At 39.9% G+C, this 72,089-nt stretch overlaps 3 protein-coding genes across 3 annotated transcripts; 1 reads left to right on the plus strand and 2 right to left on the minus strand.

Annotated features, from left to right (window-relative positions):
* Window positions 1-20,474: 20,474 nt before the first annotated feature.
* On the minus strand, window positions 20,475-34,313 carry LOC109243309 (putative disease resistance protein RGA1). The gene is made up of 2 exons (XM_019410216.1): window positions 34,011-34,313; window positions 20,475-20,600 (listed from the first exon to the last, which is right to left on the minus strand). The coding sequence occupies exons 1-2, from the start codon at window positions 34,311-34,313 to the stop codon at window positions 20,475-20,477; spliced, it is 429 nt and encodes a 142-aa protein (XP_019265761.1).
* A 4,370-nt stretch (window positions 34,314-38,683) lies between these two features.
* LOC109243310 (WAT1-related protein At4g08290-like) lies at window positions 38,684-39,780 on the plus strand. Its single transcript, XM_019410217.1, has 4 exons — window positions 38,684-38,863; window positions 39,091-39,153; window positions 39,452-39,603; window positions 39,711-39,780. Exons 1-4 carry the CDS (start codon window positions 38,684-38,686, stop codon window positions 39,778-39,780), a joined length of 465 nt encoding a protein of 154 aa, XP_019265762.1.
* A 189-nt stretch (window positions 39,781-39,969) lies between these two features.
* On the minus strand, window positions 39,970-43,634 carry LOC109243315 (transcription factor bHLH104-like). The gene is made up of 5 exons (XM_019410223.1): window positions 43,340-43,634; window positions 41,665-41,745; window positions 41,289-41,366; window positions 40,732-40,894; window positions 39,970-40,517 (listed from the first exon to the last, which is right to left on the minus strand). Exons 1-5 carry the CDS (start codon window positions 43,456-43,458, stop codon window positions 40,272-40,274), a joined length of 687 nt encoding a protein of 228 aa, XP_019265768.1. The 5' UTR covers window positions 43,459-43,634; the 3' UTR covers window positions 39,970-40,271.
* Between the last annotated feature and the right edge of the window lie 28,455 nt (window positions 43,635-72,089).

Below are 72,089 nucleotides of genomic sequence, written 5' to 3' on the forward strand. Positions count from 1 at the left end.
CCTCATATCAATATCAATATAATACTGCTGCGGCGCGTAGCCCGATTCCATACTCAGTCCAGAATCACATAAGCTCCTCGAGCACAATAATATAGAAATATCCAACTCAAACTTCATTAGAAATATTAATTAAGTTTCAGGTTTGATAAAGGGTGGCTGAGTTTGCAAAATAGTATTAAATACTAGGACTGAGTTCAATAATATGTAAAAATGGTAAGAAACAGTAAATGCGATCCCTGGAGGATTCAATCAGTTGGCACGAAGCCAAAATATGGCAACCATCTCAAATTATAATGATAACAAATGAGTTTCAGTCAAATACGCAGTAATTCATTAACCGGGACGGACCAAGTCACAATCCTCAACGCTGCTATACCACACGCTCGCTACCCGGCGTGCAAGTCACCTCAATATAGAACTACGATGTGCAAATCCGGGGTTTCAAACTCTCTGGACATCATTTACATCTATTACTCAGCTCGAGCCGGCCAAAATCCTAGCTTGCTATGCCCTTGCCTCTTAAATCGGCCTCCTCGCGCATGGAATCTGACCAAAACACAACGAATACGTCACAATATGCCAATGGGACAATACCCAATCAAAAACAATCGAAAAATATTAAAAATCTCGAAATTAGCAAAGCCCGAGCCTCGGGACCACTTCTCGAAAATTAGAAAATTTTACATCAACGGATTCCTCATCTCGCCACGAGTCTATACATATAAAGAATACCAAAATCGAAGTCCAAATGACCCCACAAATCCCAATTTTTGCTCTCTTAAGTTTCAAGCCCTAAACCACCATTTTGCCCATTAATTTCTTGAGTTTTCAGCCCTAATCCATGTATTTACACCATAAAATCGTGTTTTAAGTCCAAGAATCCATACCTTATCGAAACCCCTTGAAATCCCTCTTCAAAATCGCCCATAATTCTCCAAGTCCGGGTTAAAAATGAGAAACCCTTCAAAAATTCGCGAAGATGAATTTACATACCTCTGCCCAGTCGAAATCGTTTCTGCGGTCAAATATCGCTTCTGTGACTTCCGCTCTTGCGATCAACCCTCCGCTTCTGCGGAAATTCACTTAAGTCCAGGATCCGCATCTGCGACTTCCGTTTCTGCGGTATTTCCTCCGCACTTCTGGATTCCACTAAAATCTCAAGTACCGCATCTGCGGTCCGCCAGTCGCATCTGCGACTCCGCAGATGCGGTCCCCACTCCGCATCTCGGTCCCTGACAAGCCTTCACAAAACTGCACGTGCGGCCCTCTATCTCACATCTGCGAGACCGCTTCTGCGGTCCCATTTCTGCAGAAGCGAAAATACCATAAGCAGCAGTGGATTTAGAATCTTTCAAGTCCAAAACTTCCTGTTAGCCATCCGAAATCACCCCGAGGCCCCCGGGACCTCAACCAAAAGCACCGACACCTTCAATAACATCATTCAAACTTGTCCCAATCATTAAACACCTCAAACAACACTAAAACCATCATTTCTCATCGAATTCAAGCCTAAGTTCTTCAAAAACTTCCGAAATACGCATTCGATCAAAAACCTAACCAAATCACCTTCAAATGGTCTGAAATTTTATACACATCCCAATTCACTTAACGGATCTACTTCAACTCTCGGAATTTCATTCCGACCCTCGGATCAAAATCTCAACCACCAACCGGAAATCACCAAAATACTAACTTCACCAATTCAAGCCTAATTCTACACCGGACCTCCAAAATTACTTCTAAACACACTCCTAAATCACAAATCACCCCCCGAAGCTAACCAAATCATCGAAATTCATATCCGAGCCCACTAACACTTAAGTCAACATCCGGTTGACTTTTCCAAACTAAGCCTTCCTTAAAGAGACTAAGTGTCTCATTTCCTTCTAAAACCAATCCAAACCAACTCGTTCACACAAGACACTGATAACGAAGCGTAAAGAAGCAGAAAATGGGGAAAGCGAAGCGATAACTTACGTGACGACGGGTCGGGTCAGCATAATTGGCTTTCCCAAGACCAATTGGGTAGGCAAATTTGCTCAAGCAACCAGGGTTCAAGTCGGGTAATTACTCTCTCGAGGTTTAACCCTTTAATTGGGACTATCAATTCTCTTGTGTCCATCCTATTTCCTTGTTGGGTCAATTTTGGAGAATTAGGCTCTCTTTCTCAAGAAGAGCAAAGTCAACTTAGCACAAACCAGTGTTTGCAACCACCAATTCATAAATTAAACCATAAAATTGACCCAAATAACAAACACCCATAATCAATCTCGCCCTAAATTACAACACCCATCAATTAACCACACTAGGGTTGAGCGACAACCCTAGCTAATGGGTCTAGCTACTCATGCTTGAAGAGAAAAATAGAGAAATAGATGGAGATAAAGACATATTAATTAAACTCTAAAGTAAATACAGAGATTTTATCGTTAAAACTAAGTTAAAATGCCCAAAATGGCTACTAATGGTCTTCTCACGAGCGCAGCTCAGTTCAGAAAATAGTTGAACAGATGCTTGTTTGATTAATCCTAAAATTTGCCCAGCGTCATGAGTATGCATACTCCTATAGGCATAATATCTACATACAGAGAGTTAAAATATTGACTCCTATTGGCAGGATTTCTATATGCATGATTGCAGAAAGTAGGCGTTAGGTCCTATAGGCATGATTTCTATGTGATTGAATTAACATTAAACGAACCTATAGGCAGGATTTCTACATGATTAACAGTAAAATCCTAGGATCATGAATTCTACCCTTTAGTGCAGGAAAGTAAAGACCCCCCACCCTTTCACTATATTCCCCGAGTTTATACAAATTATTACAAACAAAAAAAAATAGAGAAAATACATCAGAAGCTGGCAATTGCATCCAAGGTACCGAAATCAGGCCTAATGTCTAATAATATGCGATTGAACCATTTTCGGGATCCAGATTTCCAAAGCCTTCTCTTTATCAAGGGTATTTCAAAGTTCCAAGGAATCTCAGTGATTTCCAGCATTGCTTACACCCAAGATACCATTAGAATACAAACAGTGCAGTGTGGAAAAGACAACTCTCAGGCATCCAAGTTCAGAGGGAGCTCAAGGGTCCCAAAGCAAGGCTTGCAAGAGAGGGGCAGAACTTAATAGCTAAGAGTAAGTGTAAGTGCAGAGGGATTGGGGAAGCCATGACAGGTGGTCGTCATGCCTAGCCACAAAATAGGCTGGCACACCCCTGACCACCCTGTTTGGTCAAACAAATTAAGAGCAGACCCTTGAAGGTCAGACCAGGGTCTGGACAGTGATTAGGACACTGACAGACCTAAGTCTAAAGCTCAAACACACATAAAAGGGAAATGGAGTGGGAATTGATTGAGTTCGGGATTCGAAGAATCCAATCCAGACACATGAACAACAATATTTAAGTGTTGTCATGCTTTTGAACCATAACTCACATATAAAGGGGTAGGGATAAGGGGATTCACATAAGGACAAGAATGATGAACTTGCAGAAAAGCAGTAAGAAAGCAGTATAACAGAACTGAAATATGAAACACATAAGAGAGGGACAATATTTAAAATAGGATAGACATACCAGTTGCAAAGTAAACAGAAATAGAAGAGTAGAGCACTCTCAGCCACAACAACAAAAGAAAAACTAACTCAGGATTTCAGAGAAAACTCGAAAGCTTTGAGAAAAACTTAAAGGTATTTGAGAAAGAGAAGAGAAGTGATATCCAGAACTGGTCTGAGTGTTCTATAATAATAAGAGAACGCTTATTCTCGACTGATCATAGAAAGGGGTAGGGCTCAGCCCTTATATAGTTTTTGAAAATAAGTAACGTAGGCAAAGAGTGCACAAACATAGAAAACCAATCAATTAGTATCAATTAAGACAACTAGACTCATTTAATTAAGGGGTCTAGGTCAAACGGCTAATCAAGGCGGAACAAGGAGGAAAAATCAGTTTTCTAAGGCTAGATTAAGGTAAGGAAACCACATAGTGCACAAATAAGGTCAAGTACAGAGTTGGTAATTAAGGAAATATGAAATAATAGTGTGAAAAATAAGGTATCAGTTTGAAAATCAGCCAAAGAATTTCAGACTCAATTGCAAATCACAAAGAACCTAAAGTAATTAAGGAAATAAATAATTCAAACGTTGGTACAAAATCACAGAGGATACACAAGACCAATTATTTAAGGAAAACATCACAAGTCTGGAATTTTTACACAAAAGATCAAAATAAACAGCAAGTAGGGCAAAGGAGATTCAATCGAAAGAAATCAGTGATGGATCACTAGCATGATTAAAGGGATTTCAAAATCAAACCTTAGAAAGGGAAGTTTTTCTCATATATACAGTTCAAACCAAAGAAGAGTCTCAAAAATGAAAATTTCCAAGTCGAAGGCAAATAAGACTTTGAGTTCGATTACAGGCTCATCGTGAGAATGTAAACCTAGGGTTTCAGAGGGAAACCCTAGTGCCATCTACCCAAAGGAAAACCCCCAAATTTTAGGGTTTCACCTAGAATCAGAGATGAGAAGTCGTTCACAATCATGGAGATAGGCAAACATGGACAAATAGAAGCAAGGGAAACTACGAGTTTTAAGACAAGGTAGGCAAGAAAAACGATCAACGAAACTTAGAAACAAAATCAAAGCATGAACTTAAACACATACAGCAGAGAGTAAGGATCAACAACCCAGGCTAGCATGTGAACAAAGAATAGAAAAGAATCTCTGTAAAAATCAGGTAAGAAATAAGAGAACAAACTTGAACATAACAAGAAATAAAACAAACGAGCATAAACACATAAGAGAGAATCAAAGAGTCAGAAAACATTTAGGAGCCATTTTCAGAAACCCTAAAAATCGGATTAGAACAGTTTTGAAAAAGGGAATTTGGGGAAAGGCTCTAAAATGTCACACACAGCATAGATCTAGCGCAGATCTAAACAAATAAAACGAAAAAGAACCTCGAATAAGCTAGGTTTCTGAGAACCCTAAAGGACGAGAAAGGCTTGGAAGTAACGAGATCAGATCTGAGTCGATAAGGTCGGAACCAGGCTCAGTAGGCTACGACACGCTGAAGCAAGGCCGGAAACGGCTGAAAACCTTGAATCGACAAAGGTCTGGACCAAGCTTCTTCAAGGTTTGACCTTGAAACCATAGTAATCAGGCATGTAGAATTCATAGGAGGCAGGTACATGCCTTCAATGGCTTCTGAAGCAATGGATTTGGTCGATTTGGGTGGTGGTTGAAGATGGCGGATAGGGTTTGAGATGGAGTTTGAGAGAGAGTTGGGAGAGAAGGGGGATTCGAAGGCGGCTGCAGGTGAGGAATGACTAGGGTTTAGGGGGTATTGGGGAATTAAAAAGGAAAGGTTAAATNAGTTTAGTAGCACACAGTTTGGACAAAAATAAGGAAAGACAATCAATCACAGCCAGTAAAAATCAAGGTTTGAGTCTTGGTACGAATGAATCTAACCAAGAAAGGTGAAGAGGAACTTAACTTAAAGAAAAATCATCAACACTCAATCAGACCCTTTTAAAAAGGGACTCGGAATCAATCACAGGCTGGCCAAAGGCCTTTTAAAAGAAGAGAATGTCATATAAAAAGCATACAGAGACAGGAGAGAGTTGTTGCAAAACTAGCAAGAAATCAGAGTAACCAAGAAGGTTAGGTTTACAGACTCAGAATGAGTCTGCAAGAGGGTCAGGGTTCTGAATGGAACCCTAGTCCAAACACAAGGTCGAGCTTGACAAAAACCCCAAATAATAGGGTTTCTGACTCGAATCAGATGCATAGACTAGAAAACAACAAATAGAATAGTCTCAATAGTCTCTTTCAGAGACTTATGAGAGAACAAACAAAGAGAACAGTAGGTTTGAAACACAGGGAATACATTTAGGCTAAGCTTGTCGCTCAAACAAGTTCAGAAGAGAAAAAGCAATAAAGGTTTAGGAAAACAGTAGGTGAAGCATGCTTAGGAAGAACTCGGTAAAATCTGGTAAAGCAAGCAAACATAGAGAACCCAGTAGGAGACACATACAATAGAAATCATGTAGGAAAACATAGCAGAAATAATCATGCGAGCTTAGTCTAAAGGCATAGGAAAAATACAAAGCATAGAAAGATCATGCTTAATAGAAAAAGAAGCAGAAGATCAAGTACATGCGTAGTAGAGAAGAAACACACGATATAAACACAGATGAAACACACATAAAGAAAAGAGAAAAAGAATCAGAAAGTTTTCCAGAAACCCTAGTTTGAAAATCAAAATGATTTTAAAAAGAAAATTGGGGAAAACCCTTGAAATATCGAATATAGCACAGATATAGCATAGATCTAAGAGAAAACAAACAGAAAAACCTCGAATAGCTTTAGGATTTCTCAGAAACCCTAGAAATGAGAAGGCTTGGAAAGGGTCTGGTCTGGAGTCGATCTGAGCCATAACTAGGCTCTTAAAGCTCGAACACGTCGGAACAGGGCCGGAGAGGCCATAGAACCACAGATCTGCGGAGGATCTGCTCGAACACCATCGAGGTCGGACCTCGAAATCTCGAAAAACCATGGTTTGGGGGTGAAGGAAGGTGAGCACAGGCCGTCCATGGCCTGAGAAGCCATGGACTCCGGTAAGATTGGTCGGAGAAGACGAGGGAGGCGATTAGGGTTTCGAGTGCTAGGGAGCGTTTGAGAGAATGAGAGAGTTTGAAGGCAGCGGTCGAAGAGGAAATGAGGGTTAGGGTTAGATCATGTAGAATTAAAACTGAAAGAATGATTTGTGGCCGTTGATCAAAAGGATCAACGGCCTGGATTTAAAAGGATCCCGGGCGGGTTCAGTGATTGGGTCGGGGGTCGGGTTAAATTGGATTGGGCTGGTCCAATCGGGCATCAGGATTGGGGTCAATTGGGGGTTAAGATTGAAATGAAATTGAGGTTATAATTGAAATGAAATGTGGCCAGAATTGAAATAGCCAGTTTTCCCCTATTATTTTATAAAAAATGTAAAAAAATGTTTTAAAAAGCAAATTAAAGGTATTGAATCAGTTAATAATATATAAATATTAACTTAAAAATACTGGGATCAATTTGTAATTATAAAGTGCTATTAAATCTTAAAGAGGCTAGTATTGCAATTTTATGCAATTTAGCTTTAAAAATAGTAAATGAATTTGTAAAAATATGCAAAAATCATGTTAACTATACTTTGATGTAAATATGAGGATAAAATAAATTATTCACCAAAAGATAATTTGGGAATAATTTATTGGATTTTATGGTATAAGAATAGGCCATAAATTGGTTTTTAAAAATATTAAAAATGCCAAAATCCTTTGGTGTGCTTATATACACACATATATGTTATTTTGGAAATATTTTGGGTATAAAAACACATAGGGAAAAATTAGGTATCAACAGCTGCCCCTCTTTACCCGAGGAGGATGAAAGAGTTGTCGGTTAAAGATATGATGGCCAATTTTGACCGGATCGGTGACTGAAAGGAATTTTGACCGAGCCCTGGCTTCTGAGCTGCCTACATATCCCTGGTCTTACAGGAATCAGGCCATATGTAGTTCAGGAACCTTTGACGGAGTATGCCGATGGAGATTTGAAAAGAACGGATGCGATGATTAAATCTGAAAAAGATATTTGGAGTTGAATAGGCTGCGGAGAACCGGAGTGGGATCGCTCCTGCTGAGGCGGCCGTTAGCTATCCGGTGTACCTGCAAGTAAGCAATGTAGCATATATTGTGCATAATTTAAACATGATGCAAGTTCCCGTTGGACCATGAATGATGTCTTCAGACGGTTAGGATGACGTCCTCAGACTATGATGTCCTGGGCCATGAAGAGCATAAAAATAAAGATTCACAAACCATGAAATGGTGTTCTTGGGCTATGCAGATGGTGCCTCCGAACTATGACGCCTTTGAATAAGTTGGCGATCTTTCAGCCCATGAAGAGGTGGCAATCTTTCAGCCGACGAAATGCAAAGGGTGGTGATCTTTCAGCAAAGTGAAAATTTAAATGCAGGTGGTGATATTGCAGTCGTTCAAAAGAAAATAAAGATGGAGGTAGAGCTTAACCTCGGAAGGCAGATAGGTAGCCTTATGCAAAATGTAGATGGAGACAAAGCTTAGTCTCGAAAGGTAGATAAGTAGCCTTATGCAGGATGGAGGTAGAGCTTAACCTCGGAAGGCAGATAAATAGCCTTATGCAAAAATGCAGATGGAGACAGAGCTTAGTCTCGAAAGGCGGATAAGTAGCCTTATGCAGGATGGAGGTAGAGCTTAACCTCGGAAAGCAGATAGATAGCCTTATGCAAAAATGCAGATGGAGACAGAGCTTAGTCTCGAAAGGCAGATAAGTAGCCTTATGCAGGATGGAGGTAGAGCTTGACCTCGGAAGGCAGATAGATAGCCTTATGCAAAAATGCAGATGGAGACAGGGCTTAGTCTCGAAAGGCAGATAAGTAGCCGTATGCAAAAAAATGCAGATGGAGACAGAGCTTAGTCTCGAAAGGCAGATAAGTAGCCTTATGCAGAAATGCAGATGGAGACAGAGCTTAGTCTTGAAAGGCAGATAAGTAGCCTTATGCAGATGGAGGTAGAGCTTAACCTCGGAAGGCAGATAAGTAGCCTTATGCAGAAATGCAGATGGAGACAGGGCTTAGTCTCGAAAGGCAGATAAGTAGCCTAATGCAGAAATGTAGGTGGAGACAGAGCTTAGTCTCGAAAGGCAGATAAGTAGCCTTATGCAGAAATGCAGATGGAGACAGAGCTTAGTCTCTAAAGGCAGATAAGTAGCCTTATGCAGATAGAGGTAGAGCTTAACCTCGGAAGGCAGATAAGTAGTCTTATGCAGAAATACAGATGGAGACGGGGCTTAGTCTCGAAAGGCAAATAAGTAGCCTTATGCAGAAATGCAGGCGGAGACAGAGCTTAGTTTCGAAAGGCAGATAAGTAGCCTTATGCAGTGCGAGAATGTAAAGAGGATGAATATTAGTAAGATTTCTTAGCTGGCATCTGATTACGGTATCGTGACTGCTGGGGATGTTGGGCGCAGATAACAATTTGTGAATAAGCGATCGTTCTGAAAGTTTCATTCCTGAAAAGTACGATTGCACGATTTGCGACTTGGGTGCCTGCATCCAAAGAAAAATCGTGAGTTCTGTAGAGGGGGAAGGTTAGTTCGTATCCCCTGGCTCCTAGCGTCGCGTATTACTGGGGTAGCGTTGCTAAACAACAGCGATTCGGATGATAGTTATGCATGATTTAGTAAATATATCATAAGTATATAATCGAAAAATAATAATTTCTTTTGATTGAACCAACGATTGCAACGTGGTTCAAGACATTGCAACCTCGCTTGCTCCGGAATTTTGAGGGTCTTCCTCAAAATTCTGCCCCAGTTTACTGGGCTGGCGCTTCTGACGGTTGTGCTGAATGACTGAAAATGATCAACCTCAGAATTTTGAGGGTCCTCCTCAAAATTCTGCCCCAGTTTACTGGGCTGGCGCTTCCGGCGATGAAAAGGTGAACACTGACTTTGGAGTTTTGAGGGTCCTCCTCAAAATTCTGCCCCAGTTCTGATAGCGGGGAAAATGGAATTTTATTAAATTGTGACCGAACCCATAGGGCTGCCTACGTATCCCCTCTTAAACGGGAATTAGGTCAGGCATAGTTCAAATTACAACATAAAGGGATCTTAGTTGATTACACATAGTATCATTTCACTGCATCTGAATTGATTGGCTTCGGCCAGACTTCTCCGTCCATCTCTGCAAGAATAAGGGCTCCTCCAGTTAGAACCCGGTGAACCATGTACGGACCCTGCCAATTGGGAGAGAATTTCCCCTTGGCTTCATCTTGATGTGGGAATATTTTCTTCAATACCAGCTGCCTTGGTGTAAACTTCCTTGGCTTAACTCTCTTGTTTAAGGCTCTGGACATTCTGTTCTGATACAATTGACCGTGGCAGACTGCATTCATTCTCTTCCTGTCTATAAGGGCTAACTGCTCGTAGTGACCTTTCACCCATTCTGCATCATCCAACTTTGCTTCTTGTATGATTCTTAAAGAGGGAATTTCTACCTCGGCGGGAACGACCCCCTCTGTACCATAAACCAGTATGTAGGGAGTTACCCCGGTTGATGTGAGGACTTTGGTACGGTATCCCAATAAGGCGAACGATAACTTCTTGTGCCATTGTTTGTGCCTTTCGATCATCTTTCTCAGTATCTTCTTGATGTTTTTGTTGGCTGCCTCTACAGCACCATTCATTTGAGGCCGGTAGGCTGTAGAATTCCTGTGTTGATCTTAAATGTCTCACACATTGCTTTCATCAAATCGTTGTTGAGGTTGGAACCATTGTCAGTGATGATTGTTTCCAGAATTCTGAACCGACAAACAATACGGTAGTGGACGAAATCTGCCACAACTTTCTTGGTCACTGCTTTGTATGACGCTGCTTCGACCCATTTGGTAAAGTAATCAATTGCTACTAGAATGAACCGGTGCCCGTTTGATGCGGCAGGCTCGATCGGTCCGATAACATCCATTCCCCAAGCGGCGAATGTCCATGGTGAGCTTGTTGCAGTAAGCTCGTTTGGAGGCACTTTTATCATATCTGCATGTATATGACAGCGATGGAATTTGCGAACATACCGGATACAGTCTATTTCATGGTCATCCAAAAGTGTCCTGCTCGGAGTATCTTCTTCGCTAAAACGAAACCATTCATGTGTGGGCCGCAGGTCCCTTCATGCACTTCGTCCAATAGTCTAGACGGTTCTCTTGCTTCGACACATCGCAATAATCCCAAATCAGGAGTCCTCCTGTACAGGATTCCTCCACTGTGAAAGAAGTTGTTGGACAACCTCCGAAGTGTGCGCTTCTGAGTAGTGTTGGCAAGCTTCGGGTATTCTCCTGTTGTCAAATACTCTTTGATGTCATGGAACCATGGTTTCCTATCGGCTTCTTCCTCAACGTGAGCATAATAAGCTGGCTGATCATAAATCTTTACTGGGATAGGATCAATGAAATTTGTATCTGGATGCTCGATCATGGATGACAAAGTAGCTAGTGCATCAGCGAACTCATTCTGTATTCTGGTGACATGCTAAAATTCAGTCTTTGTGAATCTCTTCCTCAATTCCTGTATGTGATGCAGATAAGGGAGTATCTTGGAGTTCTTGGTTGCCCACTCTTCTCGAACCTGATGTATGAGTAAGTCTGAGTCTCCGATCACTAGTAACTCCTGAATGTTCATATCGATGGCCATTTTGAGTCCTAAGATGCAGGCTTCGTACTCGGCCATGTTGTTAGTGCATGGGAATCTGAGATTGGCAGATACCGGGTAATGCTGACCAGTTTCTGTTACCAGGACTGCTCCTATGCCAACTCCTTTGAAATTTGCGGCTCCGTCGAAAAACATCCTCCAACCATCATAGGATTCTGCAATGTCCTCTCCTATGAAAGATACCTCTTCATCAGGAAAATATGTCTTTAGAGGCTCGTATTCTCCTCCCATGGGATTCTCGGCGAGGTGATCTGCCAAAGCTTCCTTTGACTGCCTTCTAAGTGACGTAAACAATGTCAAATTCACTTAGCAGGATTTGCCACTTAGCGAGCTTGCCGGTAGGCATGGGCTTCTGGAAGATATACTTTAGCGGGTCCATTCTAGATATGAGATAAGTGGTGTAGATAATGCCTCAATTTCTGAGCTACCCAGGTCAAAGCACAGCAGGTGCGCTCTAATAGGGAATACCGGGCCTCGTACGGGGTAAACTTCTTGCTGAGGTAGTAAATGGCTTGCTCCTTTCTCCCCGTTTCATCATGTTGTCCCAAAACGCAACCGAACTCTCCATCCAACACTGCGAGGTAAAGCAATAGGGGTCTCCCTGGTTCAGGCGAAACCAAGACAGGCGGCGTTGACAAGTATTCCTTAATTCTATCAAAAGTTTTTTCATAATTGTCAGTCCATTTGGTGGCAACATCCTTCTTCAGCATCTTGAAGACAGGTTCACAAATAGTTGAGCCTTCCCAGAAAACTCATCACGTCCTTCTTGTTCTTTGGCGGTGGCAACTCTTGAATGGCCTTGACCTTTGACGGATCCAATTCTATCCCTCGACGGCTCACAATGAAACCCAGTAACTTTCCAGCAGGAACCCCGAATGCACACTTGGCGGGATTCAGTTTCAGGTTGTATCTTCTCAACCTGTTGAAGAATTTCCTCAAGTCTTCCATGTGATCTGTGGCTTTCTTGGATTTGATGATGACGTCGTCCACATACACCTCGATTTCTTTATGTATCATGTCATGAAAGATGGTAGTCATGGCCCTCATGTAGGTGGCACCAGCATTCTTCAAACCAAACGGCATCATTTTGTAACAGTACATCCCCCATGGCGTGATAAAAGTTGTTTTCTCTGCATCTTCTTCATCCATCCATATCTGATGGTATCCGGCAAAACAATCGACGAATGACTGCAACTCATGCTTGGCGCAGTTGTCGATTAAAATGTGTATGTTTGGCAAGGGGAAGTCGTCCTTGGGACTGGCCCGGTTGAGATCCTGGTAGTTGACACAGACTCTAACCTTCCCATCTTTCTCCAGTACTGGCACAATGTTGGCTAACCATGTTGGATACTCTACTACACTGAGAACACTGACTTTGACTTGCTTGGTAACCTCTTCTTCGATTTTCAAAATCATGTCGGGTTTGAACTTTCTGAGCTTCTGTTTCACTGGTGGACATGGTGGATCTGTTGGTAACTTGTGAGCTACAATGGATGTACTGAGACCAGTCATATCATCATACGACCAGGCGAAGAAGTCCTCATATTCTTTTAAGAACTCTGTGTACTCTTTCTTTTCTGATGACGACAAATGCACACTGATACGTGTTTCCTTGACATTCTCGGCATCTCCCAAATTAACAACCTCAGTTTCGTCCAAGTTGGATTTAGGCCTATTCTCAAAGTTCTCGACCTCTCTGACAACCTCTTCGGGTATATCATCCTCTTCTGAATCTATATCCGTTTGTTGCGTTGTCTTGTTGCAAGTCACAGTCGTTGGTTCGTCATCAAGATAGGTAATAGTAATGCTGTGTAAATAAAGTAAATGATAGAGAAAATAATAAAAGCAAGATATATAATAAACTAAAAATGCTTTGATTAAATTCATAATTGTTTGGAACATCGGAGCTCTTTTCGAAAGTAAAGACAATGCGAAAAGAAAAAATCAACTAGTAAAAATGTAAAATGCGATGCATGGTGCTTTGTTTAACCTTGCTACCCCGAAGCCTTCCGGGCTCTGGTGGTCCTGATCGACCAATTACTGAGGCGTTCCCCTCGATTCACAGCTTGTATGGAAGGGCCTTCCTCCCCTTCCTCCTCAAAGATAACATAGCAGTCCATATCATCTTCCAGAAACAAGTTCTTCATTGCTGCCAACGCCTCATCTTCCTTTGATCCATATATGAAGTCCGCCGGCTAGAAAGTCTGCTCCAACCGCGGTATAGGGTGCTCCAGTGGATAGTATGGGTCGCACCATGGTGGCGACCAATAATCAAACTCCTTCCATGTATGCTCATACCCCAGGCCAAAAGTAGTACCATGTTTCTTCAGCTTGATGGGCTTGGTGATACCCTGGAGGTTTTTACCAATTCCTTTTTCGAGCTCATACCCGCACCAGTTCAGAATACTCTCGATCTTGTTATCCCACCATTTGTCTTTGTCCACAGCGTTGACCCGCTCGATGTGGTGGTATGTTTCTCCGCCTATTTTCCTTCTGCCCCCAATCATTGGGATGGTTTGGCGACTGTATATGGGGTTGCTACCGTCGCCATGAATGATCACCTCTTGGTGATTCCATTCGAACTTTACTGCCTGATGCAGGGTTGATGCCACAGTGCCAGCGGCGTGGATCCAGGGTCGTCCTAACAACAAGTTGTATGATGTTGGGACGTCTATCACTTGAAAATCAATATCGAACCAGGTTGGTCCCATTTGCAGGCACAGGCTGATTTCCCCAATAGTGGATCTTTGGGACCCATCGAAGGCTTTAACGTTGATAGCCCCATCTTTGATCTCGTGCAAACCTTTCCCCAATGTCCTGAGAGTTACTAGTGGACAAATGTTGAGGCTGGATCCCCCGCCGACCAAGATTCTAGTGATAAAGTAATCTTCGCATTGCACGGTGATGTGCAACGCCTTATTGTGACTTAATCCTTCCGGTGGTAGCTCATCCTCGTGGAAAGTAATCTCATGACTTTCCAGCACTTGTCCCACCATATTCGCCATCTCTCCCCCAGTTATGTCGCTGGGAACATAGGCTTCGCTCAATATTTTCATCAGAGCATTTTTGTGTGCATCTGAGCTTTGCAAAAGAGCCAGGATAGAGATCTGCGCCGGTGTTTTGTTCAACTGCTCAACGACCGAGTATTCTTTAGCCTGTATCTTTCTCTAAAGATCATCGGGTCTAGTTTCAACATGCCGTCCTGAGGCTTGCCTGTTGGATTCAGCTAAGTGTTCTAGAATGTATACCCTGCCTATTCTGGTCATACCCTGTGCAGCAATTGCTTCTCCGGTTTTGGTTTTCCCTTTTCTCCTAGCTTCAGCTGTGTAATCCCATGGTATGGCATTTGAGTTGAACGGGGTCACATCTGTCATTGTAACCGTAATAGGCATCCTCGGAGGTAACACATCAACTTCAAATGGTGCAGGTGCCTTTGGAATCCCAAACTCGACCTCAATTGGTCCTGGTGCCTTTGCAGGAGGTGCTTCGAACTCGAGCGGCACAGACATATTCACCTCATCGCCCTCAGAGGGCTGGATCTGGACAATAATAGGGTTGAGTGTGACTGTCGGCTTCTTTGGTTCATCTCCTTCGAGAATTGTGAACACCTAATTTTTGATCACACCTCTATACTACGTTAGTATAAATATTTCTTTCAGGTCTAATCTTAATATTTTAAACTTTTATCTTTATATATATGGTTTCTTTTAATTAAAATTTCAAATAAGTAAGCTATGGTATTTTTCTTACAATAATTTAAATTATAGTGTAAATATTGGGTTCTCTTATTTATATAGTTTCTTTAAGTCTAAAAGTAAGATGGTTAATATATATATATATATATATATATATATATATGTGTGTGTGTGTGTGTGTGTGTGTGTGTGTGTGTGTGTGTGTGTTTCACCTTCTTTTTGTTTAATAAAAATGGATTTAAAAAANGCATAGGAAGATCCAACCATAGGTGAGGGTATCTCAGGTGTTCGATCCTTCATCAACTGCTGCAGGATCAACTCAAGCTTCCTTTGTGTTTCTGCATTTTGAGCTTGAGTCTCATCCATCTTATCCACCCTTGTCGACACAGATCTAATACCTGTAGTGAGCTGTTGGACCTGCACGTCCAATTTTTTAATACTTTCCTCTATCCCTTTAAGTTTTTGATCAGCCATGGTGGTCGGAGGACTGATGCTCTGATACCAAATGTTACTACTGCAATACACAAGATTGATTAAGAAGAAACAAGGTGGGGAAATAGGAAGAAAACAGAAGAAGTTAGGGAAAAGGAAGGAAGAAGATAAGAGAGGAAATTGAGATATTTTTCATTCATATCCAATGATTGGATTACAAAGGGAATTTAATAACGTTCAGCTGACAATTTAGTTATCTAGGGATTAGCAAATCTGCCAACTGGCAGTACAAGACAGCATCATTTGTACTATTCTATACTAGTACCAAAAAGGACTGGAATTTAAATTACCTAGGACTAAACTGCTATAATTGAAACTATGGGACTAAAGTGACTAACAAAAATAACTGAAATAACTACCATTCTGTAACATTTTGTCGCCATCGTTGGAGTCTCGGTCGCGGTTCTATGTTCGATTCGTTGGTCATCGGCTCTACGTCGGTGCTTTTCTCTGTTGCTGTACCGTTTTCTTGGAGATAATTTTTATCAAAAGGTCAATTTATTTTTATTGTTGTTATATTAGTTAATTTCATGCTCTATTCTCGTCTAGTTGAATGTTTTATGACTGTGATATCATTCCATTCTTAGTTCCCCCAACTGTCTTGTTTTGTTTCACTGTTGTTGAAATTATGGAGATTTCGTATATGTTTTTCTTTTGTAATAAAAAAACTCATAGTTATAAAATTATGTGGATGGCTAGATAAAGTTAGAAAAGTTTGTTAAATGTTTAAACATATCCCTGTTAGTTACTTGACGTGATTTATTCACAAGTCTAGCATAGTTATCGAAATTAGTTCATTTACTTGTTAGATAAGAAGTGAAACTTTAGTTTTAATGTGCAAACGGCAATCACATTATATAAATGGTTGTTTTATGATTTCAAATAACTGCATCATACACTTCTTCCGCAAATATTTCCCAAAGCTCTTGGCCTCACAATAATCTCAAAATTTGGGAAGAATAATGAACACTGTTAGAGTGCTTTAGGCGTGTTTTAAATTTATTATCGTAATTATGTACACGTTCGCGTGACATAATTATGATTCCCAAAATAAATCAAGGTACGCGTTCCCGCGGCCTTGACCAAACAATCTTAATAATAATAAAGTATTATTAATTGTGTACACGTACGCATGACATGATTCTTAACGCACCAAACAAAAAGAGTACACGTTCGCGTGACTCGCTTTCAAGATAATTTTATAATCACGAATAATCAAGTAATTAGAAGAGTTTAAAAGGTAAAATACACATAGGTTCTAAAATATGTAATTAAACAATAATTTAAGCCAAGTATAAATTATTAAGCGACCGTGCTAAAACCATGGAACTCGGGAGTGCCTAACACCTTCCCCCGGGTTAACTGAATTCCTTACCCAATCTTCTGGTTTCGCAAACTTAAAACGGAGTCAAATTTCCTCGATTTGGGATTTAAAATAAATTGGTGACTTGGGACACCATAAATTATCCCAAGTGGCGACTCTAAAATAAATAAATAATCCCATTTCGATTAATGTCACTTAAATTGAAAAAACTCATTTCTTTCCTATCCCCCTCGGGAAAAATAGGAGGTGTGACAGCAATCAATCCTATTGACCCTTTGGGGTCCCAATCATCCTCAATCTCGATCATGTGAATGCCTCCACCCTTGTGGTCAGGCAGAGGATTGTTGCGGACATTGGGAGCGGGCTCCTTTGCTATGATGACTTTATTATCAATCAAGGTCTGAATCTTGTCTTTCAACGAGTAACACTCGTCGATGGTATGGCCTTTCATTCCGGAATGGTATGCGCAGGTTTTGTTCGGATTGATCCATTGGGAGGGATTTTCTAAAGTTATGGCTGGGATAGGGGTGATGTAACCGGCTGCTTTGAGTCTTTGATACAGCTGGTTAATTGGTTCGGCGATGGCTGTATATTATCTGGGAGGTCTACAGTCGAAGTTTGGTTTGGGTCTAGGAAAGTTTTGGCGAGTGGGTGGTGATTAATAGTGAGAAGGTTGGGCATTATAGGCTTGGTACACAGGTGCGGGTTGAGAATATCTCGGTGAAGTGGGTTGATATGTGGGAGGTGGAGATGACTGATAGGTGGGTGGTGGAATTTGGTATGTGGGTGAAGGTGCTTGGTAATTTAGGGAAGGCTGATATGTAAGTGGAGTTAAGGGGTATGTTTGGTATTTCATCGGAGATTTGGTTCTCTGCGCAGCCATTACGGAGTTCACATCCTTCTTCTTTGAAGTGCCCCCAGACTATAAAGCCTTGTTGGTGGCATGTAGTGCTTCAAGATTAGTGACCATACCATTTCTAATGCCCTCTTCAATTCTTTCTCCCAGCTTGATGATGTCGGAGAACTTTTGGCCTTCTATCAGCATTAATCTTTCATAGTATTTGGATCCTGAGCCCGAACAAAGAACCTGTTCATCTGCTCTTCTTCTAAGGCCGACCTGACCTTAGCGGCTTCTGCCCTCCAACGAGTAGCGTACTCGCGGTATGTTTCTGTGGGTTTCTTCTTCAGATTCTGGATATAAACCTGAATCGGTCCATAAAGTCGGACGCCATACTTACCCAGCTTGTCTATTTCTTTGAATCCTGGCTGATGTACCAAGACAAGGCATCCCCTTTCAGACTCCTCATGAACAGCTTCATGCGGATTTTATCATCCCTTCCAACTCCTACCAGCTTATCACAGTATGTCCTTAGATGAACCCTGGGATCACCTGTACCATCAAACATCTCGAACTTGGAAGGTTTGTACCCCTCTAGGAGTTCGATGTCCGACTGAATGCAAAGATCTTTATAGTTCAGCCCCTCAATGCCTTTGCTACCTTCGACACCCTGGACCCGTCTAGTTAACTTCTTGAGTTCCGCGGCAGACTTCCTGATAAGGGAGTATTTGTCGTCTGATTCATATGCACTTGAGATCGGTTGGGTATAGTGGGGTATAGTGTCCACAAAGATAAGAGTGTTATTGAGTTGGTCGTTTGTAGTGTTTGGTGGTTCGGGAATGAGCAATGGAGCGTTGTTGCATGTGTAGCAAGTTTGAGCATGAGTGGGTTGTATTTGTGGTTGCGGGGTGTTTTGTGGAGGTACGGGGTTTTGGGTGTTGACATCAGGAGCAGCAAGAGAGAATGATAGGCTTGCCAAGTTCCGAACTTGGTCCAATTCTTCCTGGAATTTCAGCAATTTTTGCTCAAGATGAGCAACAGTTCCGTTAGTAATTGGGCTACCCTGAGAAGTTTCCTCCCTTTCAATCTCCTTTCTAGCACTTGCGTTTCCCATTCTTCCTTTGTTCTTGTTTCTAATAGGACTCGGAGGAGGAGGAGGAGGTGGAGGGCCCTTAGATCTTGTAGAGTATGTTGATGGTGCCAGAATGCACGAACTAACCTTTGGGGAGGGGAATAAAAAAAACAAAAGGTAAAAAGTTAGTGCGGATTCTGGAAAAAAAATTATTGCAATATGTAAACACATTGTGCAAGAATATTAGTCGTGTCCTAATTTGGGTGCCTCATTGTGCCCGAGGTAGGCCTAGCGACAAATTAACTTTGGAGAACTTATAATGCTAAATGCCTCATTTTATTGATAAAAATAAGAGGAGTCTTAAACAACTAAATAACGGGAAATGAAAATATCACTAATGGCGAGTGGCCTTATTACATTATGAAAGCAGGAAATAAAAGATCCTAACTACTTGGTCCCAGAAGGACCTTCCCCAGATTCGGTATTCTTGCCTCCCTCGTACAGCTGTACCAACTCGCGCAGTCCTAGCAGTAAATAGGCTCGGGCCAGATGTCCGCCTGCATTTCCCTCATCATTTTAACAGTCTTCAATCCTTTTCAAGAATTTCCCTTCCAGCTCTACTAGACCCCGTTCCAGATACCCTAGCCGCTTGTTGGCGTTGACAGTCATATCCTTCCACTTGTCGATCAACTTCTGGTGAGCTTCTTGTATTTCTCGATGCTCATTCTCACATTCTCGAATTATTTTGCGCAATTGATTGTACTTAACTTGTGCTTCAGCCTTTTCGTCGATAAGCCTGTGACCTCGGATGAACCCAGGATGACCCAAACTAGTGATATTATCTTCCAACCAACCTGAGTAGTGCGGCACACACCCGGCGTGATACCTGTCCGGCTCGATAGATTCTCTCCCCAAGACAAGTTTGCAATGCCACATGTGCTGAGCTTGACACCTGTGAGGGCTATCATCGTCCTGAAAGTCAGCCCTGAAGTGACTTATTTTGTCCACCCTTGGTATGATTTGCTTTCTTCCTGCCTGTCATGGCTCGGAGGGGGACATAGGGATAAGTTCCCCTCAGACCAATGAGTATGAGGAATGGTGCATCCTGAGAACGAACAATGAATTCCCCTGTTGGGAACCACTCGAACATCCACTGCACTTGATCTTCCTTTAGATTCTCAAATAGCTCTACCCATCCTCTAGCGTCCTCTGGTTGGGCGAACATGTTAGGCATGAGGTTCATTCGCTTTGGGTGGTGAAAAGCGATATGATCATCTCAATCTCTGCGTATCATTTCCTGCCGGTAATCACCTTTCTGAATATGTTCTACAAGCCAGAGTTGAAGCGACAGATCACAACCTTCGAAGTGTTTGGCCCCTTGTTGGCACTTTTCTAGGGCTCGATATAGCTCAGCGACAATCATGGGCACTATGCTGAAAGACTGCCCGTCAATCCCTTCCATTAAGGTCTTGGTTACCATGGCTAGTCTGGTGTGGATCCTAGCCTTCTTCATAGGAAAGATTATCATCCCCAGAAAACAGAACATGAAGACAAAAACCCTTCTGTGGACATGCCCTAAAGAGGTAAGGGCAAATTCGTCGGTGTAGGTGCGGTATGACTTGCTATGGTCATACCTCTCGTACAAGTAGTCGAATGGGATGTAGGAATCTTTCAAGCAAGTCAAGTCCGGGTTTTTCTTGAGTCCCATCATTTTGAGGAAGCCCCTACCTTTGCGATTTTCCGGCATAAGCAGACCCGGAGTCTCTCAAGGAATACCAGCTAGACCCCCTATTTCTTCAAGTACAGGGGTCATGTCAAGGTCCCCGAAGCGAAACACTGACCGGTCGCTATCCCAGAACAAAGTTGCAGCCTCTATGATTTTGTTGTCAGGCTGGATTTCCAGAAGCGAAGGCAAAAAGTATTTTTGGAAAAGAGTCCGATCACTGGCATGAAGGTCCTCCCACCAGCTTAGCAGCCTTGGGTAGATGTTGGTTACCATACCGAATCTGGGAGACTTCGTGCATCATTTTCTGCAAAACAAAATGTTAGACCCTTACCCCACCAGACTCGACTATTTAAATCAACAATTAGCATGATAGGCATTTAGTTCTCCAAATAAATGCACAGAATCATGGAGGTGTCTGTTTGGGTTTCAAGGGAAACCGATGGACTTTGGACTAGGCTATCTTAATGAGTCATTATGCGGACAACATAACTGACTCGGCTAGATTTGACCATGATGCATGTACAGTTTAACAGAGTAAGGTTTCTATTTGAAGTGCTAGACTGGTACCCTTGAGCGAACAACTCAAGAGGGAAAGGCGCGGAACCGTCGACTGCACCGTTGATCGACTGGTTTTACCGTAAATATGCCTTTGCCAAATTTAGGAGATGATAATATCGGGAGAGCGCAACCACTCATTATAAGCGTTGCTATAGGATTTGTTTTGGCACGAGTGGAGTATGATGTTGAAGATGCAATTTACAAGAATGAAACAAATTGACATGTATTTTCACGTACATAAGATAAATGATTACAATAAATGCTCGAAATTACAACGGTATTGAAATAATAAAGCAGTAAAGGAAAGCAGTTAAAGGAAAGGAAAGACATGAAGATCCAAGTTAGTTTTTACGATGAAATAATTAAAAGGCAATAAATAAAGGCAATTAATGAAATAATAAAGTCACAAATAGCATGTAACGGTAAAATCCTAAAGAAATCCCCAACAAAGTTGCCATGCTGTCGACGCCCCCTTTTTTCACGTGGACGGAAGTCCAAAATCGGGTATACGATATTATGGGAGGACAACTCTTATTCCCTTGCGAGAATTTGGGTTTTGGAATTTGGAGAGTCGCCACCTAATTATTATAGTGCATTAGGACACTTTTAAAGAAAAGAATTGAGAAGAAGAACCAGAGTTTGGGTAAGGGATTGAGATTATCTCAAGGGGAAGGTGTTATGATCCCCTCAAGATCCACTAGTGTGGTTCCCGGCCATACTACAATTGTGACTTTAGAAGATAGAAGAAACAAATAAGGTTTTCACATAATTATTGCAAACAATTTTAAAGTTTTTAAAAGAGAAAAGGAAACGAGATATTTTAGAAAGGTTAATTAAAAGAAGCATTATAAGTAAAGGGGAAGGGGGTCCTAGGTTTATACATAATATGGATCACATCAATGCAATACCCGATGTACAATCCTCTAAAGAGGGGTCGCACGTGATATTAGCGCACCGGTCATCATATCCATATTCTACCCTTCCCACCCCGTTAAGGTATTAAAGCGCGTTTAGTCTTGTTTACTTATTGCATGCTAGTACCCGTCTCAATCCTATCAGTCCCGGGGTATTAGGACTTCTAGTCCTAAAAAGGAGAAAGGGATGGGGGCCTTTATGGAGTTTAAAGGATAAAATTCTAGTTCGACATTCAAAACATGTATCAAATAAAGGGAAGAGCGAGCAAGTAAATACGGCTTAAATAAACCCCTGAAATCATATAGTCATATAGTTTAGCATGCCTTGGCAAATACTGATTTGGTCTTAGATTAAAATTAAGCGGTGAGCGGACTGGTTCAACACATATATTTAGACAGAAAGTCTACATTAGGCACACTCGGATACAGTTGTCAGAGATTAAGGCATTGAATTAGCGCGAATTGATTAAGAAGCATTGATCTTTAGAAAATAACTATACAGAATAATTTTTGAAGAAATGGGTATGCTGCAGACTTATGAAAACATTTAGAAACGAGTTTTAAAAAAAGGAAGCGGACTGCCCAGTTGTAATTAAGCACAGAAAAGGTAAATTTAAGAGTTTCAGAGGAGGCAGATTTATTTAAAGAAAATGAGTGAATTGCAGAACTAGCTTAAACGACAAATTCAAAAGAAAGGAGTTGAATTTGAAAACACGTTTAGTCAGAGTATTAGAAAAGCAGTTTCAGAGAAGATATGCAAGTTAAAGAAATGGATTTTAGGGAAAAGTATACACTGATTAGAGACAGGTTTTATCAAAAGATTACGTTTTGGAAAACATATACTGACTTAGGCGGGTAAGAACCAGTTAATTTAATTGATTATTACTGCTTTTAGACAGGCCAGGCGAATTTGATTTAAAAGTTCCTATAGGCATGATTTCTACGAGTTATTGATTTAAACCTTGTTAATAGACTTATGAACGGATGCTTGTTTGATTAATCCTAAAATTTGCCCAGCGTCATGAGTATGCATACTCCTATAGGCATAATATCTACATACAGAGAGTTAAAATATTGACTCCTATTGGCAGGATTTCTATATGCATGATTGCAGAAAGTAGGCGTTAGGTCCTATAGGCATGATTTCTATGTGATTGAATTAACATTAAACGACCCTATAGGCAGGATTTCTACATGATTAACAGTAAAATCCTAGGATCATGAATTCTACCCTTTAGTGCAGGAAAGTAAAGACCCCCCACCCTTTCACTATATTCCCCGAGTTTATACAAATTATTACAAACAAAAAAAATAGAGAAAATACATCAGAAGCTGGCAATTGCATCCAAGGTACCGAAATCAGGCCTAATGTCTAATAATATGCGATTGAACCATTTTCGGGATCCAGATTTCCAAAGCCTTCTCTTTATCTAGGGTATTTCAAAGTTCCAAGGAATCTCAGAGATTTCCAGCATTGCTTACACCCAAGATACCATTAGAATACAAACAGTGCAGTGTGGAAAAGCCAGCTCTCAGGCATCCAAGTTCAGAGGGAGCTCAAGGGTCCCAAAGCAAGGCTTGCAAGAGAGGGGCAGAACTTAATAGCTAAGAGTAAGTGTAAGTGCAGAGGGATTGGGGAAGCCATGACAGGTGGTCGTCGTGCCTAGCCACAAAATAGGCCGGCACACCTCTGACCACCCTGTTTGGTCAAACAAATTAAGAGCAGACCCTTGAAGGTCAGACCAGGGTCTGGACAGTGATTAGGACACTGCCAGACCCAAGTCTAAAGCTCAAACACACATAAAGGGGAAATGGAGTGGGAATTGATTGAGTTTGGGATTCAAAGAATCCAATCCAGACACATGAACAATAATATTTAAGTGTTGTCATGCTTTTGAACCATAACTCACATATAAAGGGGGTAGGGATAAGGGGATTCACATAAGGACAAGAATGATGAACTTGCAGAAAAGCAGTAAGAAAGCAGTATAACAGAACTGAAATATGAAACACATAGGAGAGGGACAATATTTAAAATAGGATAGACAAACCAGTTGCAAAGTAAACAGAAATAGAAGAGTAGAGCACTCGCAGCCACAACAACAAAAGAAAAACTAACTCAGGATTTCAGAGAAAACTCGAAAGCTTTGAGAAAAACTTAAAGGTATTTGAGAAAGAGAAGAGAAGTGATATCCAGAACTGGTCTGTATGTTCTGTGATTATAAGAGAATTCTTATTCTCGACTGATCATAGAAAAGGGGAGGGCTCATCCCTTATATAGTTTTTGAAAACAAGTAAGGTAGGCAAAGAGTGCACAAACATAGAAAACCAATCAATTAGTATCAATTAAGACAAATAGACTCCTTTAATTAAGGGGTCTAGGTGAAACGGCTAATCAAGGTAGAACAAGGAGGAAAAATCAGTTTTCTAAGGCTAGATTAAGGTAAGGAAACGACATAGTGCACAAATAAGGTTAAGTACAGAGTTGGTAATTAAGGAAATATGGAATAATAGTGTGAAAAATAAGGTATCAGTTTGAAAATCAGTCAAAAGATTTCAGACCTAATGCAAATCACAAAGAATCTAAAGTAATTAAGGAAATAAATAATTCAAACGTTGGTACAAAATCACAGAGGATTTAAGGAAAACATCACAAGTCTGGAATTTTTACACAAAAGATCAAAATAAACAGCAAGTAGGGCAAAGGAGATTCAATCGAAAGAAATCAGTGATGGATCACTAGCATAATTAAAGGGATATCAAAATCAATCCTTAGAAAGGGAAGTTTTTCTCATATATAAAGCATACAGTTCAAACCAAAGAAGAGTCTCAAAAATGAAAATTTCAGAGTCGAAGGCAAATAAGACTTTGAGTTCGATTACAGGCTCATCGTGAGTCTGTAAACCTAGGGTTTCAGAGTGAAACCCTAGTGCCATCTTACCAAAGGAAAACCCCCAAATTTTAGGGTTTCACCTAGAATCAGAGATGAGAAGTCGTTACAGTCATGGAGATAGGCGGACATGCATAAATAGAAGCAAGGGAAACTACGAGTTTTAAGACAAAAGGTAGGCAAGAAAAATGATCAACGAAACTTAGAAACAAAAGTAAAGCATGAACTTAAACACATATAGCAGAGAGTAAGGATCAACAACCCAGGCTAGCATGTGAACAAAAAATAGAAAAGAATCTCTGTAAAAATCAGGTACGAAATAAGAGAACAGACTTGAACATAACAAGAAATAAAACAAACGAGCATAAACACATAAGAGACAATGAAAGAGTCAGAAAACATTTAGGAGCCATTTTCAGAAACCTTAAAAATCGGATTTGAACAGTTTTGAAAAAGGAAATTTGTGGAAAGGCTCTAAAATGTCACACACAGCATAGATCTAGCACAGATCTAAACGAATAGAACGAAAAAGAACCTCGAATAGGCTAGGGTTTCTGAGAACCCTAAAGGACGAGAAAGTCTTGGAAGTCTCGAGATCAGATCAGAGTCGATAAGGTCAGAACCAGGCTCAGTAGGCTACGACACGCCGGAGCAAGGCCGAAAACAGCTGAAAACCTCGAATCAACAAAGGTCTGGACCAAGCTTCTTCAAGGTTTGACCTTGAAACCATAGTAATCAGGTAGGTAGAATTCATAGGAGGCAGGTACAGGCCTTCAATGGCTTCTGAAGCCATGGATTTGGTCGATTTGGGTGGTGGTTGAAGATGGCGGCTAGGGTTTGAGAGGGAGTTTGAGAGAGAGTTGGGAGAGAAGGGGGATTCGAAGGCGGCTGCAGGTGAGGAATGACTAGGGTTTGGGGGGTATTGGGGAATTAAAAAGGAAAGGTTAAATGGTGGTCGTTGATCATTTTGATCAACGGCCTGGATTGAATGGGGATCCAGGTGGGTTATTTGAAAAGGGCCGTGGGTCGGGTAGATTTAAGATTTGGGCTGGTTAATTGGGTTTAATTTGGGTGCCAAATCCGGCTAAACTTGAAATGCAAATGGGCTAACATTTAAATAGCCACTTCTCCTTTGCTTAATTTTATAAAAATAGTAAAATAATTTTTGGAAATAAATCAAATGCACAAAAATGATTAATAATACATAATTATCAGATTAAAAATACTGGAGTCAATTTTATAAATATAATTGCAATTAAATCTTAAAAGAGGCTAATATTGCAATTATATGCAATTTAGTTTTAAAAATACTAAATAAATTTATAAAAATATGCAAAAATCATTTTAGCTATATTTTGGTGTAAATATGAGAATAAAATAAGTTATTCACTAAAAAATGATAACTTTGGGAATAATTATTGGATTTTATGGTATAAAATAGGCAATAAACTGGTTTAAAAATCATTAAAAAAATACCAAAACTCATGGGTTTGCTTATATTTGCACATATGTGCTATTTTGAAAGTATTTTGGGTACAGAAAATACATAGGAAAAAATTAGGTATCAACAATATGTTAGCGACAAATATTGTTGAGTCAATGAATAATGTTTTGAGACGTGCAAGAGAACTGCCACTTATAACAATGATGGATTTCATACAAGAAAAATTGCAAAGCTGGTTTTACGAAAGAAGGTCAACTGCAGAAGGAATATTCCGCTAGTTATCAAATTGGGCAGAAGCAACATTGGAAGATAAAATTAAACCAGCTTTTACATTTAGAGTATTGCCCATTGATCGACTCAAATTCAATGTTAAAGAAGGGGGTATGGAATTTATTGTTAATCTAGAATAAAGAACATGTGATTGTTCTGAATTTCAGCTAGATGAGATACCCTGTGAACATGCAATTGCTGCAATTGATAGTATATATCAGAACAAATCATCCTTTTGCTCAACTTATTATTCAAGGGCCTTTTGGTTGAAAACATATGAAGGGCAAGTAAATTCTGTAGGTGATTCAACAACATGGATTATACCAGAAGCTATTAAATCGCAAATCACTAAGCCTCCAGATGCAAAAGTAATGCTAGGAAGAAGATAGAAGAATCGACATATTTCCGGTACAGAATTCAAGAAGGAAACAAGATGTGGTCGTTGCAAAAAAATATGGGCATAACAGAACAAATTGCACAAATTCTGCTGTAGCTCATCCTTATGCAAGAAAATACAGGAAAAAACTGATTGATTATATACAATATGATTGTATTGGCTCATCTTATTATATACAAAATGGTTGCATTCTAAATAATTTGTTTGGTATTCTTGTTTTTAAAAATATTATTACTGTATATTTTCTTTGTTTCTTGATTTGCTACTAGGAGAATAGTATGCAGGAAACAAACTTTTATTTTATTTATTTCGAGCAAATTATACTAGATACAAATTTTTCACTGTTTTATGAATCTCCATTATAATATACTGGCCTATATAGCTTAATAACTAGGTTTTCCAGTATAATTTACAAGAACCAACTAAAATAAGAACTCCAACAAGAGTTGCAACAGCAAACTTAGGGTAAAAAAATCTGGATTTTGCACATCCAATATTAAATACTGGACATTATAATTTCCCAATATGTATCTCCAGCAAAATACATAAGAAACAAAATTTAATTTTTGTAATTCCTGTCAGTTGTTCTAGATACCAATTTTACACTATTATACACTTCTATCCATTGTAATATATTAGGTTATATAGCTTCAAGTATGTCACGGCCCAAATCCCAAACCCGGCCGTGATGGCGCCTCTCGTGACGACAAGGCCAGCCAGAACAATGCAAACACTTATTTAAACAATTACTTAACATTTATAAATACAAAGCACGTATAAAACAGTTATAAAAGCGGAAACAACGACAATAGCAAAGGAAACCATCCCGACACAACCCAAACCGGGGTGTCTCAAGTCATGAGCTACTACAAAGTTGCTATAAGTCTACGAAATAGAATATCTGTTACAATAATCTGAAGGAACTAAAATAGCGTAAAAATAGGGGAGTCAAGGGGCTGCGGACGTCAACAACTACCTCGAAGCTCCAACTCGCTGCCTGGTCTGGGGAGAATATCAGTGCTCAGGTGCGGACTCTGCTATGCCTGAATCTGCACGCATGGTGCAGGGAGTAATATGAGTACTCCGACCTAGTAAGCAATAATAATAAATAATAACCGAAGGTAAGAAAACACATAACAACACAAGGCAATGCTATATCAGGCAATAAATCACTTAAAGAAGAAAAATTCATAAATAGTCAAATGAAATCTCATTTTTAAAGACACGTAAATCAGGTAAAACAGCAAATAAATAGTGAGTAGTAAAACTGCCCCTCGGGCCCAGTATCAATCGCTCGGTACAGTAACAGCCCCTCGGGCTCAATCTTAGTCACTCAGTATAGTATCAGCCCCTCAGACTCACTCTCAAATCACATGGGTACCCGCGCTCACTGTGGGTGTGTAGACTCCGGAGCGGCGCCTTACTCCCCAAGCGCTATATCAACATAAGGCCTGAAAGCCTTCTCACATCACACATAAGGCCTGAAAGCCTCCTCACATCACACTCGAGGCCTGAAAGCCTCCTCACATCACACTCAAGGCTTGAAAGCCTTCTTAGTCCAGGAAACATCATAAGCCCCTCGGGTATCAATAAAATAATAGTGCTCAGCCCAAACAACAGTGAAAATATCATTAAAGTCTCAAAATTCAATTAAAGCGGCTGAGTTTGTAAAATAGTATAATAATTAGGATTGAGTTCAAGTAATAGATCAAAATAGATCAAAATAGTGATAACAATCCCCGAAGGATTTAAATAGTTCGCATTAAGCCCAAAATATGGCAATAAGCCCAAATCATGTAAACTAACAGCTCAGTCAAATACGCGGTAAAATATCAAACGGTACGGACAAAGTCACAATCCCCAATAGCAAACAAGCCTGTGCTCGCCAGTAAGCGCATGTTTCACCTCAATACAGCACTTCGTTGTGCAAATCCGGGGTCTCAAACCCTCAGGATATCATTTACCATCATTACTTACCTCAAGTCAGCCAAAATCCTAGCTCTCTATGCCCTTGCGTTGCAAATCGACCTCCTCGTGCGTCGAATCTGATCAAAACCACAACGAATACGTTAAAATAGGCTAAGGGAACATAACCCAATCGAAAGGACTCGAAAAATATTGAAATTCACGAAATTTGCCAAACCCGAGCCCCGGGACCACTTCTCGAAAATCAGAAAATTTTACATTATCGGATTCCTTATCTCGCCACGAGTCTATACATACCAAAAACTCCCAAATCCGAGCCCAAATGAACCATCAAATCCCACTCTGAAATATCAAATTCCAAGCCCTAGCTTTTCCCCCTTTTTGATGAATTTTCATAAATTTCTAGGTTAATTCTACCATTAAATCATGTATTTAGGTCATAGAACTCACCTCCAATCACACCCAGTCGAAATCACCTTCATTTCTCATCCAAAAGCTCTTAAGTTTGCTCAAAAATGGTGGAAAGATTCCTTAGCTCGCGGAACAAAATGAATCATTTAAAACCCTTTCTGTCCAGCCCTTTTCGCATCTGCGATTACTTTACCGCATATGCGGTTACCGCTTCTGCGGTTTTGCCTCCGCTTCTGCGGATCTTCACTATGCCCAGAACCGCTTCTGCGGTCCATCTCCGCTTCTGCGAACACCGCTTCTGCAGTCAAGCGTCCGCTTCTGCGGAACCTCCCCTACATACACGGATCACTTCTGCGGTCAATAACCGCATCTGCGGGGAACGCACATGCGGAAATCATCCGCCTCTGCGGAATTTCTCCAAATGGCCAACACCCGCACCTGCGATCCTATCTTCGCATCTGCGAAACCGCATCTGCGGCCCTTTTCCGCAAATTTGGAAATACCAGTACCAGCAATTTCAGAAATGCAACAAGTCCAAAATTCATCCCGATGGCCATCCGAAATCACCCCGAGGCCCCCGGGACCTTCACCAAAAGTGCCAACCCGTCCTAAAACCTCATTAAAACTTGCTCCAATCATCAAAACACCACAAACAACACCAAAACCATCAAATTACATCGGATTCAAGACTAAGTTCTTCTAAAACTTCCGAAATACGCATTTGATCAAAAACCAGACCAACACACCTCCGAATGACCTGAAATTTTGAACACACATCCCAAATCACCTAACAAAGCTACAGCAACTCTCGGAATTCCATTCCGACCGTCGGATCAAAATCTCACCTATCAACCGGAATTCGCCAAAATACTAACTTCGCCAATTCAAGCCTAATTCTACACCGGACCTCCAAAATCAATTTCAATCACACTTCTAAGTCACAAATTATCCCCCGAAGCTAACCAAATCACCGGAAATCACATCCGAGCACTCTAACTCATAAGTCAACATCTGGCTGACTTTTCCAAAATAAGCCTTCCTTAAAGAGACTAAGTGTCTCATTTCCTTCTAAAACCAACCCAATTCGACTCATTCACCCAAGACTCTTATAATGAAACATAAGGAAGCAGAAAATGGGGAAAACGGGGAGGTAACTCACATGACGACGGGCCGGGTCGTCACATTCTCCCCAACTAAAACAAACGCTCGTCCTCGAGCGGGTCAAGAAACATACCTGAAGCCTCAAACAAGTGAGGATATTTGCTCTGCATCTCCCTCTCGATCTCCCAAGTAGCCTCCTCCACGGGCCGACCTCTCCACTTCACTTTCACCGAAGCTATATCCTTTGATCTCAACTTTCGAACCTGACGACCCAAAATAGCCACTGGCTCCACATCATAGGTCAAACCATCATCCAACTGAACAGTGCTGAAATCCAATACATGAGACGGGTCCCCAACATACTTCCGGAGCATAGATACATGAAATACCAGATGCACGCCCGACGAGCTGGGTGGCAAGGCAAGCTCATAAGCCACCTCCCCAATCCTCCTAAATACCTCAAAAGGTCCAATAAACCCGCAGACTCAGCTTCCCTTTCTTTCCAAACCGCATAACACCCTTCATAGGAGAAACCTTCAGCAAGACCTTCTCACCAACCATATAAGACACATCCCGAACCTTCCGGTCCGCATAACTCTTCTGACGCGACTGTGCTGTACGAAGCCTCTTCTGAATCAGCTTCACCTTCTCTAAGGCATCGTGAACCAACTCTGTCCCCAATAGCCTAGCCTCGCCGGACTCGAACCATCCAACCGGAGATCTACACCGCCTCCCATACAACGCCTCATATGGAGCCATCTAAATGCTCGACTGATAACTATTGTTGTAGGAAAACTCTGCAAGCGACAAAAACTCATCCCAAGAACCTCCAAAATCAATCACACAGGCACGCAACATGTCCTCCAATATCGTACGCTCGGACTGCCCGTCTGTCTGAGGATGAAATGTTGTGCTCAACTCCACTTACGTACCCAACTCTCGCTGAAAAGTCTTCCAGAACTGAGAAGTGAACGGAGTACCCCTATCTGATATAATAAACACTAGAACACCAAGCAATTGGACAATCTCCCGGATAAAGATCCCTGCCAGCCGCTCTGAACAATAGTTAGTACATACCGAAATGAAGTGCGCAGACTTGGTCAGCCGGTCCACAATCACCCAAATCGAATCGAACTTCTTCAAAGTCCGAGGGAGACCACTCACAAAATCCATAGTAATCATCTCCCACTTCCACTCGGGAATAATCATCCGCTGAAGTACGCCACCCGGCCTCTGATGCTCATTTTTACCTGCTGACAGTTGAGACACCGAGCCACAAACTCTACAATATCCTTCTTCATCCTTCTCCACCAATAGTGTTGCCTCAAATCCTGATACATCTTCGCAGCACCCGGATGAATGGAATACCGCGAGCTGTGGGCCTCCTCCAATATCAACTCCCGAAGCCCATCCACATTGGGCACACAAATCCGGCCCTGCATCCTCAACACACCATCATCACCAATGGTCACGTCTCTGGCATCATCATGCTAAACCCTATCATTAAGGACAAGCAAATGCGGATCATCATACTGGCGCTCTCTGATGCGATCATACAAGGAAGACCGAGAAACCACACAAGCCAACACCCGACTAGGCTCCGAAATATCTAGTCTCACCAAACGATTAGCCAAGGCCTGAACATCAACTGCAAGGGGCCTCTCCCCAACTGGAATATACGCCAAGCTCCCCATACTAACTGCCTTTTGGCTCAAAGCATCGGCCACCACATTGGCCTTCCCAGGTGATACAGAATGGTAATATCATAATCCATATGTAAATCTAGCCACCTCCGCAGCCTCAAATTAAGATCTTTCTGCTTGAACAGATGCTGAAGACTGCAATGATCAGTGAATACCTCGCAAGATACGCCATACAAGTAGTGCCTCCAAATCTTCAAAGAATGAACTATAGCAGCCAACTCCAATTCATGAACAGGGTAGTTCTTCTCGTAGGACTTCAACTGACGAGAAGTATAAGCAATAACTCTACCCTCTTGCATCAATACACATCCGATCCCAATTCTCGAAGCATCACAATATTCAGTGTAAGAACCTGAAGCTGATGGCAAGACCAACACTGGAGCTGTGGTCAAAGCTGTCTTGAGCTTCTGAAATCTCTCCTCGCACTCATCCGACCATACAAATGGACCACCCTTCTGAGTCAACTTGGTCAAGGGCGATGCAATAGAGGAAAATCCCTGAACAAACCGGCGATAATAACCTGCCAACCCAAGGAAACTACGAATCTCTGTGGCTAAAGTCAGTCTAGGCCAACTCTGCACCGCCTATATCTTCTACGGGTCGACTTGAATACCCTCGCTGGACAACACGTGCCCCAAGAAAGCCACTGAACTGAGCCAAAACTCACACTTGGAGAACTTTGCATAAAGCCTCTCCTCCCTCAACCTCTGCAAAACGACTCGCAAATGCTGCGCGTGCTCCTCCTGACTACACGAGTACACCAGAATATCATCAATGAAAACAATAACGAATGAATCCAGATACGGCCAAAATACACTGTTCATCAAATGCATGAACGCTACTGGGCCATTGGTTAGCCCGAAAGACATGACAAGAAACTCATAGTGCCCATATCTAGTCCTGAAAGCCGTCTTCATAATATCTGAATCCCTGATCCTCAACTGGTAATAGCCCGAACGGAGATCAATCTTGGAGAACACCCTCGCTCCTTGAAGCTGGTCAAATAAATCATCAATGCAAGGTAGGGGATACTTGTTCTTCACCGTTACTTTGTTCAATTGAATGTAGTCAATGCACATTCTCATGGTGCCATCCTTCTTTTTTACAAACAGAACCGGTGCACCCCACGGTGACACACTAGGACGAATGAACCCCTTATCTAGGAGTTCCTGAAGCTGATCCTTCAATTCCTTCAACTCTGCTGGTGCCATGCGATATGGTGGAATGGAAATGGGCTGAGTACCCGGCACCAGGTCAATACCAAAATCAATATCCCTGTCTGGTAGCATGCCCGACAGGTCTGCAGGAAATACATCGGGAAACTCCCTCACCACTGGGACAGAATCAATGCTAGGAGTCTCGGCTCCAACATCCCTCACAAATGACAAATATGAAAGACAACCCTTCCCAACCATACGCTGGACCTTTAGGAATGAAATCACCCTACTGGGAACATAGTCAGTCACGCCACGCCACTCGGTATAGCCAAGGTGACTGTCTTAGCATGACAGTCTAGAATAGCATGACACGGAGATAGCCAGTCCATGCCCAAAATAACATCAAAATCCACCGTGCTCAATAGCAGTAGATCAACTCGGGTCTCCAGACCCCCAATAGTCACCAAGCACGACCGATATACATGGTCTACAACAATAGTATCGCCCACTGGGGTAGATACATGAACAGGTAAAGCAAGACACCATCGGGACGTACCTAAATGATGAGCAAAATATGAGGACACATAAGAATAGGTGGAACCGAGGTCAAATAAGATTGAGACATCTATGTGGCAGACTGAAATAGTACTTGTAATGACAGCATCCGAAGCAATGGCATTTGTCCTGCCCTAAAGTGCATAAAAGTGAGCCTGACCACCGCCCGATCGACCTCCACCCCTTGATATTGTTGATTTTCTGAGACATTTTGCTCTTAAAAACTGTATGAGAAAAGAAGCCACTGACCTTTCTCATTTGGTTGTTACGGATCTTCACTTGTCTTCGACGAGATTCATATCTGAATTCGTCAAACACATATTCAGCATCTTCAGCAACTTTCTCAAGACGCTTGAGCCATTCTTCCACAGTCTGATCCTCAAGTTGCCGTCTTTCAGCATCGTCAATGAAAGCTTGGATTATCGATATATTTTGTGTTAGCATTTTGAGATCATTCTTGCAGTCCCTTGAGCTACTGACCTCTTCAATAGCTAGAGAAAGTAGCTTCTCAAGCAAAACTTGAACTGTAGCACCAATTACAGGGTCGGCCATTGTTTGCTCCTTCACAAGCCAAGTCTTCTTTTGCTACTTGTTTGTAAACTACAACAAAGAAAGACAATAATTCAAACAATAAAGCAGTAGCTTTTGTGTATTACAACTAATCATCGTTTAATAAATTACTCCCTCCGTTTCAATTTATGTGAACCTGTTTGACTGGTACGAAATTTAAAAAAAAATTAAGACTTTTGAAATTTGTGGTCCTAAACAAGTCCAAATGGGGCCAGAGTATTTATGTGGTTATAAAAGCTTCTCATTAAGGGTAGAGTTGTAACTTTAAGCTAAATTGTTACCAAATTTAGAAAGGGTTCATTCTTTTCTAAACGGACCAAAAAAGAAATAGGTTCACATAAACTGAAACAGAAGGGGTATTTTTTTTTTTGGAGAAAAAACCCTAAATTTGTAGTACTTAATTAAACCTTAAATTGATATTATATCTTTCCCTTGAAGCACTAATGGAGTAATGGTCCACATCCTTTGACAAAAACAAATTAACAATGACCCATTAAATATAAAATTACGGGATAAAAAGAAGACATGAAACTTCCTCTTCACCAGCACAAAAGGAAATTTTTAAGATTATAGATATTGAACTTTAACTCTCTAATTAAAAAAGTGAGAAACATTTATTTATTTAATTTTTTCTATAATTGTGATAATTGCGTCAATAATGTTCGGGGTCTTGCTCATCTCAACTAGTTCCACAAGTACTTATTAACTCTCATAATATAGGTACTATGAACCTGAATTAGTATTCTCATTCCACTTTACCATCCCCATCACACCCTTGGGAAAGTGAGAAACATTTCCTTGTGAGGATCAATTCTCTTTGGAAACAAATAGAGGGGATTGTTAGGATCAATTCTCTATGAAATTTAACTTACTGTAATTTTATGTTTCCTAATTAAGTTATACCTACTGAACGACCTCCTAAATGTATATTTATATAAACATATGTTTTTTATGATTGTGTTAAATCCTCCTAGATAACGTATCTAGGAAATTGTGCGACATAACCTTTTATAAGTTGAAGAAAAAGAAAATATCTTGTCAAGATCTCCTGTGTTTTATTTACGGATTCTTTTTCTTACGTGTAAATATAAAGAACTCTCAAATTGTTTGACATAAAACTAACAAATTTTGTAATGGGCCACAAGACCAATTGACTTGGAACTCGATCAGCCAAAAGCTATTTTCATGATAACATATCAGCTACTGGGGAGAGTTATTATTCAAAAATTGATTCCATTAAAAAACTCGCTATTTTCATGATACACATATCAGTTGCTGAGCAGAGTGAATAAGCAGAAGTTGATTCGGTTAAAAACTCACTCATGAGTCACCACTTAAAGAAAGAAGAGATGAAAGGAACCTCAAGTAGCCCTGACTAAGGTTTGAAAAGATTCTCGGGGTACTACAGCTTGCGTCAAAGGCTAGAGTGGTTTTCAGAAAACGTGAAGACAGAAAACGTCGTAGGGAACCAATTTTTATCGCTTTCCCAGAAGCGGATCCAGGATTTGAGGCTTATGGGTTCCTACCGTACTTTTAAATTAATATGCAATAGTAACTGGGTTCACAGTTAGATATTTATAAATATTTAGTGAATTTTTTAATATAAATACAGGGTCTATGCAAAAGTTACTGGGTTCCCGGAAACCCGTATTGTAACCTCTAGATCCGCCCTGCTTCCCCCCTCTATTGTTCGTTCATTCTTTTTGATATCTCGCAGTCAAAAGAGTTGGTTGGCAGCTCAAATCTTAGAGGGATAAAAATATGTGGACTTCTAGTACCAGAGGCGGATGTAGTTTCCAATCTACGGGTTCAACTGAATCCATAACTTTCGACGCGGAGTAAAAATTTGTATGTAAAAATTCTTTAAATTTGTAAAAATAATAGATATGAACCCACAATTTTAAAAATATAATAAGTTCAATGTTAAAAATATTAAAACTAATTAACCCATAAAATTTAAATCTTAGATCCGCCTCTGTCTCGTACTCCATGAAAACAATCATTTTTAGTCCAAGTTCAAATATAGTGGACAATTTTGGACATATTTTTTAGGTGGTGTTTTTGTGCTTTTTTTTATTTTCTGGTGAATGGTAGTCACTTTTCAATTACTTGACATATGTTGAGTTGTTTTTCAAAGGAGTCTTGTCTTTACTCTCAGTTTTTATCTTGATTTATGCAGTTTAGAACCAAAAAAGGAAAACACTACCAAGCAGAGGCGGATCCAGGATTTAAATTCTATGGGTTCAATTTTTAAGATTTTTAAATTCTATGCGTTCAAATCTAGAATTTTTACATATAAATTTTTACTCCGCGTCAAAAGCTATGGGTTCAATTGAACCCGTAACTCTCACGCTAGATCCGCCTCTGCTACCAAGTACCAAGTTAAAAAGTTTACCAAACTTTTGATTATGATATTATTAAATAATGCTTAAGAAAAAGGGAAAAGTTCAACTCTGCAGGTGATTTTAGCATTAAGAACGCTTACTTCTCCTTCTATCCGCAGTACCAAAAAGTTCCCCTTGGAAGCACCTTGTCGTGGGGCCAACCCTGATATCACAACATCAATTCATTCTATGACGTCAAAATAGTACGGTATAGCCGGTTTTCGTACTGGTCAATCAAAAATAGCCAGCGTTTACCAAGTCAATGAAAAATAGCCACTATTTTGCTGCAACAGAGACCGGTCCCGTATAATATACGGGAGTTCGGTGCATTTGTGTACGAACTCCAGCATATTATGCTGGACCGGTATACTTTGCAGACTCCTGTATAATATACGGGAGATTGGAGCACCGATGCTCCAAACTCCAGTATATTATACTGGACATTTATACTTACTGGAACTCCACTATATTATGCGGGAGTTCCAGCATAATTATACTTGAACTCCCGCATATTATACAGGAGTTCCAACACAGTTATCCTGGAACTCCCGTATAATATGCGGGCGTATTTTCCGGATTTTGAACAGTGTTTTCGCTCAAATTTATCTTTACATAAAAAGTGGCTAAATTTCGATTACTTTTGAAACTGAGCTATTTTTGAATGACCGACTATTTTTAAATTTCTCCCTTCTATGACTAACTGATGAAGTTGCTGCCATCGACCTCACTCGTAACGGGAGCTTATTGCACAGGACTTTTAAAAAAAAAAACATTCTATGGCTAGCCATTCGACAAAATAAGAAGGTTCCAAAACGAGAGACACGAGAGTCATCACAAACTCAGAGAGATTGTTCTTCATTTCAGGAAGAGGGCAGTATCACAAGAGCTGGAGAAAGATACTTGATAGTTGAAATATTTTTACTAAGTCATAGCCGCTTTGTAAGTTTGATTTTATATTTTAGGATGCTGATTAGATAGGTAAACGATAGAGAGGAGGTCTAGTTCTAGAGTTTATATTGTACATATACACAATTGTTTGGTTATCTTTTCTCTTCAAAATACATAATTAGTATTCCTCTGATTCATATATTACAAGAGAGTAAGCTTAAGAGGATACATACGGCATCAATGCCTTATTCTATAGGCAACATCTTGTAGACTTGAAGTCCAGTACAAGGCTGCACATTTTACAGTTAAATGCAATACTAGTGTCCTAACAAGATTGACATTTATGCGAATAAAGGACTTCTTCGACAGAGAAGTCAAGTGTTTTTTTGAATTCCATTTCTCAGAATGCTTTGAATTGAAGAACATATTTCATGGAGATTGATAGTCCAGGCTGTAATTTGGCATTTGTAGGTGAATCCATCACATAGCTCATTACAAGCAGGTGCCGAGACTATTTAATTGAAGAGATTAGGAGATCTAATGAATGGTTAGGATAAATGGTATTTTGAGATTTCTCGAAACAACCACAAGCAATGCCTAAAATTTAGCCCCAAACTCATAGTAACATGGCCTACCCGTTTCATGCCACTAGGTCAAGAGTTCGAGCCTGGTACCTGACAAACAAAAAAGGAAAATATTTGCCTATCCTTTTCATTATCTTTGCTTAATGTCAAGCAATGTCCATGGTTGGAATGATTGAGATCCAAATCATAGTACTAGAGCTAGAAAACATTGCTTGACCTCATTGATAGCAATAGAGAACAAAATATGCGATAATAGCAAACTTAGGATAAAAGGGTACCATACTAACACTAATACTACCTAACTAACGGAGACAGAGAAACGCACGACTACCTACTAACCTTCTTCCCTAATCCTCAATCTCCATACTCTCCTATCCAGGGTCATGTACTCTACATGGAACATATGAACAAGAGATAGCTGAAATCACAGATTTGTGTAGGTTGGAAGATGCTAACATCCGAGATCCTCGGGTGAATAGCAAAAATCCTAGGAACAATGGTTTCCTTGGCTGGGGTTATGACCATGACAATATACAAAGGACCTGTTGTGAAAAACTTAGGGCATCCTCTCATCTATATCGACAGAGGGAATAGTGTTGTCCACGAGAACTGGTTGAAAGGCTTGACTCTCACTGTTGTTAGCTGCATTAGATGGTCAATGTGGTACATCATGCAGGTAGCTATCATGAACTTCTATTCTCAACACACAAAAAAAATTGGACGTAAAACTTGCATGAATAATGGAGATTCCTCAAATAAGATATGTAGGAACTAACTACAGTTTCTGAGGAAAGATCTCCTCCTAACACTCACAAGCCTACACTTGGAATTTACAGGCTTACACTTTGAGAAGATATCCAGTACAACTGTCACTGACTACATGGATGAGTTTTGTCGGTGCAGCACAATCAGCTTTCTACACAACAACAACAACCCAGTAAATCCCACAAGTCGAGTCAAGGGAGGGTACTGTGTACGTAGACCTTACCCCTACTCCAGAGGAGTAAAGAGGCTATTTCCGATAGACCCTCGGCTCAAGAAGGCGAAAAGAGACAGTTGATCACTAACAGTATCAGAAGCCAGAAAGATAATACCTCAGCTTTATACACAGTAATCCTATAACACAAAAGAACAGCTTGGACCATGGGTTTCAACATTGATTTCTAGTCTACCATGTATGGGGTAAGAAGGGTCCAATAGTTTCTCTTCAAAAAAACAATTCAGCACTTGCACATTTTGATTAGAATCTGTGCAACTGAAATAGGGAATAGTGGTCTCTGGTTTAGTAGTCTACATACAACTGTGGTGCACTGAGCAAAAGGGACCTGTTTTCGCAACGGTGTTCAACCCACTCTCAACCATACTAGTTGCAGTTCTAGCATATTTCGTCCTTGGTGAAAAGCTCTACACAGGCAGGTAAGCAACCTTTTCATCTTATCCTTCAAACTTATGAATAGATACTATATATTGACTCCCTTTGGCTTCTTCGTAGGTTTACTTCTATATATTTTGACACCCCGTAGTGAAAATTCTGGCTCCGCCACTGGTCTCTGCCCTTTATCTGGTGAGAAACAACATGACTTCCATACCTAATCTCACGTATGCTCACCTCCAAATTACGGAAGACATGATTTTCTTTTTCTTTCCTTAGTTTGGGATGTTCAATTAGTTATGTAAGATGTGGCATATTAAAATAGCAGCCGTTCATTCATACTTCAGTCAAGACTTTTTTTTTTGATAAGGTAAAAGTTTGTCAAGACTTATAAGAATCCAAAAATTAAAAAGCTCATAATCAATTGTATCACATAGTTCGGATAAACCAAAATTAGAATGTCAAATTATTGCAAGAGACAAACAAAAATGCAGAAGCCAAAAGGGCAAAAGTCATGTAGCAGATGTAAATCAAATCCAATTCCACCTAGATAAATTATCTGCCATGCATGCACCTCCCTCAAATTAAATATCGAGAAAATGTAGAGGCAAACAAAAGGAGGCAGAGATGAGTAAAAGTAAAAATAGATTAACATGTTACCACTATTTACACGAATTAAGGGGTATATGCCATACATCATCTTGCAAGATTCTCAAGCAGCAGGAGGCCTGAGCGCATGATCTTGAGATGTGTCCCGGGAAGATGGCGGTAGATACTGCCACATTGGCACATATCCATAACTTGGGAAAACTGCCATCTTATTTACTGCAGGCTGATATGCTGCTGGATGGGGTGGAATAAAACTTGCTGGTGTAGCCGTAGCTTTCAACTCTTGCTCCATCCTCTCTTTCTCTGCTTTCAGTGCGAGTTTCTCTTCACGAAGTTCATTCTTCTCTGCCTGTTTATAAGAAAAAAAGTTGGCTGTTAGATTGTACACTAGATCAGAGGAAGGAATTCAAGTATTCAAGAGTAGCAACTCAAAGTTTCTTCTAATTACGGCAGAGGAAGTGGCATAGAGTTAGTACTCAGAACTGACAGTCACAGTATTTTACAAGTTACTTCAGCCTTTCGACCTTCCCAGTACCATTAACAAGGGAAAAATCATATCTAACCTTCAACGTCTTGATCTCTTCCATAAGCTTTTGGTTCATCTCTTTGTATTCCTCAGATTCAGTCTTCAGTTCGTTTAAAACACGAATAGCATCGCCAAGTATGGCCATTTTGTCTGTTTTTACAGGTCTCCCAGGTTCCAGAACCGAGCATAGCTCTGAAAACCTGCATGAAGTTAAACAAGATTCAAATAAATTGATCCAGAACACCTAGTCATCACCTTAGGACATTATAACTAGTTGTAAAGTGATTTAAGTGCCACGCAGATTATGACACTTCTCCTTCTAGGAGTGCCCGTCATCCTTCTCTATGTATGATGTATATCCTTCTCAATTATAATGGCCTCTTTTTGATACACTCGGCTATACTTAGAAGAGTTTATACAAATGGAAGATCCAAGTAAGACTGCCCAACCAGTACGAGAACAAGGCAGCTATAAAATTGCAACGAGCTACATCCATGCTTAATCTACAACGTCGGTGTTACTGTGTATGGTAGAAAATAACAGAAATACGTGTTTTTGAATGCGAGAGTGAAAATCACATGAGCATGAAGATACCTTTCATTCAACTTTTCCCTTCTTATTCTCTCACGGCAGGCTTTGCTACCTTGTTTGCTGCAAGACTCATTTCGGCCTCTGTTAAAAGAACACAACATAAGAAGCCTCAGTAAAAGAAATGCGAATAGATATCACTTTAGTTTCCATGACCTGATTGACTATTAAGTAGTGCTGGAATTTACACCAAAATACCAAACTGAGAAACCCGATCCCTCCCATTTCTATGATTTTAAACACATCAACATACTAATTCACTTGGTGTTTATTCCCTTACTATAATCATGGCAAAGCTAGGCATTCCCATGAATTAATCCAAGCATATGCATCATTTTCCACCTTTTAAGAATGATATAGATTTAAAAGTATCTGCATTTACCTCTTTCGAGGGCATTCTGTTTCTATACACTCTTCCTGAAATGTAGCACTGCTGAGAGGTGCCTCGAGTGCTGCAACAGCTCTGCAACACAAGGATCAATGAGAAATAGTCAAATTTATAAACAAGATTTATGGAACAGGGCCTATATCATCAGTTTGAACGCGACAAATTAATGCAAGCTAAAATCATCAATCCCAGTATATCGGGGAAAACAAGAAAGACAAGAACGTTAGGATGGAAATTTCCGTTTCACTTCGTCCAGCTACCCAATTAGTAAAATTCTCGAAAAGAACATTTTTTTCATTTCTCCTTTAGCATAGCTACAAGAGAAAGAGTGTGTAGACAAAACCAATAGAGAAAAAAAGATCATAAGCCTTTCCCGCCTTTACTTTTTTCTTCTTCTCAATTCTCATGTAACAAATGGCGGTCATGCGCTTAAAAAATGCTCAAATCAGAACTTGTCAGATTTCACGATCTCTTACACGCAGAGGCGGATGCAAGGTATCGTTAACGGTACTTTTGGTGCGGAGCATAAATTTATGTGAAATTTTTTATTAATATTGCAATATAAAGCAACATGAACCCATAATTTTAAAAATACAATGGGTTCAATGCTAAAAACTTTACATGTTGAACCCATAAAACTTAAATCCTAGATCTGCCTCTGCTTACACGATTCCCCTATTGTGGTAAAACCTCTCCTGACACTATAAGAAAAAGAGATCTAATGTGGTACAGGAGATCATTCCACGAGAGTGTGAATGAGGATCGAGGTGAAGGAAGAATGAAAAATAATAAGGCAATAAGAGGAAGAAAAGGAAATTCAGGAACTCCAAGATTCAGCTCTTAGCTAACAGGAAAATAGATATAAGAAGCACAATGAGATGATGATTATGAGATGATTCAATGTTTTCTATTGCAACAAGCTACATGTGAACAGTAAACTTGCATCTTTTTTAGTATATAGTTGCATTAAAAAGTGGACTTTTCGGTTACACCTAAATGAGCATTACATCAAACATATGAAAATATAAGAAATCAAACCCTAAACAATCAAACAATCTGGCATTTTGGAGATAATTTGAATAATCATAACATGCAAACACAAGTAAATATAACATTATTTGTAACTAGACCAACAAGATTAATTAACCAGCATGATAGGTGATTTTGAATAAGATTATGGAATCTCTCTTTTTTTTTTTTTTTTTTTTTTTTACTTATTCCTTTCAAAAAATAAAAGCCCATCAAGATTAAGCTGTATTAAGTGATAACTAAAACATACAAAAATCAAAACAAAAAACAAGCCCCACCAAAATCAAGCTATATTAAGAGATAAATTGAATGAGCATATCATAAAATCCTATACAACATCAAATTTTTACAGGCTAAACTTGAAAATTAAGCTGTATAAAAAAAAAACACAATATTAAGCAGCACTAAGATTACATTGAACAAACATAGAACAAAAGCATATAAAAAGATTAGATTTTTACAAGCAAATGTAAAAAAATAAAGCAGTAATTAGATTTAATCTAAACTTGAAAATTAATCTGTATAAAAAACCCACAAGATTAAACTCCACTAAGATTACAAAAAGCACATAAGATAACAAAATTTACAAGCTAATTAATAAATAAAGCAGTAATTGGAAAAGGATATAAATAAAAAATACTTTTGGTTCTGGTTCTGGATTTGATGATTCCAAAAGAAATCTGAAGGTGCTTCATCTATAAAACTGTTTATATCAATTAAGTCCCAACTGTTATCTCGAAATGAATCTAATTGATCCATTTCGAAAAATCAAATCAATAAAACGGAAAACTAAAAATCAAATATTCATGAAAAAATTAAACCATAAAAGTTGTGAATCTTTTTTGGTGAAAAGATTTTCAACGATAGAGATGACAGAAGATGAAAAAAGAGGAGTCGCAAGTCTTGATTTGGTGGCGGAAGCGGTAGCCAATAATTGTTGGACACGTGTGACATTGGCTCGTCCAATTATTGGTGGCGCCGCATTTTTCCACTGTGATTTTGATTTTTGATATGATTGCCAGGTAATTTCATATGATGGAAAAAGAAAAATGGAAATAAAAATAAAAAGTAATCTTCAATTTTATTTTATTTTAGGAGAAAATAAACTGTGTTGTGACAGCTGATAAAATTAAAGATATAATTTAAATTAAATGAGTTCAAATTGAGGTAAGTATTTGTTTCAAAGGACAGTTCCATTGGCGTTAGGACTCTTACTATCCAATTAAACTTTAAAATTACAATATTTAATTAAGCACTGTGACTGGGTATATGCCTATCTTAATCACAAATTTGTCCCCCTCAGAGTTAGGATTGTGCTCTCTTTAGTTCTTCTCTAATTTATACATGGCTTTCTCAAGCATAGCATAGATAGTAAATAGAACCTAACTACTGGCCTTACAATTAAGAAATTAATCAAAGAATTGAAGAAACAACAATATATTGGTGAATTATAATTAAGGTTAAGTCAACGTTAAGCAATAATTTTCATGGCTAAATCACAACCCAAAGTTATGGCTTTCCCAAGCATAGCATAGATAGTAAATAGAACCTAATTGCTGGCCATACAGATAAGAAATTAATTATAGAATTGAAGAAATAGCCATATATTGGTGAATTATAATTAAGGTTATTATGTTAACGTTAAGCAACAATTGTAAGCATTAAAATTGTAACGAATTTAAATCGATAAAATAATTTAGATTATATTTTAAATTCAAGATATATAAGCCCAAATGAATATTATGGGCTAATATAATTGGATTAATTATGTCAATCCAATACGTATGAGTTAAATAAAGAAGTCTAAATCTATTGGGTTAGCCCATTGAATTGGGCTACAAGTAATAAGCCCACTTTATTAGGCCCAACATATCATCTTCCTAGAGGCCCAGTTTGGTGCCACTGTCAAATGAAGTGGCGCGCCAAGTCAAATGGAAAAGCCAATAGGATCATGCTACGTGTCAAAATGACAAGGCATGCGAAGTCACATTAAAAGGACAATAAAATCTCGCCACGTGTGCAAGTGATGTTCTAGCCTATCAAATGCGGTCATGTCACACTTCAATATGACTGGTCGGAAAAAGTTTGTTCTTATCATAACTCTCCATTCCACAACTATAAATAGGGGTCTTCATAACCCAGAAAAGACACTAGAAGTTATAACAAGAAGTAAGAGAGATCTCGTGGATCAAACGCTACAAATTCCTCCACAAGTTTCAAGCTTCAAACAATCAAGTTCAAGCTCAATAACGAAGAACAAATCAATTTCAAGCTCAAGAACGAAGAACAAATCAATGTCAAATTCAAGCAATCAAGCTCAAGCTCAAGAACAAGATCATTGTTCGTGGCAACAAACATAGATTCAAGATCAAGCTCAAAGGCCCTTGAATTTATTTACTATTGAAAAGAAGAATCAGAGGATTCATAGAGATTGTAACACTCAAATATTTGAAATTAAATACTATGATTGTTCCGATATGTTCGGTCTTGATTTTATTTTCTTGGCACAAATTTATTGTCTACAAATTCTGGCAAGCCCTGTAGGACCAGTTCTGCCATTCATCTCTTCCTCCTGCATATCAAAAACTTCAAGTTGCAAGATTATCTATTGTGATGGTTGGGTACTTCAAGTCCCGTCTTCATGTTTCAGCAAGCCTACACCTTGACAAACCTTGAAGTAGGGGACATTTGTAGACATTGAAATTTTAACAGATGAAGAGAAATCCTAAATTCAAGACAACTCTTGAAATATTAGGAGTCTATTAGGGTTACTTGGTGGCTACTCCACCCAAACCCTAATTCATGCTAATAAATAATACTATATATGTCCTTCAAAGAGAATCTAAGCAATTCCATAAACTTCCGGAATATGCACAAAGAGATCAAATATACGATCTCCAAAATCCCATAAACTCTTGGGATATTGACAAAGAGATCAAAATATGGCCGGAAACTTCTTGACAATCAAATAGTTCAAGAAGCTGAAAATCAAATATATCCCCAGGAGGTTTGCACATCCTAGATTCGACAAATATGCTGCTTCATCCCTCGAATCACGGAGATAATCAGGAGAGAAGAATCAAGGGAGAAACAAAATTGTACTCACAATTGATTAGTAATTTTTTTTGTTTATAGTTGTTTGTGATTGCAGTTTTATCTTTTTGCATAAATCTATTGCAAACAAATTGGTACGCCCAGTGGGACCAGTTCTGCCCTTCATCTCTTCCTCCAACAAATAAAAAACTTCAAGTTGCAAGATTATCTATTGTGATGGTTGAGTACTTCCAGTCTCGTCTTCAAGTTTCAGCAAGCCTACAAACCTTGAAGTAGGGGCATTTCTATACATTGAAATTTTAACAGATCAAGAGAAATCCTAAATTCAAGATAACTCTTTAAATATTAGGAGTCTATTAGGGTTACTTTGTGGCTACTCCACCCAAATCCCAATTCATGCCAATAAATAAGGCTACATATGTCCTTCAAAGAGAATCTCATCAGTTCCATAAACTCTCGGAATATGCACAAAGAGATCAAATTTATGATCTCTGAAATTCCATAAAACTCTTGGAATATTCATTAAGAGATCAAAGACATATCGAATATGTTTTGCTCAAATTTCTAGAACCATTCAAGATCCAAACGGAGTGCTGCTACATATTTCTTGATCATCAAATACATCAAGGAGATGCATATCATTCTACATTCGTGAAATACGATGCTAAGCCCTCGAATTATGGATAACAAATCAGAGGGAAGAATCAAGGGATAAACAGAATTGTAACCCACGATATTTATCAATAAAATCCATTTTTCTTTATAGTTGTTTGTGATTGCAGTTTTATTTTCTACATAAATCTATTGCAAACAAATTGGCATGCCCGGTGGGACCAATTCTTCCCTTAATATCTTTCTCCTGCAAATCAAAAACTTCAAATTGCAAGATTATCTATTATGATGGTTGGGTACTTCAAGTCTCGTCTTCAAGTTTTAGCAAGCCTACACCTCGACAAACCTTGAAGTAGGAAGCATTTGTAGACATTGAAATTTTAATCGATCAGGAGAAATCCAGACAACTCTTGAAATATTAGGAGTCTATTAGTATTACTTGGTGGCTACTCCACCCAAACCCTAATTCATGCCAATAAATAAGGCTACATATGTCCTTCAAAGAGAATCTCGTCAGTTCCATAAAATCTCGGAATATACACAAAGAGATCAAATATATGATCTCTGAAATTCCATAAAACTCTTGGAATATTCATTAAGAGATCAAAGATATATCAAATATATCTTGCTCAAATTTCTAGCAACATTCAAGATCCAAACAGAGTGCTGCTATATGTTTCTTGATCATCATATACATCAAGGAGATGCATATCATTCCACATTCGTGTGATGACCCAAAAGGTCATCACTCATTTTGAAAATAAATTCTATGTTCCTAGGCCTTAAAACCGGATTTTGTCTCACCTCGATTTGTGTGCACAGTACGGGCACATTTCTAGAAAGCTTTTATGTGAAAACTATGTAAAATAAGGAAAATAGCCATTAAAATTGATTAAAGTTGACTTTGGTCGATATTCTTGAAAAACGGACTCGGACTCGTGATCCGACAGTCCGGTAGGGTCCGTAGTAAAATACGAAATTTGGCGTACGCCCAGAATTGAATTCCAAAGTCCAAGCCCGAGAAAAAGTTTTTTAAAGAAAATTATTTGCTGGAAAATATAAAAGCTTTTAGAAGAGAATTGATATAATTTTATGATGGTATCGGGCTCGTATCTTGGTCCGGAGCCCGGTACGAGTTTAAAATAATAATTAAGTTGAATCTGTGAAATTTGGTAAAGATCGGAATTGATTTGGTATAAGACGGACGTATTGTTGAGAAAATAGAAAATTTGATGTTCTTGAGTGATTTTATGAATTTGAGGTTTAATTCATGGTTGTTGATGTTATTTTGATGATTTGATCACACGAGCAAGTCAGCATGATATTTTTGGACTTGTGTGTATGTTTAGTTTGGAGCCCCAAGGGCTCGGGTGAGTTTTGGATAGGCCTCAGAATGTTTTGAACTTAGGAGCAGCAACTGGTGTGTTGCAGATCTGCAGGCTTCGCAATTGCGAAGCCTGGCTCACAAATGCAAGCTCGCTTTTGCAAAGAATTATCGCAATTGCGAAGATGGGCTGGGCAGGGAGACCTTCGCATTTGCGAGGCTCAATATCGCAAATGCGACTTCAGAAGGGATCGCAATTGCGAACGGTAGTTTTGCATTTTCGAAGAAAGCAGGGCAGGCCTACCTTCGCATTTGCAAAGCCTGGGCCGCATTTGCGAGTTCGCATTTGCGAAACTGACATGGCGAATGCGATATCTTCACCTGTGCAAATTATAACTTACACGAAATTTCTTCATTTTTCAAACTCTCTCAAACCCTAAGCTCTCTTGGGCGATTTTCCAAAGTAAAGTTCTTCTCCAAATCATTAGTAAGTCATTTCTAACTCATTTTCTTCAATCTATAACATCTTTTTACATGATTTCAATTCAAAATCAAGGGTTTTCATGGGGGAATTAGGTGTTTTTGGGTAGAACTTAGAATTTTCAAATATTGGGGATTTGGACCTCGATTTGAGGTATGATTTCAAAACAAATTATATATTTGAGTTCGTGGGTGATCGGTATCACGATCCGGATTTTCCACCATTTGGAAGTCGTGATGGCGCCTACTATAAGGAGCTAGGCAAACCAATTATTTACTACTTTCTTATTAACAAATTCTCCTTTTTAACACTTTAACAACAATAATATTAAAACAGCGGAATAATTTAGTTTTAGCAGAAGACTAAAGGAAATAATACTAGTTGCGAAAAACAGAAATCCAAACATAAACCTCTACCCAAGAACTGGTGTCACAATACTCACGAACTTCTAATAATACTAAACACAACCGTTTGAAAGAAATATAAAACTGTTTGTCTCGAATACATGAGATAACAGACTGAAAATAAAGATAGAGGAGACGCCGGGCCTGCGGACGCCTGCAAGGCTACCTCGGTATCTCATTGATCGAAATGCTAATACTCGCACTACTGCTACTGCTCGCGTCCGAAACCTGTATCTGCGCAAAAAGAGCGCAGAGTGTAGAATCAGCACAACCGACCCCATGTGCTGGTAAGTGTCTGGCCTATCCCGGCGAAGTAGTGACAAGGCTAGAATCAGACACTCACATAAACCTGTGCAGTCCAAAATATTTATATACAACAAAAATGACAAGAATCAACATTTAATATTTGGGAAGGGAAAACATGCTCTGAGGTAGCAACAAAATATAATAGCAGATATGGAATAAAGGAATTTAATGCCACTTTCAGGTGCAACTCATCTTGTTGCAGGCGTGCAACCCGATCCCATTTCATTTCATATCTTGTGGTAGGCGTACCACCCGCTCCCATTTCAATATCACTTGTGGTAGGCGTACCACTCGCTCCCATTTCAATATAATTTGTGGTAGGCGTACCACTCGCTCCTATTTCAATATAAATTGTGGTAGGCATACCACTAGCTCCCATTTCAATATAAATTTGTGGTAGGCGTATCACTCGCTCCCATTTCATCTTTATCACTGTGCACAAGATGTCACCGTCAACGGAGGCCAATAACAATTAATCATTATAATTTGTGGTAGGCGTACCACTCGCTCCCATTTCAATATAATTTGTGGTAGGCGTACCACTCGCTCCCATTTCAATATATAAGTGGTCGGGGTGCCACACGATCCCATTTCAATGTATAAGTGGTCGGCGTGCCACACGATCCCATTTCAATATATAAGTGGTCGGCGTGCCACACGATCCCATTTCAATGTATAAGTGGTCGGCGTGCCACACGATCCCATTTCAATATATAATTTACAGTATATTATTGGCGAGAGAAAACCATAACTCGGTGCCAAGGCTCAACAAATAATTCTTTCATAGAATCAATTAAGAATACAAAATTATCAATTCAAGACCCACGGTCATGCTCGACCCCCAACGAATAGATACTCGTCACCATGCCTGTACGTCGGACACAACATGCAACAATTAGCAAATATACTCAACTCCTATTCCCTCAAGCTAGGATAGATCAAACACTTACCTCGAAGGTTTACGGCCAACTCAATCCTTAAGCAATGCCTTTCCTTTCAGATTTGGCTCCAATTCAATCGTATCTATACACAATTGATTTAATATCATCAATAATACTTAACAAACTAATCCAAATGGCTAAATATATTTTCTAAAACATTCTGCCCAAAAATCACACAAACATCGATTAAGCTCGATTTCTAAAAGACGAGGTTTTAGCCATACATATCTGGGACTTGCCCCTTAATGGTACTACAATGATCCACTACTCTTAGGTAAACTTCAATCTACAATACATCATTCAATAGGGCCAATATTAGTAATAAATTCCATAACTTATGCCATTTAGACATATTATCAAACACCTTGTAGGTATAGATATTTACACCTCATAACTATAGTATTGGTTTATCCAACTATCACCATTAACCAACAATTCATCCCACCATTATTCTTTTACAATTTATACTCTTAACATCACATGTGTGATCAACCATTCACACCCAACCAACAAAATTCCATCAAATAATTACTTTTAAATCCCTACCATGTTCATGTTTTTAAATTGGGAATTTATGGCCTCCAATCAACATACCATAAGTTGTAATACATGATTCATACTCATAACTCCATAATAACCCCATATGTGTAAGTCTAAGGTGTAGGATTACCTCTTATAGACCAAATCTTGAAAGATAACTTTGGGGTGTTCTTGATATTTTGAAGAAATCCTATGAAATCCAATCAAAATCATGTTGTAACTAGTGATTGAGAAGTGAAATCACTATGAAAACACACATAAAAGCTTACCTTAGAAGTGCAATTGGATGCCTTGGTCGAATTGGGGGTGTTGGGGAAGCCGTAGGCTTGAGAAATGACTCAAATTCTGTCATTTCCCGTCCTTAGGTGTATTTAGAGGCCTGCTACTAGTGCGCCCGCGCTAAGGCCGCACTAGTGAGGCAGAAAATAACTCAATTAGCGCGCCCGCGCTAAGGCCGCGCTACCGACACATGCCCAGTAAAATAATCATAACGTTCTGTATACACCTCCAAATGACGAACGGTTTGATGCGTTGGAAACTAGACTCAAAGAGATTTAATTTGATAGGTTGTGCATCACATAACTCCTTATATAACTGGAGATATGATCGTCCAAAGTGAGGTCTTGTGCGCACTCATTTACAACTTTCGTCTATTATGAAATTTTCCAACTTCAAAGGTTCCCGTTAGCCCTCCGAAATCACCCCGAGGTCCCCGGGACCTCAACCAAAAACACAAACATATCTTAAAACATTATTGAAACTTGTTCCAATCATCAAAACACCTCAAACAACACCAAAACCATCAAATTACATCGAATTCAAGCCTAAGTTCTTCCAAAACTTCCAAAATACGCATTTGATCAAAAACACGACAAAATCACCGCCGAATGACATGAAATTTTGCGCACACATCCCAAATAACATAATGAAGCTACAGAAACTCTCGGAATTCCATTCCGACTCTTGGATCAAAATCTCACCTATCAACCGGAAATCGCTAAAATACTACTTTCGCCAATTCAAGCCAAATTCCACACCGGACCTCCAAAACCAATTCCGATCGCGCTTCTAAGACATAAATCACCTAATGGAGCTAGCCAAATCATAAAAATTCCGATCCGAGATCATTTACACATAAGTCAACTCTTGGTCAAACCTTTCAAATTCGAAGCTTTCAACTGAGACTATTCTTTAAAATTCATTCCGATTTTTCCTGAAAACCAAAACCAACGATCTACATCAGTCATAATACATAACACGGGGAGAGTCATGCCCGAGAACTGGCGATGAAAGCGCAAAAGCTCAAAACGACCGGTCGGGTCGTTACACCCTCCCCCACTTAAACACATGTTCGTCCTCGAACGTTCCAGAGTTCTTCTAGAAGCTAACCAATAGCTGAATAACCTTACCAAATACATACCCGGGGGTGATCCCACGTCACCCTATCTCATATAGTTCCGATAGCACAATATGACTGAAATTTCACAACACAATCTAGCCCATAACCTTAGAACCACATTTCCATTTCCGAAATCATACACAAGGTTAGAACCTCACATCTATATTCAGAATAAGCCCGAACCAGCTGTAATAACCGATACCTGCAACCTCAGGTGCAAATACATGATAGACCACATAACTCAAACGCTTGTAGTGATAACTTCTAATCACAGTAGTTGCACACAACATCCGAATACCGATAGAAAAACTCTTATCCACTAAAGTGTCATCTCAACACTTTAACATACTGCCAATGCTAACTAAATCACGCGGTAAGCCATAATCATTTTCCATATCAACCATTCATGAAGCCACTTCTCCTTTGGCAAATGCTACATCAATTTTCTGAGCCGAAGCTCGATATTATCCTTCCAACATGCTGAAATCAAATCCGTTCGTATTCATTAATGATCCCACTAATCTATTCTAATCCAACACATTATTCTGGTGACATGACACATCAATACAGGCCTAAGCCACCACTTGCACAATACGCGCGCCAATAAGCACAGTTCGAGCATACTCAATTCATGAAAATGACTCAAACGAAAGAGATGTACCTCAAGCTTACCAGTACCACCACAACACAAGGCTGATAACCTGTTTCCAAATTCATAGATCACATAAATCACCGTAACTGATCACAACCTCAGCACCCAAATAAATGACACATCCCTCAAGTACGATCATCCCCAGATAATTATTTTCTACAATACATAACAAGATCGAAATATCAGTAGTCGATCAACCAAGTGAGTGTTGTAATACCAATAGACATTTGTTGGTTAAAATATAGTACACACCCGTCTCAGGTCTTACCAAGCAGTTATAATATTCAATTTAAATATTTGAAGCTAATTATTCTATCCAGAATTTATGACCTTCCCTTTAAGAATGAACTGCCACCTCGCACATGAAAATATTAAGCATGTACCATACACCACGTCTATCATGTCATCTTGTTGTAAACACAAAATCTCATTAGAATTTCTGGGCTATAGGAAAATTACATTCCGGCAGTTAGAAATCTTCTATTTGCTCCCATTTAGAAGGAGTTCATAATATACAATATGTTCTGCGCACCGGTAGAAGATATCTGGCTCGAACCATGGTAAAAACCATCGAGAAAACTTTCAAATCTGTTCGCACATAGCCAAGCTATCAATACGAGGTAAAGGATACTTGTTCTTCACTGCTACTTTATTCAATTGCATGTAATCAATGCACATTCTCATTGTGCCATCCTTCTTTTTCACAAATAAGACTGGTGCACCCCAAAGTGAAACACTAGGCCGAATGAACCCCTTATCTAGGAGCTCCTGAAGCTATTCCTTCAAAAAAATTCTTTTTTTTTCCAACTCCGTTGGTTCCATACGATACGGTGGAATAAAAATGGGCTGACTTCCTGACACCAGGTCAATGCCAAAATAAATATCCCTATCCTGAGGCATGCCCGACAGGTCTGTAGGAAATATATCGGGAAAATCCCTCACAATTGGGATAGAATCAATACTAGGAGTCTCAACTCCAACATCTCGCACAAAAGCTAGATATGACAGACAACCCTTCCCAACCATAAGATAGGTTTTCAAGAAAGAATTTACTCTGCTAGGGACATAATCAGTCATACCACGCCCCTCGATCCGCGGTACACCCATCATAGCCAAAGTAACTGTCTTAGCATGACAGTCTATAATAGCATGACACGGAGATAACAAATTCATGCCCAATATAATATCAAGTTCACCATGCTTAATAGCAATAGATCAACTCGGGTCTCCAGACCCTCAATAATCACAACACATGACCAGTACACACGGTCCAAAACAACCGTATCGCCCACCGGGGTAGATACATGAACAGTTAAAGAAGGAAACTCTCGAGGCGTACCCAAATAATGAGCAAAATATGAGGATACATAAGAAGAGGTGGAACCGGGATCGAGTAATACCAAGACATCTCTGTGGCAGACTGGAATAATATAGCTCTTAATCGTGCAATCAACTTAGTTAGTAGCAACTTCCCAACTTGGCTCAAGGCCATATATCACAAACGCACTCAATAAGTTATAATGTATATACTCTATTATTGTCGTAATACCATGGTAAGATTGAACTCACTCCTTTATAAGCTTGTGGAAACACGAATCATCTGGAATTTTAACTCCTCTGCAATTCTTGCATTTACTCACACAACAGTTAAGCCCACTCTCTAGGCGACCAAATTTACTAAGTCCCAAATTTTCAGAAATTTCGGCAGAGTCTCCTTTGTAATTGGGCCTATCCACCTGCCAGAGAATCACCAAAACCATCCTAACAATACATCCCCAACTTGACAAAGCATCACAATGAAAATCAAACACTTAAAGTTCACCTATCGTCCAACAGATCCTCCTCGACACTTCATGTCACGAACATAGGCTAGATAAGCCAAACACCCTTTCTCAACCATACGTCGAGCCTTAACATACAAAATAACACTGCGGGTAGAATGACCAGAAATTCCCTCCCACTCTAGACGAGGCAAATTTGGCAGAGCTAAGGTCACAATCTTGGCATGGTAATCCAAGATAGCATGATATGGAGATAGCCAGTCCATTCTTAATATAATATCGAAGTTGACCAATATCTAGAAACAAAAAATCAACACGGGTCTCAAGACCCCCAATCACCACAATACAAGACCGATAAACTCGATCGACTACAATAGAATCACCCACTGGTGTAGACACATAAATAGGAACACCAGTGGACCACTAGGCTGAACCAGGCACGGTGCAAAATAAGAAGGCACGTACGAGTATGTAGACCCAGGTCAAATAACACTGAAGCTTTTCTATCACAAACCAGAATATTACCTGTAATGTTTGCATTTGAAGGCTCAGCCTCTGGCCTGGCTGCTGGCTGGCCTACATCTCTGGCGGTCTGGGCTCCACCTCTATGACCTCTACCTCCACCTATATGACCTCTACCTACACCTCTAGCTGGTTGGATGGGCTGTTGAACACCTGGTGCCTGAATCATAGCACCAGAACTCTGATGCAGAGAGCTGCTTGAAGTTCGAGGGCAATACTTGACAATGTGCCTCGGGTCACCACAAGCATGGCAAACCCTCGACTGTTACGACTGAGCGCCCCTCAACCTCGGTCAAGCCCTCCTAAGATGACCATACTCGCCACATTCATAACATCCACGCGAATGCCGTGGCTTGGAAAACTAGGACTGGCCCTGTGGACCTTAATGACCACCTGAAGTACCATGAGTGACCTGGAGAGCTGACTGAAAGGGCCTAGGAGAATGGCCTCTACCATAGGAATTTCTACCTCCAGACGAGGTACCACTGAATCTGCCTGCATGACGGGGCCTCTTATCCGACCCTTGGCTGCCTTTTTGAAAAATGATCTCACCCCCGGCCTGAGCCACTATACCCTGCTGACCTGCCACAGCTAGCTGAACCACTGGAGCTTGAACTTGGGGAGTTACTGGCTCCGGAGTGCGTGTAGCAGGAGTCTGAACCCCTCCTCCAGCCTGAGAAGTGGCTGGTGCTACTGGAAGCAAACCCTCTCGGGTGACACTCTCCATAAAGCCTACTAATCGGACCAAAGAGTCCTGAAGAACTAGAGTGGCAATGAACCCTCTGGGATCTGAGCTGGAGCCACTGGAGCTGCTGGGGCTGGAACCTCCTCCTCAACATGAATTTGAGGCTCCGCCACTGGTGCTACTGCTCGGGGCTGAGCTCTGCCCCTACCTCGGCCTCTAGAACGGCCTCGACCTTGGCCTCTGCCCCTAGCAGAAGCTGCTGCTGGGGCCTCGGGTTGCTGATCAGTAGATGAGGAAGCACATGTTCTTGCCATCTGCGGAAGAACATAGTAGAAATCCAATTAACATTTGAAGAACAAATTCGCACGACGGGGAAGAATGAAGGTGAAATTTTTCCTAACTCTGTAGTTTCTGGGGGAAAAATACAGCGTCTCCGTACCGATCCCTCGGATTCTACTAAGGCTGTTCGTGAGTTGTGAGACCTATGCAACCTAGTGCTCTGATACCAACTTATCACGATCCGGATTTCCCACCATTTGGAAGTCGTGATGGCGCCTACTAACAGGAGCTAGGCAAACCAATTATTTACTACTTTCTTATTAACAAACTCTCCTTTCCAACACTTTAATAACAATAATATTAAAACAGCAGAATAATTTAGTTTAGCGGAAGACTAAAGGAAATAATACTAGTTGCGAAAAATAGAAATCCAAACATAAACCTCTACCCAAGAACTGGTGTCACAATACTTACGAACTTCTAAGAATACTAAACACAACCGTTTGAAAGAAATATAAACTGTTTGTCTCGAATACATGAGATAACAAACTGAAAATAAAGATAGAGGAGACACCGGGCCTGCGGACGCTTGCAAGGCTACCTCAGTCTCTCACTGATCGAAATGCTAATACTCGCACTACTTCTACTGCTCGCGTCAGAAACCTGTATCTGCGCAAAATAGCGCAGAGTGTAGAATCAGCACAACCGACCCCATGTGCTGGTAAGTGTCTGGCCTATCCCGGTGAAGTAGTGACAAGGCTAGAACCAGACACTCACATAAACCTGTGCAGTCCAAAATATATATATACAACAAAAATGACAGGAAGCAACATTTAATACTTGGGAAGGGAAAACATGCTCTGAGGTAGCAACAAAATATAATAGCAGATATGGAATAAAGGAATTTAATGCCACTTTCAGGTGCAACTCATCTTGTTGCAGGCGTGCAACCCGATCCCATTTCATTTCATATCTTGTGGTAGGCGTACCACCCGCTCCCACTTCAATATCACTTGTGGTAGGTGTACTACTCGCTCCTATTTCAATATAATTTGTGGTAGGCGTACCACTCGCTCCCATTTCAATATAAATTGTGGTAGGCGTACCACTCGCTCCCATTTCAATATAAATGTGTGGTAGGCGTACCACTCGCTCCCATTTCATCTTTATCACTGTGCACAAGATGTCACCGGCAACGGAGGCCAATAACAATTAATCATCATAATTTGTGAGGCGTACCACTCGCTCCCATTTCAACATAATTTGTGGTAGGCGTACCACTCGCTCCCATTTCAATATATAAGTGGTCGGCGTGCCACACGATTCCATTTCACTGTATAAGTGGTCGGCGTGCCACACGATCCCATTTCAATATATAAGTGGTCGGCGTGCCACACGATCCCATTTCAATATATAATTTACAGTATATTATTGACGAGAGAAAACCATAACTCAGTGCCAAGGCTCAACAAATAATTCTTTCATAGAATCAATTAAGAATACAAAATTATCAATTCAAGACCCACGGTCATGCTCGACCCCCAACATATAGATACTCGTCATCATGCCTATACGTCAGACACAACACACAACAATTAGCAAATATACTCAACTCATATTCCCTCAAACTAGGATAGATCAAACACTTACCTCGAAGGTTTACGACCAACTCAATCCTTAAGCAATGCCTTTCCTTTCAGATTTGGCTCCAATTCAATCGTATCTATACACAATTGATTTAATAGCATCAATAATACTTAACAAACTAATCCAAATGGCTAAATATATTTTCTAAAACATTCTGCCCAAAAATCACACAAACATCGATGAAGCTCGATTTCTAAACGATGGAGTTTTAGCCATACATATCTGGGACTTGCCCCTTAATGGTACTACAATGATCCACTACTCTTAGGTAAACTTCAATCTACAATACAACAGTCAATAGGGCCAATATTAGTAATAAATTCCATAACTTATGCCATTTAGGCATATTATCAAACACCTTGTAGGCATAGATATTTACACCTCATAACTATAGTATTGGTTTATCCAACTATCACCATTAACCAACAATTCATCCCACCATTATTCTTTGACAATTTATACTCTTAACATCACATCTGTGATCAACCATTCACACCCAACCAACATGGAGATATGATCGTCCAAAGTGAAGTCTTGTGCGCACTCATTTACAACTTTCGTCTATTATGAAATTTTCCAACTTCAAAGGTTCCCGTTAACCATCCGAAATCACCCCGAGGTCCCCGGGACCTCAACCAAAAACACAAACATATCTTAAAACATTATTGAAACTTGTTCCAATCATCAAAACACCTCAAACAATACCAAAACCATCAAATTACATCGAATTCAAGCCTAAGTTCTTCCAAAACTTCCAAAATACGCATTTGATAAAAAACCCGACCAAATCACCTCTGAATGACATGAAATTTTACGCACACATCCCAAATCACATAATGAAGCTACAGCAACTCTCGTAATTCCATTCCGACCCTTGGATCAAAATCTCACCTATCAACCGGAAATTGCTAAAATACTACTTTTGCCAATTCAAGCCAAATTCCACACCGGACCTCCAAAACTAATTCCGATCGCGCTTCTAAGTCATAAATCACCTAATGGAGCTATACAAATCATAAAAATTCTGATCCGAGATCATTTACACATAAGTCAACTCTTGGTCAAACCTTTCAAATTCGAAGCTTTCAACTAAGACTATTCTTTCAAATTCATTCCGATTTTTCCTGAAAACCAAAATCAACGATCTACATCAGTCATAATACATAACACGGGGCAATTCATGCCCGAGAACTGGCGATCAAAGTGCAAAAGCTCAAAACGACCGGTCGGGTCGTTACAATCGGGTTTGGGTTCTAACTTTGGGTTTTGACCAAGCGAGCCCGAGGTCGATTTTTGACTTTTTGGGGAAATCATTTGAAAACCTATTTTCATGCATTATAATTGGTTTATTTAGTATTTATTAATTTTATTAAGTGAATTGTGACTAGATACAAGCAGGTTGGTGGTGGAATCAAGAGGTAAAGCGGTAGTTGAGTCTTGATTGTGTTCGTAGCATTGAGGTAAGTGTTTGGTCTAACCTTCGCTTGAGGGAATAGGAGTTGTAGTCTTATTTGCTATGTGTTAATTGTTGAGTATGATGTATAGGTGTGGTGACAAGTATCTATACGTTGGTGTCAAGCATGTATGTTAGTCTTATACTATGATTGTTGTGACCCTGTTATGTATTGCCCATGCTTCATATGATGATTTCTAATGTTGAATAAGGCTCATGGAAGTATTCTTGGTAATTGAACATTGTAGAGCGTTGGCTCAAGTTGAGAATTGTGCTGTGAAGTAATTGTAAAAAAGAGAAGAGGTTTATGAAATTGTTTCCCTTGCCGGGATGTTATTGCTTATGATATTGTTTCCCTTGCCGGGATATTATTGTTATACTATTGTTCCCTTGTCGGGATTCTATTGTGATTTTATTGATTCCATTGCCCGAATTTCTTTGTGATTGTTGCTTGGGTAAGGAAGAGTGTAAAAGCACGAATGGTAATGTCGTGCGTGATATTTGTGAGTGAGTGTTAATGCACGAAGGGTGGTGCCGTGCCGATATTATAAATGTAAAAGCACGAAGGGCGATGTCGTGCCATGATATGAGTGATAATGCACGAAGGATAATGATGTGCCATGATTATATGAGGTAAAATCACGAAGGGTGAAGTCGTGCCGAATCTATTGATTTTATGGTGAGGACAAGAGTAAAAGCACGAAGGGTGATGCCGTGCACTTGTTATTGTTCTCCTTATTCTTGCGTATAGTTGAATTATGGTGTTCTTTATGCTTCTTTACCGAAATTCTATGTGTACTTGATATTCCCCGCAGCATGTTTCCCTTCCCATCTTTTACTGCTAATTTTTGTTATTATTACTTATCTTATATGATTTAACTGCACAAGTTTATTTGGTAGTCTTGTCTTAGCCTCATCACTACTTCGCCGAGGTTAGGCTCGACACTTACCAGCACATGGGGTCGGTTGTGTTGATACTACATTCTGAACTATGTGCAGATCCCAGTTCTGGAGCATTTAGACCATAGAGAGGTTATTGCCTTCAGTCCAGCGGAGACCCGAGTAGTCCTGAAGACATCCACAGGCCTTGGTGTCCCCTTCTATCTTTCCATTCTGCCTTTATGTATTTCAGAGAAAGATTTGTATTTTCCATTCAGATCACTGTTTGTAGCATTCGTAGAAAGTCCGTGACATTGTGACACCAATTCTGGGTAGAGTTGCATTTTGGATTTTCATATTAGTATTTTGTTAAACTATTAGATTTCGTCTTCCGCATTTCTGTTCATTATGACTACTTCGCTATTGATCACATGTTAATTCATAAATGTTAAAAGATGAAGGAAAAAGGGTAATAAAATTTGTAATACTCGGCTTGCCTAGATTTCATGGGTAGGCGCCATCACGACTCCCGAGGATGGAAAATCAGGGTAGTGACAAGTTGGTATTAGAGCTCTAGGTTGCTAAGGTTTCACAATTCATGGACAAGCTTAGTAGAGTCTAAGGGATCGGTACGGAGACGTATGTGCTTATCCCCAGAGGCTACATAGTTAGAAAAAACTTTACATCTATCCTTTCCTGTCGTGCGACTTGATTTCTCAATGCTAATTGAACGTTCGCTCTGTTCTTTCGCAGATGGTGAGAATGCGTACCGCTTCATCAACTGACCAGCAGCCCGAGCCCTCAGTAGCAGCTCCTGTGAGGGGCAGAGGCCGAGGTCGTGCTAGGTCTTGAGGCAGAGGTAGGGCTTAGCCTAGAGCTCGAGCAGCAACACTAGTGGTGGAGCCTCAAGTTGAGTTTGACGGTGAGGTTCAAGCCCAGACAGTTCCAGTAGGACCAGCTCATGTCCCAGAGGGGTTCATCGCTACCCCAGTACTTCAGGATGCTCTGGTCCGTCTAGCGGGCCTTTTGGAGAGTGTCGCCCAAGCAGGCTTGCTTCCTGTAGCACCAGCCGTCTCTCAATCTGGAGGAGGAACTCACACTCCTGCTACTTGTACTCAATAGCAGATGGCTCCCCACTTTCAGACTCCAGCAGCTCAACCAATTGGGGTAGTTCAGCTGGGTGTTGTGGCACAAACCGGTGAGGGGCCAGCTATGCCTGTTGATGCCTTGTGGAGGTTGGAAAGGTTCACCAAGCTTGTTACTACTACTTTTGGTGGTCCATCTTCTGAGGATCCCATGATTATTTGGACAACTATCATGAGGTTCTACGGAACATGGGGATAGTGGAGACCAATGGGGTCGACTTTGCTGCTTTTCATCTGTCTGGATCCGCCAAGACTTGGTGGAGAGATTATTATTTGGCTAGACCAGCTGGGTCACCGTCTTTGACTCGGTATTAGTTCTCTCAGCTATTTCTAGAGAAGTTTCTTCCTATTACTCAGAGGGAGAACTATCGGAGGTAGTTTGAGCGTCTCCAGCAGGGTTTTATGATCGTCACTCAGTACGAGACTAGATTTATTGACTTGGTCCGTCATTCTCTTCTTATACTTCCCACTGAGAGAGAGAGAGAGGAGGTTCATTGAGGGACTCGTTCATCATATTCGATTGCAGAGGGAAAACGAGATGGGGAGCAAGATTTCTTTTCAGGATGCGGCCAATGTGGCCAGGGGAGTTGAGATGGTTCTATCACAGGGAGGTTATCAGGGGTTTGACAAGAGGCCCCATCATTCGAGCAGGTTCAGTGGTGCTTCATCTGCAGGCATAGATTCTTTTGGTAGGGTCCATCATTCCAAGCCGTTTCATTCAGCACTACAGGCTTCTCACGCTGCTCCTGGTGGATGTGGTTCTCATATTCAGTATTCTGATCAGCTCCCTTGTAGTGCATCGCCAGCTCCTATCAGTGCACCGCCACTCTAGAGTTTTCAGGGTGGTTATTCAGGCCGTCAGGGTTAGCAGTCTCAGCACCCGAAGGCTTGTTATACTTGTGGCGACACGAGGTATATTGCTAGATTTTGCCCTCGAGCACCGAGAAGCTCTCAGCATCAAGGTTCCCGTGCCATGATTCAAGCACTGAGTGTCCCATCGCTCTCTCAGCCAGCTAGAGGTGGAGGTAGAGGTGTTAGAGGTGGAGGTCAGGATGCTAGAGGTGGAGGTGAGCCAGCACAATGCCATCCCAGAGATATAGTTAAGAGTGGTGAGGCCTAGCTCCAGTGTTATGCTCTTCTAGCCAGGCCTGAGGATGAGCCCTTCGATGCAATTATCACAGGTATTATTCTGGTTTGTAGTAAAGATGCTTCAATTCTGTATGATCCAGGATCTACATACTCCTATGTGTCATCTTATTTTGCTCCATATTAGGTCATGCCTAGTGATTCCTTGAGTGCTCATGTATATGTGTCTATACCGGTAGGCAATTTTATTGTGGTAGCTCGTGTCCATCATTCATGTATAGTTGGAATTGGGGGCCTTGAAACTCGAGTAGATCTGTTAATTTTGGATATGGTTGATGTTGATATCATATTGGGGATGGACTAGTTATCACCTTACCATGTTATCTTGGACTGTCATGCCAAGATTGTGACCTTAGCCTTGCCAGGTTTACCTCATTTAGAGTGGAGAGGGACTCCTGGTCATTTCACCCGTTGGGTTATCTTATATATGAAAGCTCGACGTATAGTTGAGAAGGGATGTTTGTCCTATTTGGCGTATGTTCGTGATTCTAGTGCCGAGGTTCCTTCTACGGATTATATTCGTGTTGTTCGTGAGTTTCCTGAGGTATTTCCTTCAGACTTGCCATGTATGCCACCCCATAGGGATATTAACTTTTGCATTGATTTGGATCCGGGCACTCAGCCCATTTCTATCCTACCATATCGTATGGCCCCTCCAGAGTTGAAAGAATTGAAAGAACAATTGCAAGACTTGCTTGACAAAGGCTTTATTAGACCTAGTGTCTCGCCGGTGTTGTTTGTTAAGAAGAAGGATGGATCAATGAAGATGTGCATAGATTATCAGAAGTTGAACAAGGTGACAATCAAGAACAAGTATCCATTATCAAGGATTGATGATTTGTTTGATCAGCTTCAGGGTGCCAAGGAATTTTCGAAGATTGATTTGAGATCTGGCTACCATCAATTGAGGATTAGGGAATTCGATGTCCCTAAGACAGCTTTCCGCACTTGGTACATGCATTATGAGTTCTTGGTGATTGATGTCATTCGGGTTGACAAATGCCCAACAACTTTCATGGATTTGATGAACCGAGTGTTCAAGCCTTACCTGGATTCCTTCGTGATAGTCTTCATTAATGACATTTTGATCTATTCCCGCAGTCGAGAGGAGCATGAGCAACATCTTCGAGTTATTCTCCAAACCTTGAGGGATAGTAACTTATATGCTAAGTTTTCAAAATATAAGTTCTGGTTGAGTTCAGTTGCATTCTTGCGTCACGTTGTATCAGTATAGGGTATTTAGATGGACCCTAAGAAGATTGAGGCAGTCAAGGACTGGACTAGACCCACATCAACTACAGAGATCAGGAGTTTCTTGGGTTTGGCAGGCTATTACCGTCGGTTTGTAGAGGAGTTTCATCTACTGCAGCCCCGATAACAAGGTTGACCCAAAAGGGTGCCCAGTTCGGGTTGTCGGACGAGTGTGAGGCGAGATTTCAGAAGCTCAAGACAGCTTTGACTATGACGTCGGTGTTGGTATTTCCATAGGTTCAGTGCCATATACATTGTATTGTGACGCATCTCGTATTGGACTTAGTGCGGTGTTGATGCAGGATGGAAATGTCATTACTTATGCTTCGTGACAGTTGAAGATTCATGAGAAGAATTATCCAATTCATGATTTAGAGTTAGCAGTCATTGTTCACGCACTGAAGATTTGGAGGCACTATTTATATGGCGTGTCATGTGAGGTGTTCACGGATCACAAGAGTCTACAGTACTTGTTCAAGCAAAAGGAGCTAAATTTGATGCAGAAAAGGTGGTTAGAGCTATTGAAAGACTATGATATCACCATCTTATATCATCCGGGGAAGGCCAATGTAGTGGCTGATGCTTTGAGTAGAAAGTCAGTCAGCATGGGCAGTCTTGCGTATATTCCGGTCAGTGAGAGACCGCTTGCTTTGGATGTTCAGGCTTTAGCCAATTAGTTCGTGACGTTGGATATTTCTGATCCTAGCCGTGTATTAGCTTGCACAGTCGCTCGTTCTTCATTATCTGAGCATATCCGAGATCGACAGTATGATGATCCTCATTTGTGTGTCCTTAGGGACACGGTGCGGCACGATGATGCCAAGCAGGTTACATTAGGAGATGATGGAGTTTTGAGAATGTAGGATCGAGTTTGTGTGCCTAATGCGGATAGACGTCAAGAATAGCCCATAGTTCCCGGTATTTTATTTATCTAGGAGCTGCTAAGATGTATTAAGACTTGCGGCAACAATATTGGTGGAGAAGGGTGAAGAAGATATTGTTGCATATGTGGCTCGGTGTTTAAAATGTCAGCAGGTAAAGTACGAGTATCAGAGAATTGGTAGTTTGTTCCAGAAGATTGAGATTCCTGAGTGGAATGGGAGCGTATCACTATGGACTTCAGTGTTGGACTCCCACAGACTTAGAGGAAGTTCGTGCAGTGTGAGTTATTGTTGATAGGCTGACCAAGTCAGCACATTTCATTCCTGTGGCAGTTTCCTATTCTTTTGGGAAGTTAGTTGAGATCTATATCCGAGAGATTGTTCGTCTTCATGGTGGGCTCGTGTCTATCATTTGTGATCGAGGTACACAATATACCTCAAATTTCTGGAGGGTAGTTCAGCGTGAGTTGGGCATACGGGTCGAGCTGAGCACAATATTTCATCCTAAAACGGACGGGCAGTCCGACGTACTATTCAGATTTTGGAGGATATGCTCCGAGCTTGTATTATTGACTTTGGAGGCTCATGGGATCAGTTCTTGGCTTTAGCAAAGTTTGCCTACAACAACAGTTACCACTCGAGCATCCAGATGGCTCCCTACGAGGCTTTATATGGTAGGCGGTGTCCGTCGTCGGTTGGGTGGTTTGAGCGGGGAGAGGCTCGATTTGAACCTGACTTCGCAAATGCGATATCTGCACCTGTGTTAATTAAGTTAGACGAAATTTCTTCCTTTTTCAAACTCTTTGAAACTCTAAGCTCTCTTGGGAGATTTTTCAAAGAAAATTCCTTCTCCAAGTCATTAGTAAGCCGTTTCTAACTCATTTTCTTCAATCTATAACATCTTTTTACATGATTTCAATTCAAAATCAAGGGCTTTCATGGGGAAATTAGGTGTTTTTGGGTAGAACTTAGGATTTTTAAATTTTGGGGATTTGGACCTCAATTTGAGGTATGATTTCAAAACAAATTATATATTTGAGTTCGTGGGTGAATGGGTGAACGGGTTTTGGTTCAAACTCCGGGTTTTGACCAAGCGGGCCCGGGGTCGATTTTTGACTTTTTGAGGAAATCATTTAAAAACCTATTTTCATGCATTAGAATTAGTTTATTTAGCAATTATTAATGTTATTAAGTAAATTGTGACTAGATACAAGCGGGTTGGTGGTGGAATCAAGATATAAAGCGGTAGTTGAGGCTTGATTGTGATTGTGGCATTGAGGTAAGTATTTGGTCTAACCTTAGCTTGAGGGAATAAGAGTTGTAGTCTTATTTGCTATGTGTTAATTGTTGAGTACGATGTATAGGTGTGGTGACAAGTATCTATACGTTGGTGTCAAGCATGCCCGTGAGTCTTATACTATGATTGTTGTGACCATGTTATGTATTGTTCATGCTTAATATGATGATTTCTAATGTTGAATAAGGCTCATGGAAGTATTCTTGGTAATTGAACATTGTAGAGCATTGGCTCAAGTTGAGAACTGTGTTGTGAAGTAATTGTGAAAAAGAGAAGAGTTTTATGAAATTGTTTCCCTTGCCTGGATGTTATTGCTTATGATATTGTTTCCCTTGCCAGGATATTATTGTTATACTATTGTTCCCTTGCCAAGATTTTTTTGTGGTTTTATTGATTCCATTGCCCGAATTGCTTTGTGATTGTTGCTTGGGTAAGGAAGAGTGTAAAAGCACGAAGGGTGATGCCGTGCATGATATTTGTGAGTGAGTGTTAATGCACAAGGGTGATCCCGTGCCGATATTGTAAATGTAAAAGCACGAAGGGTAATGTTGTGCCATGATATGAGTGATAATGCACGAAGGATAATGTTGTGCCATGAATATGTGAGGTAAAAGCACGAAGGTGATGCCGTGCCGAATCTATTGATTTTATGGTGAGGACAAGAGTAAAAGCACGAAAGGTGATGTCGTGCGCTTGTTATTGTTCTCCTTATTCTTGCTTATAGTTGAATTATGGTGTTCTTTATGCTTCTTTACCGAAATTCTATTTGTACTTGATATTTCCCGTAACATGTTTCCCTTCCTATCTTTAACTGCTAGTTCTGTTATTATTACTTGTCGTATATGATTTAACTGCACATGTTTATTTGGTAGTCTTGTCCTAGAATCGTCACTACTTCGCCGAGGTTAGGCTCGACACTTACAAGCACATGAGATCAGTTGTGCTGATACTACACTCTGCACTATGTGCGGATCCCGATTTTGAAGCATTTGGACCATAGAGAGGTTATTGCCTTCAGTCCGGCGGAGACCCGGGGTAGTCCTGTACACGTCCGCAGGCCTTAGCGTCCCCTTCTATCTTTGCATTCTGCCTTTTTTGTATTTCAGAGACAAATTTGTATTTTCCATTCAGACCACTGTTTGTAGCATTCGTAGATAGTCCGTGAAATTGTGACACCAATTCTGGGTAGAGTTGCATTCTGGATTTTGCGTAGTAGTTTTTTGTTGAATTATTAGATTTCGTCTTCCGCATTTCTATTCATTATGACTACTCTGTTGTTGATAACATGTTAATTCATAAATGTTAAAAGGTTAAGGAAAAAATTTAATAAAATTCATAATACTCAGCTTGCCTAGCTTTCATGAGTAGACGCCATTACGACTCCCATTGGTGGGAAATCGAAGTCGTGACAATTCGAGAAATACGCCGCTAAAGCCCTCGAATTATGGATAACAAATCGGAGGGAAGAATCGAGGGATAAACAGAATTGTAACCCGCTATATTTATCAATAAAATCCTTTTTTCTTTATAGTTGTTTGTGATTGCAGTTTTATCTTTCTGCATAAATCTATTGCAAACAAATTGGCACGCCCGGTGGGACCAATTCTTCCCTTAATCTCTTCCTCCTACAAATCAAAATCTTCAAGTTGCAAGATTATCTATTGTGATGGTTGGGTACTTCAATTTTCGTCTTCAAGTTTCAGCAAGCCTACACCTCGACAAACCTTGAAGTATGGGGCATTTGTAGACATTGAAATTTTAAGAGATCAAGAGAAATCCAGACAACTCTTGAAATATTAGGAGCCTATTAGGGTTACTTGGTAGCAACTCCTCCCAAACCCTAATTCATGCGAATAAATAAGGCTACATATGTCCTTCAAAGAGAATCTCAGCAATTCCATAGACTTCTGGAATACGCCCAAAGAGATCAAATATACAATCTCCGAAATCTCATAAACTCTTGGTATATTGACAAAGAGATCAAAATATGACCGGATACTTCTTGACAATCAAATAGTTCAAGAAGCTGGAGATCAAATACATAACCAGGAGGTCTGCACATCCTACATTCGAGAAATATGTTGCTTCAGCCCTCAAATTGCGGAGATAATCAGGAGAGAAGAATCAAGGGAGAAACAGAATTGTACTCATAATTGATTAGTAAAAATATTTTTCTTTTATTTTGTGATTGTAGTTTATTTTTCATACGTTGAAAATTATCTGCAAAAAACAATATTCATGGCTAAATCACAAACCATAACTATGGGTTTTAGCCACTCATGATTGCATCAAACAATTTCATAAGTGTTGGATAATTGAAAATACTAAGAAAAGATGAAGAAAACTGAGATATCCTCGCTCCTGAATGTTTTCCGTGTGTATTCTCTCCTCAAAGTGGTGTCCCTCATCTAAAAATAAGCTTAGTCTTGCTAATTAATCGAAAATTGCTCTTGTAGCCTTCTCCCAAAATACTACTCGCTTATTCAAAATATATTAATGCCTATATTCTTATGAAATCAATCTATTAAGAACGCATTAAAATTATGATATTTAATTAAGGACGGTAACTAGGTATACTCTATCATAACCACAAATCTGTCACCCTCATAGTTAAGATTGTGCTCTCTTCAATTTTTCTCTAATCTATACATGATTTTCCCAAGCAGATCATAGATAGTAAATAGAACCTAACTGCTGGTAATTAAGAGATTAATCACAGAATTAAAGAAACAACCATATATTGGTGAATTATAATTAAGGTTAAGTCAACGTTAAATAATAATATTCATGCTAAATCACAACCCAAAACTGTGGGTTTTAGCCGCTCATGATTGTATCAAACTAGTTCATAAGTGTTGGATAATTGAAAATACTAAGAAAAGATGAAGAAAACTAAGATATCCTCGCTCCTGAATGTTTTTCGTTTGTATTCTCTCCTCAAAGTGGCTTCCCTCGTCTCAAAATAAACTTAGTCTTACTTTTATACTCGTTGAGTAGGTCTAGGGCCGAAATAATCTTGTCCCGTGCAAACTTGGATAATTTTCTATCACCGACATCCAGGGCAGCGTGGGGCGCTGGCATGCTGAAGATTCTGCCCATTGTGCCACAGGTGGCGTGGTGCGCTGCCTATGGGCTAAAATTCCACATTTCCTATATTTCCTCCATTTTGGTTCCAATCTTGCACCTTTCGACCCCAATTGCTTCCGGATGATTCCTACAGATTTGCCTAGATGAGGCCTATAATCATGATATCTAACAACGCAGAAGGCATACTGATTTAAAGAAAGGCTAATGGTTTTATAAACAAAAGTTTTGCAAATTTTAAAAGACTTTACTATTGATTTTAAAACTCATAGATGAAATAGACGAAACTGATTCAATTGACTACATCCTATAGGCATGATTTCTAAGCGCATGAGTCCTATATGCATGATATCTAAAATGAAGTTGATGATTATTAAACCTATGATTATTTCGCCTAATGACAGACGTATATGCAGAGGTGCAGAAACATAACTATACTCATAATTTCTATATGCAGTAACTTGTAGGCATGGTTTCTAATACTGAAATGAAACAATCTTATAGGCAGGATTTCTAAATGAATAATGAAATGACTTATAGGCAGAATTACTAAATGCATAATGAAACAATCTTATAGACAGAATTTCTAAATGCATAATGAGATGACTTATAGGCAAGATTTCTAAATGCATAATGAAATGACTTATAGACAGGATCTCTATATGCAGATACATAAACGAAAATGTTTTGATTGCATAAATAAAACCTAAATCATGCTGTATGCATAACATGAGAGACCGTCCCCCATTTTTTTCTATACACCCCATAGTTATTACAAATTATTACAACTTGAATGAATCCAGAAAAAAGAAAATTACATCAGAAATTAAAATTCCAACCAAGGAGAGCCTAATTTAGACTCCTAGTCTGACACATGAAATAAACCAACTTCCAAAGATCAGATTCTCAAAGCCTTTCTCTTATTTGGGATGTGTCAAAGTTCCCAAGAATCTAATAGCGGGCTCCGGACAATGCTTACACCCCAAATATATTACAGAATTATAATGCAGTATAGAAGGGCCAGCCCTCAAATGTCTAAGTTCAGAGGGAACTCAAGGTCCCAAAGCAAGGCTCATAGGAGGGGGCAGAACTTAGAGTCTAGGAGTAAGTGTAAGTGCAATAGAGGGGAATTAGGGAAGGACATGACATGCTGGTGGTCATGCCCATCAATTAGGATACTGGCACACCCCTGACCACCTGTTAGCCAAATTCAGGAGTTAGGACCCATTGAAGGTCAGGTTCAGAACTGGGCAGTAATTTGGATATTGCCAGGCCATGAACCTTAACTCAAACACAAAAGGGTATGGGGGATTCATAATAAACAATGAACACAAAAGAAAGTAACATGTTTAATACAGGATATGAACAACAAAGTAGACATGAATATGACAACTGTAAAGTAAACACATAGTGAAGGAACTGAAATCAAATTGAGACATACCAGTTTCAGGAAAACAGGTAAGTAAAAATGGCAGTCTTGAAAAGCCAAGTTGCAAACAAAGCAGTACAAAAGTCTCGGAAGAGAGTAGAGAGTTTGAAAGAATATTGTAATTGGAAGTTCAAAGTTCTAGAGTTGTAAAGTATTTCAAAGCTTAAAGATTCTAGCCTCTGTCCAATGCAGAAGGGTCGAGCCCTTCTTATAGTGTAGAAAATAAGCAAGAAAAGCTAAGGAAATATCATTCTGATCAGTCTCCCTTTAGTTAAAGAATTCTGATTTCAAACGGGTAAAGTGATTATGGAAAGGAATTTCAAAAAAAAAAATTCTTAGTAGTATAATAAAGGGTAAGTACATAGAAGCTATTTAAGGCAACGAACTAATAGTACACGGTTTGTAAAGAAAAGGGAAAGGGAATCAACGAGTAAAAATTAAAACTTCAGACTTTTACTCGAATGAATCGAGTCAGGAAAAGGGGTAAAGAAAGGTTCAATTAGGAAAAATCAGTAACAATCAAGTGAACACAATTAAAGAAATCCGGAATCAATTAGTAGTTGACAAAGCCTTTTTGAAAGAAGAGTTTTCATATATAAACACTCAAACATGTAAATCAAGAAGAGACTCTCAAGTTTTTAAAAGAGAATTTTAATCAAAGAGAAGTTCAGAAACATGGGCAAAAGACACGGGTTCGACCTGTAGACTCATAGTGAGTCTGAGAGTCCAGGGTCCCTATGTGGAACCCTGACTCGAAATCAAAGTCGCTAAGAGGAAACCCCAAATCCTAGGGTTTAAAAAATTGAATCAGACCTTGAGGTGGGAAAGAAGATCAGTTGTTTTCAGAGTCTCGACAAAATAGACATGATAGCATGCTTGAACGACAAAGGAAGAAAAGTTATAAAGAACATACTTGAGGAAACTCATAACCTAAACGAGTTCAGAAGAAGGAAATAATACAACTTGAACACAAGTAGGTGAAGCATGTAAGAACATAAATAAAGTCAAAAAATCAAATAACTTGAGCGGTAGGCACATATAGCAGAAGAGTAGTGAAAACATAGCAGAGATGAACAGGAGTAGAAAAGAAGAGGTAAAAGACAATACATGCAAAAAATAAATGAAATCATACAAACAAAGTATAACCAAACACACATAAAGCAAAGAAGAAAAAGAATTAGAAAGATTTTTTCAAAAAATCCTTGCAGAAACCTAAAAATCGGAGAGAAACTATTTTGACAAAAACTTTTGGGGAAAACACTCTAGACGACGACAAAAGCATAGACATAGTACAGATCTAAACAAATAACGGTGAAAGAACCTCTAATGGCTTAGGGTTTCAGAGAAACCCTAAAAATGAGAAAGGATTGGAGACAGGTCCGATCTTGAGTCGGAGAGATCAAGAATCAGGCTCCCGAGTCTCGAATGTGCCGGAGCATGGCCGGAGAAGCCATGGAATCAAAGATCAAAGAAGATCGGAGGGAGAAACATCGAAGCCATCTTTCCAGACCTTGAACACCGAAGGTCTAATGGTGGATAGGGTGGGTAGAAACCATCCATGGCCTGGGATGCCATGGATTCCGGTGAAGGAAGGTGAGAGGAGGCTAGGGTTTCGGAGAGTTGAGAGGATTTAAAAGTGTTTTGGGATTTCAGGGCTGCGGGTCCGGTGAGAGTGAAGGGGTTAGGGTAGGTTGTTAGGTTAATTAAGGAAGGGTGAGTTCTTACCGTTGATCTTGAGTGATCAACGGTCCAAATTTAAGTGTGTATGTGGGGAACGGGTTGGGTAGTTTGGAATTGGGTCGTGGGTTGGGTCCAAATCGGAACTGGGCTAGTTTAATTGGGCAGAATTGGGTCGATTAGGGGCTAAAATTGAAACAAAATAGGACTGTAATTGTAATGGAAATGGGGCTAATTAAACATACTGAGACAATTAATAATGTATAAACATTAATTTAAAAATACTGGACCCAATTTTATAATTATACCATGTTATTAATCTTAACGTAGGCTAAAATTGCAATTGTATGCAATTTAGTCTTTTAAATACCAAACAAATTTATAAAAATGTACAAAAATTACCTTAACTATATTTTGGTATAAATAAGGGAATAAAATAGATTATTTACCAAAATTGATAATTTTGGGAATAACTATTGATTTTTGTACTGCTAAAATGGACAATAAATTGATTTTAATAT

This window comes from Nicotiana attenuata, unplaced genomic scaffold, assembly GCF_001879085.1.
Source record: "Nicotiana attenuata strain UT unplaced genomic scaffold, NIATTr2, whole genome shotgun sequence".
Taxonomy (NCBI): domain Eukaryota; kingdom Viridiplantae; phylum Streptophyta; class Magnoliopsida; order Solanales; family Solanaceae; genus Nicotiana; species Nicotiana attenuata.

Bases quoted from the DNA above. Each gene is read 5' to 3' on its own strand.
- LOC109243309 (XM_019410216.1), bottom strand. From the start codon at position 34,313: ATGGCCGACCCTGTAATTGGTGCTACAGTTCAAGTTTTGCTTGAGAAG. The intron at 20,601-34,010 runs GTCAGTGGCTTC...CTGGAAATCCAG, and splicing joins GTAACAACCAAATGAGAAAG to CCTGACAACAAAATCATAGA.
- LOC109243310 (XM_019410217.1), top strand. From the start codon at position 38,684: ATGGTTTCCTTGGCTGGGGTTATGACCATGACAATATACAAAGGACCT. The intron at 38,864-39,090 runs GTAGCTATCATG...TTGTCGGTGCAG, and splicing joins CAATGTGGTACATCATGCAG to CACAATCAGCTTTCTACACA. The intron at 39,154-39,451 runs GTACTGTGTACG...CAACTGAAATAG, and splicing joins ACAAGTCGAGTCAAGGGAGG to GGAATAGTGGTCTCTGGTTT.
- LOC109243315 (XM_019410223.1), bottom strand. From the start codon at position 43,458: ATGGATCAATTAGATTCATTTCGAGATAACAGTTGGGACTTAATTGAT. The intron at 41,746-43,339 runs GTATTTTTTATT...CTTGTGTTGCAG, and splicing joins ATCCAGAACCAGAACCAAAA to AGCTGTTGCAGCACTCGAGG. The intron at 40,895-41,288 runs GTATCTTCATGC...AACTTCATGCAG, and splicing joins AGGGAAAAGTTGAATGAAAG to GTTTTCAGAGCTATGCTCGG.